The 72,089-nt window shown below is 44.0% G+C and overlaps 1 protein-coding gene across 1 annotated transcript; it reads right to left on the reverse strand.

Moving 5' to 3' along the window:
- Positions 1–12,077: 12,077 nt before the first annotated feature.
- LOC122665438 lies at positions 12,078–23,919 on the reverse strand. Its single transcript, XM_043861588.1, has 4 exons — positions 23,313–23,919; positions 22,749–23,239; positions 21,624–22,067; positions 12,078–12,278 (listed from the first exon to the last, which is right to left on the reverse strand). Exons 1-4 carry the CDS (start codon positions 23,917–23,919, stop codon positions 12,078–12,080), a joined length of 1,743 nt encoding a protein of 580 aa, XP_043717523.1.
- Positions 23,920–72,089: the final 48,170 nt, after the last annotated feature.

Below are 72,089 nucleotides of genomic sequence, written 5' to 3' on the forward strand. Positions count from 1 at the left end.
AAGGGCAAAATGGTCATTTCCAGGGTTGTACCTGACCCTAGCCTAGGATATGCTTACAGTGATATCCACAGCTTGTCTGTGCTGTAGGACTAAGCATAGCAGTGATACAATCACTTGAGGGGCCCACTAGGGTTTCAAAATATTTCCCAATAAGGATAGATGTGGGGAAAGGGTATTTTTATCATTTCCCACATCCCATAGTGTCAAGGGGGTCATTGGATGAGATCGCCTAGTTCTGTCCAACAAAATAGTAGGTTTTCCATCACTGGGCATTGGCTTTGGGCATTGCTGCATCGCCCAATGCCTACAATCAACAGCAGGGCTGAGATCCCAAGGTGGGGCCTGCAAGGCTGGGCTTATACCTGATCCTCTGCATGTTTAAGGGATTAGGTAGCCCCAATGATGGTCTACATCATGGTCCAGAGGGTTTTTCCATCAGGCCCACTGTCAGGCTGATTGTAGCTGCCCAAGTAGCCCTGATGAATAGTGTTTAGGGTTTTGGCTAGGCTTGGATTTACGTTCCAGCCTTGTATATGGCTGAAAATACATGAATCAAGAGGGCTCAAAGCTGCATCCATCTAGGGTTAGGGCTGTGCAGCCCTGGCCAGCACCCAGAGTTCCAAACCACAGATCAATAGGGCCATCTGGCAGTGCAGGTGAGCACAGAGAGATTTCGGCCATAGAAACAGCACATCTAAATGCTAAAAATGTATAAAGATCTTAGATCTTCCATGCATAAGGTCTGCATGGTTGATCTGGACCAATACTGGGTAAACCCTAGCTAGTCTGGGGTACCCAGGGAGCAAAACACAGTGAAAACAAGAGAGTGATAGGGAGCAGTAGCATATAGGAGTATTTTATACCTACACAAGACTGGGAGAACTCGGATCCAAGCTGGTTGTAGGGCTGCAGCAAGTCCTCCTCCCTTCTTCTTGCTTCTTCCCTCTTCTTCTCCTTCTCTTTCTCTCCTTTTTACCTCTCTTTCTCTCCTTCAGATTCAGCAGAGAACAAGAGCTCTAGATGAACTCAGGTCATGCCTATTTATAGGCCCCAGACCACTAAGGTCTGTTTGGCCTAAAGTCCCCTTTTTTAAAAATCAATTTTTAACTTGATTCTGACTGATTCTGGGCTCACTGGTGGGGTCCACACTGAACTAGGGGTATGAGGTGGTCCCTCAAACTCCCCTCTATCAGTGGAGGGTTCCCATGTCCATGTTGGGTGGTCCCCATAATTAAAATAATCAAAAATAATCAAAATCAGCCACTGGGCGATGTCACTGGGCCTTGCTGTATCGCCCAGTGCCATCACCCAGAGAATTCCAGCAAGCTGAAATTCAATGGGGCTTGCACAAGGGTTTGACCCTTGGTCAGGGTATTGTCCCCACATGTCACCTAGGGACTTTTACATGATTTTTTAGAGGTGGATCCCACCATTATAAGGAGGAAAGAGATTACCTGGGATCCAAACCATATATTAAGCTGTGAGCTGCACAGTTGCAGGGGTCTGCTATCCGTCTTCTAACAGGTATATAGGGAAACCTGTTCAAGGTATTCTCATTGATCTCATTGAGTGGAGTGATGCTCCACAGTGATCCTGGTGGCCTGGCCAGGGGTTCCTGTCCTTCAAATAAAACATCCAACCAGTCAGGAGCAAGGTTTGACACTATCAAACCTGGCCCCCACCTTGTAGGCCAAAAGCTCCTCTACTGTTACATCTCTCTCTACAAGAATCTTCCTATTGAAGAGATGCTCCCTGTAGATCCCTTCGGTCTTTTCGGAGGTAAAATGGTTCACGTTGTAAGCTGTAGGAGCGGAAGATACAATGGATAGATCCCTCTTCCTTTTTGGACCCATGATCAGATTTCCTACACATAAGGCACAAATCAAAGAAGGACAGCAAATGTAAGCCAAATTGGAATGCTGACATACAATTGGCAAATAAATTATAAGAGTAGAATGTTTAAATGACCTGGACATGATTTGAAAAGGCTATACATGATGAGGAAAATCAAAATATGCACATATAAATGATGAGAATATGAAATCTGGATACCATTGGAGATATGTTGAGAAGAAAAGGAACAAGGTTAATTCACACATGAAGCCTACATTAGATCCCTAGTGTCGAAATATGAGGTCAACATGAACAATGTATGCGCTCTTGAATATTATGCATATTTCAACCAATGTCAAACAAGTAAGATATTGAATGAGATACTCCAACAAGAGACAAGGATTATTTAATTGAGAAAAGCACCAAGGATTTTGCAAATAATCCCAAAAATAAGTAATGCATTGAGGATACATCAAGTGAATGAATTATTTGGAAAATAAAGGATAGATTTCAAGGATTTTGTCAACAATCTTGCAAACAAGAGGAGATACTTGAAGATAAAACAATGGGATAATTTCCTATGGGATTCTAGGGCACATAAAGAATTAAATACAACTTGAAGGGTTTTTCCAAAGCATTGAAGGATCGAGGTTTTACCCTGATTTAAACCTAGAATTATCCAAGTAAATCCAACTACACTTGACAATCATAGCAAACAATTTTCAAATGCTTGCAAGGGCTTTAAAACTTATATGAAATACAATAAACAAACAAGGAATCCAACCATGTAGTGCCATTGATCGATTAGGGCTTGATCCTAACCTAAGAACCCTAGCCTAAACAGATTTTGGCTTGGATTTGGTGTGCATAACCATGAAAATGCAAACAAAATCAAATCCAATCACAACCTAGGATTATATATCTCAAATCCAAGAAGAAAAAGGAAGAGAACATGAAGAGGCACAAACCAAAGTTTCACAAGTAGAGAGAAGAAAGAATGGGAAAGAGAAATGGGAAGAGGATTATACCTTGGAGTGTAGGAGATAAACTTGGAGGCTCGAATCACCAAGAGAACCGCCCAAAATGGGGCAAAGAGGCTTGGACGAAAACCTTGTAGAGCCCTCTCCCCTTACGGTTTTGTTTTCCTTCTTTGGAGCCAAAAGCGAGTTTTAAAACTCGCGGCTCCATTTTGTTAAAATTTCATGAATGGACCCACTTATCGTGACTCCTCCCGTCGATCCGTCCCACATAAAACTTGAAATTTTGGAATATTAGCCTGAGCGGATCAATGAGCGGATCCACATTCATGAGTTCACCCGTAGATCCGTTCGATTCATTTCCTCTTGGTCTTTGACCCTTCTGAGAACGGACGAACGAACGGATTCACGTTTCGCATCCGCCCACCAATCCGCTCTCCCTATTTTTTCGGTGGAGCCATGAACGGACCCGGAGTACTAATTTCTTCTGTGAATCCGCTCGATTTCTTTTAGGATTTTGAGCCCAGATTTTGGAAGCCTTTTGACCCCACCCATGTATGATGATTTTGTGCCTATACCCTAGATTGAACACCCCGGTTGTATAACCCATTTATGGGGACCACCTAAGCCTCATCTAATGCCTCGAAATTGAAAGGGATTAGGACTTATACCTAACTGGGCCAGCCAATATGAGATGGCAGGCATTAGTATATGCTGTGACTCCCCTCCTATGAGAGAGAAGGAGAGTTACCTTATGGATGCAAATCCTTAGACCCTGTTAGTGAGCAACCCGATAGTGTTTGATAGGACCCAACCTAAGTGGTGTAGAAATCCTTATGGAAGTGCATAGGATCCAACTCTTAGCCAGGCCTGAAGGAAGGAAACACTAGGCTGGTTTGGACAAGTTTAGTTGAACAAGCCATGAAGGCCACGTGTACTTGGAAATCATTCATGACACCTCAAGCTAGTGACGACTCTATTTGTACTTTACTTGGTTCATCCAAACCTTGTATAGGCTCATAGAGGGAGTCCTACACCGTGACTTGGTTTCCACAGAGACCTAGTATACCGTACTTGAAGACCGCTTGTTCCTATGGATTGACCTAGGTTACAGATATGTCCTTAGGGATATGAATGTAATTATTAGATTTATACCTATGATTGGTGTGAATATGCATGTATGAATATATTTCTTACACCTTTGCATGTGACTAGATCTATTCTTTTGAGCCACAAATGTGACTTTGGATTGACCTTACCATGGTAGCTAGTTTAAGCCCTAACCTTGGTCAAGCAGACTTTAAGTTAATAGGAATTAATTTAATAATGATTGGACAGGTTAGTAATGAAACCTGCTTAAAGGAATTGACTCAGACTCCAACCATAAGAGGGTTGTGTGGTTCTCAAGAGAGGACTAGTATGGATTTTTCCCCGTGGGATAACTGTGTGATAGGGTTAAGATTGTGAAGGCTGAAAACTGAAGGATGTAACAAGACCTTTTCCAATGACAGATATGAAGGGAGTAATGGGTCGCCAAATGCGTTTCCTCCGTGCTGGGAGTGACATATATGGAGGTTCCATCAATATTCCAAATCATTCTGAAGTTGGGTTAGGTAATGAGATGACCCAAAGTAGAAGCATTCAGAATGTAAACCCTATACTGGGAACTAGGTAGGTTAAGCCCTGCAACCCAAGAGTAACTAGATAGTGAAGACCTGAGTGGTATCACTTGATCTGGAGGATCTAGAGAACTTCCTTCTCCTTATGGCTTAGCTTAGTGTGTAAGACCTTGTGATTACCTCTGGAATGTGGTAATCACTGACCCTTAACCCAATGGAGCTTAGGGTTACTATGAACCACACCCTTGTGGTGATGAGACCCTAAACAGAAAAAGAAATTGAAGAACCTGACCTGCTGTATCATGCAGGCACTGCCTTACGTTGACCAGACCTTTGACTTAGTCTAAGTAGTGGGCAACTAGACATGTTGTTACACAACAAGCCCTTACCCTTGAGACCTTAGTCGCCTCAAATTTTGAAAACAAAATTTTTAATAAGGTGGGGGGGGGGGATGTTACACCCGCACCCCAGATATACCCCTAGACCCCGGGGTAGTTTAGACCTTTACCTAAGGGGCAATGCCACGGTGGCACTGGCCAACACCTGTAACCTCAGACTTAAAATATTACTAAAAGTATCCCCTCGAAGACCTGGAAGTGTGGGCTAAAGCCTCGTAACTTTTCTTGAAGTTTGGGTCCTGACAGCAGCACCAGAGTCACGAACGGACTCACTCGCACTGAATCTGCTCGAGGATCCGCCCGTGCTATCATCTGCCTTTTTGGTTCTTTTTCCCATGGGATCCACATGCTCGTGTCTCAGACACCCTAATTGGACCTTTGGACCATATGAACCCCTACCCTTGCCATTAGATGGTTAGTTGAACCATGGGAATGGGCCCACAAGGCCTAACCTAAATGAATAATAGATTTTATATACCCTAACCTAAACCAAACAGACCTTAGCGGATAATTAAGTCCTATGGACTTATGGTGCACCCCAAACATGACCTAATGGACCTAATGGTTATGACTAAGGCCTAACAAGCCCTAAGCCCTAACTAAAACTCATTTGATGAACTAAGGGCCACTAAGTATTTGGGGATACCTAAACCAAACATGGCCTAAGGCCCATTTGACCCTTAAAATGATAAGAGAATCCTTATTCTCTCATCTCTCCCCATCCCAAGTAAACCGTGGAGGAGAAGAGACAAGAGAAGAAGGAGAAGAAGGAAAGAAGAAGAAGAAGTAGAAGTAGGCGAGGAATAGGAGGGGAAGGGAAGAAGATGGAAGCCATGCCAAGATGGCTGGCTGCCCCACATCTCCTCCCCAAGCTAACCGGACCCAAGCTAGAAGAGAAAGAGGAGGAGAGATGGAGAGGATGGTCGGAAGGAGAATCTCACCAAGGTAAGCTCCCCAAACCTAGTTCTCCCCCATTCCCTCCTTGATTTTGATGGTTTCTTGAGCTTGAGCTAACCTAGGGTTCCATTTGGAACTCAAGGTGATGCTTGACCCTAATTGGGAGCTCTAATGGAGCTAATCCAGACCTCTAAGTGCTGCATTTACAGCCATTGTTGGTGAACCCTTGGTCCCAAGCTATGAAACCCGACCCTTGGACTAATTTGGGACCAAACCTTGTTGGATCCTTGAGGTGAGCCTAGGACCTAGTGACCCTAGGAAGGCTTAGACACCTCTCCCTTGTCCCTGAGAGTTTGGGGCACTCCAAGCTTCAAGCTAGAGCAAAAGCCTTCTGAAATCTAGGAAGAGACTACCGACCGACGAACGACCGGATCCACCAATCGGGTTACTGTCCGTCAGTCCGCCCAATATAACCCCTGTGTGTTGGACTGCCCGGATGAAGGAATGGACTCAAGTCTGTTGCATCCGCCCGAGGCCAGTTGCTCTCGGGTAAGTCTCAGGGATTGAACGGATGCAGGGGCGGACCCAAGAAGCACATCCGCCCGTTGATCCGCTCCCTTTTAGGTGTGTCTCAGGTGTCGAACGGATGCATGATCGGATTCAAGTAAAATGTTTCGCCCGTGGATCCGCTCGCTCTATTTTACTTTTTAGCCTGAACAGAGTCAGGGACGGACTCACCTCTGCTGAAACCGTCCGTGAGTCCGCTCGAGCTATCTTGGTTGAAATCTGATTTTAAGCTTGAGGACCTAGAATGGGACCCTTCTATGCATGCTTTAATGATTATTTTTGTATTCCTAGGTTAGCCAACTCGATGGATAGCGGGGAGCCCAGGTGAGATTCTTGTCAACCACACACGGTGACACCCGTGTTAGGTGAGTGGGTTCTGGGTGATTTGTTGGGCTTGAATATTTATATATTGACAACTTTAAGCATGCTATTATATAATTATAAGCATCGTGCGCATTTTATTATTATTCAATTTCGAACTGTTATGAATGTGATAGTATGCTCACCATTGTATCGGGCTACAGTGCCAGGTGTACCGGTACCGAAACCCCAATTTATTTAAATTATGAAAACTTCTATATGTCATCCTGATCTGTATGTGCCGTGCCGTGCTGGTACCCGGGTACTAGATGGAATGGGACGTTGATGCACCCGAAATACCTCTCGGGATGATAGGACCTGCATATAGTATATCTGTGACTAGGATGCTTATTCCCTTATGCTACAACCCTTGCCAATAGGGGTTTATGTGTTGGATAGTCTGAGCACCTGTGGTCTGTGGAGGTAGGAGAGGCCAGGACAGGTGTAGTGATGGCTATCAGGGTCTGCCACTGGGTGGTCATGATGGCTTCCATCGGCGTAAGTCCCCTCGTGATAATTGAGGTTTCACTAGGGCGATAGGATAAGTGACCCTCAGTGTCTCCTGTGTTATCACAATAGCACATAATTAACCGACAAAATTATGTGCTAGGTGAAAAATGAATCTAACATTAGCATGCATCATTCTGATTGATATTGATTGTATGGTATATGTGCATTCCCCTTTGCCCCCTCACTAGCTAGTATAGCTAACCCCGTTGCCCAACCCCTTTTTAGTTGTTATGCAAGAGGTACAACTTAGATGAGCACCGTTGGATGCGAATCAAGTGGAGCCGATGACTGTGACTTGGATGTAGATGTACACCCAAGATTGGTGCCTTGTGGCAATTATTTATCATTTACTTTTTTATCTTCATTCCACATTCATATATAAACTATGTGTTTAATTATAGGAGAGATTGATTGGTTAAATTTATGAACAGTGTACTATGTGTTATCATTAAAGAACCGATGCTCTATAATTTCACATGATTTAATTTAATTTTGCTTTTGCTAACTCTGTATTTGGGATGACATATTCCATATTGGTACGTTCCCTTCTGTTATCAAGATGTGATGACAGGGTGGACTGTGGCTCGGAACGCTGTATCTGTGATCTTGGTAGGTAGTGGGATGACACGGGTTGTCCCAATCACCCCTATGTGGTGGTATATATATTACATCGGGATCGGGCGTGGCAGTGGCAGTGGCCAACATCTATAACCTTAGACTTAAAATATTACTAAAACTATCCCCTCGAAGACCTGGAAGTGTGGGCCAAAGCCCCACAACTTTCCTTGAATTTTGGGCCTTGACATCGAAATCACGAACAGACTCACTCGCACTGAATCCGCTCGAGGATCCCCCCATACTGTCATCTACCTTTTTGGTTCCTTTTCCCGTGGGACCCACATACCCGTGTCCCGAACACCCTAATTGGACCCTTGAACCATGTTGACCCCTACCCTTACCATTAGATGGTTAGTTGAACCATGGAAATGGGCCCACAAGGCCTAATTTATATGAATAATGGGTTTTATATACCCTAACCTAAACCAAACAGACCTTTTTGGACAATTAAGTCCTATGGACTTAAGGTGCACCCCAAACATGACCTAATGGACCTAATGGACCTAATGATTATAACTAAAGCCAAACAAGTCCTAAGACCTAACTAAAACTCATTTAAAGACCTAAGGGCCACTAAGTGTTTGGGGGTACCTAAACCAAATATGGCCTAAGGCCCATTTGACCCTTAAAAGGGTAAGAGAATCCTTATTCTCTCATCTCTCCCCCTCCCAAGAAGAAGTAGAAGAAGGAAAGAAGAAGAAGAAGTAGAAGTAGGAGAGGAATAGGAGGGGAAGGGAAGAAGATGGAAGCCATGCCAAGATGGCTGGCTACCCAACATCTCCTCCCCAAGCTGACAGGACCCAAGGGAGAAGAGAAAGAGGAGGGGAAGAGATGGAGAGGATGGTTGGAAGGAGAATCTCACCAAGGTAAGACTCCAAGCTTGGAATCTCTCTCTCTCCATTTCCATTTTGTATTTTGGTAGAAGTTCTTTATCTTAAGCTAACCTAGGGTTCCATTTGGGACTCAAGGTGATGCTTGGCCTAATTGGGAGCTCTAATAGAGTCAATCTAGACCTCTATGTGCTGCATTGCAGACATTGTTGGTGAACCCTTGGTCCTAAGACATGAAACCCAACCCTTGGACTAAATTGAGACCAAACCATGTGGGATCTTGGATCCTTGAGGAGAGCCTAGGACCTAGTGACCCTAGGAAGGCTTAGACACCTCTCCCATGTCCCTGAGAGTTTGGGGCATTCCAAGCTTTAAGCTGGAGCAAAAGTCCTTTGAAATCTGGGAAGAGACTGTCGACAGATGAACAACCGAATCCACCAATCGTGGTACCGTCCGTCAGTCCGCCCTTTATAACCCCTGTGTGTTGGACTGCTCGGATGAAGGAATGGACTCAAGTCTGTTACATTTGCCCGAGGCCAGTTGCTCTCGAGTATGTCTCAGGGATTGAACGGATGCAGGGATGGACCCAAGAAGCACATCTGCCCGTAGATCCGCTGCCTTTTAGGTGTGTCTCAGGTGTCGAATGGATGCACGACCGGATTCAAGTGAAATGTTCTGCTAGTGGGTCCGCTTGCTCTGTTTTACTTTTTAGCCTGAATGGAGTCAGGGACGGATTCACCTCTGTTGCGACCGTCCGTGAGTCCGCTAGTGCTGTCTTGGCTGAAATCTGATTTTAACCTTGAGGGCCTAGCATGAGACCCTTCTATGCATACTTTAGTGATTGTTTTTGTATTCCTAGGCTTCCCAACTCGATGGGTAGCGGGGAGCCGAGGTGAGATTCTTGTCAACCACACACGGCGACGCCCGTATTAGGTGAGTGGGTTCTGGGTGATTTATTGGGCTTGAATATATATTTAATATGAAATCTTAAGCATGCTATTATATAATTATAAACATTGTGCGCATTGCATTATTATCCAAATGTGATATGTTATAAATGTGATTGTATGCTCACTATTGTATCGGGCTACGGTGCCGGGTGTGCTGATACCGAAACCCCAATTTATTTAAATTATGAAAACTGCTATATGTCATCCTGATCTGTATGTGCCATGCCATGCTAGTACCCAGGTACTAGATGAAATGGGACGTTGATGCACCCGGAATACCTCTCGGGATGATAGGACTTGCATATAGTATATTTGCGGCTAAGATGCTTGTTCCCTTATGCTACAACCCTTGCCAATAGGGGTTTATGTGTTGGATAGTCTGAGCACCTGTGGTCTGTGGAGGTGGGAGAGGCCAGGACAGGGGTAGTGATGGCTATCAGGGTCTGTCACTGGGTGGTCATGATGGCTTCTACCGGCGTAGGTCCCCTTGTGATAATTAAGGTTTCACTGGGGCGATAGGATAAGTGACCCTCAGTGTCTCCCGAGTTATCACAGTAGCATATACTTGACCGATAGAATTGTGTGCTAGGTGGAAAATGAATCTAACATTAGTATGCATCATTCTGATTGATATTGATTATATGGTGTATGTGCATTCCCATTTGCTCCCTCACTAGCTAGTGTAGCTAACCCCATTGCGCAACCCCTGTTTAGTTGTTATGTAGAAGGTACTACTTAGATGAGCACCGTTGGATGTGAATCAAATGGAGCCAGTGACTGTGACTTGGATGTAGATGTACACCCAAGATTGGTGCCCTTGTGGTAATTATTTATCATTTAATTTTCTATCTTCATTCCGCAGTCATATATAAACTATGTGTTTAATTATAGGAGAGATTAATTGGTTACATTTATGAACAGTGTACTATATGTTATCATTAGAGAACCGATGCTCTATAATTTCACATAATTTAATTTAATTTCGCTTTCGCTAACTCTGTATCTGGGATGACTTATTCCATATTGGTACGTTCCCTTCTGTTAGCAAGAAGTGATGACAGGGTGGATTGTGGCTCGGGACACTATATTTGTGATCCTGGTTGGTAGTGGGATGACACGGGTTGTCCCAGTCATCCCCTATGTGGCAGTATATATATTACATCGGGATGGGGCGTGACATACTGCTCTTGATGAGCACCATTGGATGCGAATCAAGTGGAACCAGTGGCTATGATTTGGATGTAGATGTACACCCAAGGATGGTGCCCTTGTGGCAATTATGTACTATTTAATTTATGTACTCATCCACAATCATGTATAAACTGTATGTTTAATTATAGGAGAGATTGAATGGTTATATATATGAAAATCGGACTATGTGTTATCATTAGAGAACTGTTGCTCTATAATTTCACATGTTTTATTAAATTTTGCTTCCGCTAACTCTGTAATTGGAATGATTTATTCCATTTTGGTACGTTCCTTTCTGTTATCAAAATATGATGACAGGGTGGACTGTGGCTCGGGACACTGTATCTGTGATCCTGGTAGATATTGGGATGACACGGGTTGTCCCAGTCACCCCCTAAATATCTATGTCGGGATGGGGGCATAACAGAGTGGTATCAGAGCAATGATGCTCTATATCGACCATAGTCCTGACATAACCTCTTAATTTACTCTCCACAAATTACGTTTTAAATTAAAAATCTCAAGAGCATAAATGATTTTATGCGGACTTAGGAAGAAAACTGATTGTGATGAAACAAGAACTTAGAAAATAATAAGCAACATGAAACTTAGGACCTGAAACAGAGGTTGTTAAGTTACAACTGTGTAATTGCTTGGTTGATTCTTAGGTAGGTAAGTGTTGGGCAAATATGTACATAATGGTCCATAGTAGACAATAATGAATCAAATATAACCAACCACAATTGTTAACCATGATTCAAGCAAGAGAGAATTAAGTAAACATAAAGATATATATATAAAACTAATTACAACTTCCAAATGTTCCAAATCCTTCCTGAAGGCAGTAATATCCTCTTTATTTTAACGTCCATGATTCATCCATCTCAAACAAAGCATATGATTCCATCCTGTCCAACCCAAAATATACAGATTCAAACCATAATTGTTCCAAATTCCTGCTTGGGCATGATTGTGCCCTTTCCAACCTAAAATATCAAATTCCACCTGTTCCAACTCAAAACATCTGATTTTGTCTGTCCAAGGTTAAAATATACAAGTCCACCACAATTAAAAGTTTTCAAAAGTTCCCAAACTACTAATCAAAAGAAAAGAAAAGAGAACGTGCAAGAAAACTAAAGGAAAAGCAAAAGAAAATAGTTCCACAACTATCCACCAAAGACAAGAAAACTAAACAAGAACTGATCAAAATAACTTCAAATTTACTGGAGAGAAAGCTGGGCTAGTCATCTGCACCGTCGCCACCACCGTGACCCAGGAAAGCATTAATGCCATCCACTCCTTGCTCTATGCCCTCAAGGCGTCGAGCTTAGTTGGAGAGTTGCTTCTTGACTTCATCAAAGCCATCTACCACCCTCAGGTTCAGTCGCCTGATAGCCATCAAGATGTCACCTCCACCCCCTGGTGCACCTGAAGTTCTTGCTGCAGATGGTCCAGAACCCATGAACTCGAGGTCATCATCACTGTCATCCTCATCATCTCTGACCCCTCTGCCATCTCCATACTTGACCTACTCCCTGGCACTGTTATAATCATAATATAGTCCCATCTTCTGCAAGGCAATAAATTCAATGGGCCCCTCAGTGCTTGATTCCTTGGGTTCACAGTCAAGGTCGACCCCAAAGAATAAGAAGATCCTAGTGAGCAGTCGACCATAGGGTAAAGTGTTGTTGTAGGCAGGATTCATTACTGCTCAAGCCATGTGCTGGATAACCACATGAGGCAGGCAAATAGGTTGGCCAGTATACAGAGAATGAGCTAGAACTGCAGACATCAAAGGAGGCAATATGCTGTGAGCCTTAGAAGGGGCCAGATTGGTCTTGGCAATGAAAATGAGAACCTGCTGAGATGGAGGAAACTTGAAAAGGTCTTCATTCTCCTCATACTTATCATTTGTTAGAACCTTGAATAATTTTTTACTCTCCTCTAGATGCAGGCACTAGTCAGGATGACTGCCTGGAGGATAGTAAACCCTCTTACCCTCTGAAGACACATTGAGGAGAACCCCCAACTCCACTATAGTAAAGCCAATGACAACTCCCTTTACATAGGAAGTCAGCTTGACCTCATCATTATCCCCTTTAACCAGTACCAGGTTAGAGTAAAATTCCCTGACCAAGGTAGGGTAATAGAGCTCTGGCTGAATCAACCTGTTGCTCCACTTCAACCTCTCAAATCTGGCACCCACCTTGTATGCCAGAAGTTCCTCCAGTGGCACATCTCTCTACTAAGATTTTCCTGTTAAAAAGGTGCTCTCGAAAAATCCCCTCAGTCTTTTTTGAAGTGAATCGATACACATTGTAGGTAGTGGGGATGGAAGGCACAATGGCAAGGTCCCTTTTCCTTTTGGGAGCCATGGGTAGTTACCTACATACAAGACATCACCAAAGAAAATAGCGAATGTGAGCCAAATTGGGATAAATGAGATATGATTGGCAAATAAAATCAGAGAAGTAAAATGCCTAAATGATGTGGAAATTGTTAGATAAAAAGAGTGATCAATGAGAAAATAAGACATGGATATCATCGGAGATGTGTTTGGACTAAAGAAAAAGAAACAAGATCAATTCACACATGAAGTCTATGTGAGATCCCTAGTGTGTGGATGTGAAAGATTGAGACCAATGTGAATGATATTTGCTTTTGACTACTATTGTATATCCCAATCAATGCCAAACAAGCAAGTGGTTAAATGAAACACCCCAACAAGAGACAAGAATGAATTATTCGAGGAAAAAGGGGGATAACATCTATGAGTTTAAGATGCATATAAAGGATCAAACATGAACTTGAAGAGTTTTCCCAAATATTGAAGGTTTGAGGATATACCCAAATCTAAACTTAGAAATAATCCAAGAAATTCAACTACACATGGTAAACAACCTTTAAAGTACTTGTAAGGAATTTTAAAAATTTATACTAGATGCAATAGTCACACAAAAAGCCACCCATACAGTGCCATCGATCAATAGGGCTTGATTCAAACCCAAAAAAAACCTAGCCTCAAATCAATTTTGGGCATGTTCTTGGTGTATGTAGCCATGAAAATGTAAGCAAAATCAAACCCAATCACAAACTAGGGTTATCTATATCAAATCCAAGAAGAAAAGGAAAGGAATATGAAGAGACATAAGCAACAACCTCACAAATGGAGAGAAGAAAGGAAGGAGAAATGAGAAGAGAAATCATACCTTAGACTAGTGAGAGATGAACCCTAGGGCTTGAGATTTGCAAGAGAACTACCCAAGGAAAGGCTAGGAAGCTTGAACGAAAACCCTGGCAGAGCCTCTCCTCTTACAGTTATGTTTCCCCCTCTTTGGAGCCAAAAGTGAGTTTTAAAACTCGCGGCTCTGTTTTGTTAAAACTCTGCGAATGGACGAACGAACGGATCCACTTATCGTGATTCTGCCCGTTAATCCGCTCGGCCTAAAATCGTAAAACTTCACTTTTAAAACTGTGCGGATCAACGAACTGATCCACATCCATGAGTCCTTTCGTAGATCCGTTCGATTCAAATTCTCTCGGCTATTGAACCTTTTGAGAACGGACGAACGAACGGATTCACGTTCCGCATCCGCCCGTTAGTCCGCTCTACCTATCTTACGGAGGAGCCACGAACGGACCCAAAGTACTGATTCCGCTCGTGAGTCCTCCCGATTTCTTTTAAGATTTTGAGCCCAGATTTTTGAGATCTTTTGGCCACACCCATGTGTGATGATTTTGTGCCCATACCCTAGATTGGACACCCATGTTGTTTGGCCCATGCATAATTATTGCTTGCTTTGAATGTGAAATATGGTGTCTACATTCTTAGGCCTACATCAGCCGGGCTAGCCAATAAGAAATGGCAGGCATCAGTGCCCTCCTATGTGCAAGAAGGAGAGTTACCTCTGAGGATAAAAAAATCCTTAGGTCCCGTTAGTGAGCAAACCGGGAGTGATTAATAGAACCAAACCTATGTGGTATAGAAACCCTTATAAGGGTACATAGGATCCAAACCCGTAGCTAAACCAGAAAAAAGGAAACACTAGGCTAGTTTAGAATAACTAGGCTTGAGTGATCAATTGGGATCATGCGTACTTGGAGGTCACTCATGACACCTCAAGCTAGTGACGACTCTATTTGAACTTTACTTGGTTCATCCAAACCTTGTTTAAACTCATAGAGGGAATCCTACATCATGATTTGACTTCCAAAAAGACCTAGTATACCGTACCTGAGAACTTCTTGTTCTTATGGATTGACTTAGAAGACAGATATGTCATAGGGATATGAATGTAATTATTGAATTTATGCCTACGTGTTGGTGTGAAAAATAAAAAATATATATATCCCTTAGAACCTTAGACTGGTGTGGTTAGACTAGTTTCTCTAGTACCACAAACGTAACACCTTGACCCTACTATGTTGGTTAGTTTGAATCCCGGCCTTGGTCAATCAGATCGTAGGTTAATAGAAAATAAATTTAATAGTGACCGGGTAGGGTAATTATGGAACCTACTTGAGAAAATGACTTAGACCAAAACTATTAGAAGGTTGTGTGGTTCTCGAAAGAGGACTGATGTAGACTTTTTCCTATAGAATGATTGAGTAGTAGGTTTATAAGATTGTGAAAGCTGGAAACCAAAGGATGTAATAAGACCTTCTCCAACGACAGATATGAATGGAGTAATGGGTCACCAAATGCGTTCCTTTCGCATTGGGAGTGAACAATAGGAGATTCCATCAATATTCCAAATCATTCTAAAGTTGGATTAGGTAATGAGATGACCTGAAGTGATAGCATTCAGAATGTGAACCCTATGTTGGGGCTGTAACCCAAGAATGACCAAAGTAGTGTAGGTGAGAGTGGTATCATCTGATCTGGAAGACCTAAGGAACTTTCTGTTCCTTATGGGTTAGTTTAGTGTGTAAAGCCTTATGTTACTCACTGGAATGTCGTAACCACCAACCCGTAACCCAATAGAGCCTAGGGTTATTGTGAACCACACCTTCTATGGTAATGAGACCCTATGAGGAAAGAGAATTACAGAACCTGACCTATTGCGTCAATTAGGTACTGCCTCATCCAGACCCGACCTTTGACTTAGTCCAAGTAGTGGGTAATTAGAGGTGTTGTTATTCAACAGTCCTCACTCTTGAGACCCTGGTTGCCTCAAATTTTGGGGATGAAATTTTTTATAAGGTTAGGGGGATGTTACACCCGCACCTGAAATATACCCTTATACCCTGGGATAATTTAGACCTTCACCACAGGGTAATGCCTAGGTGGCAATGGTCAACATTAATGATCTTGAACTTAAAATATTATTATAACTATCCCCTTGAAGTCCTGGAAGTGTGGGTCAAAGCCCCACAATTTTTCTTGAAGTTTGGGCCCTAACAGCAGCAATGGAGTCACGAACAAACTCACTCGAACTGAATCCGCTCAACGATCCGTCCATGCTGTTACGTACCCTTTTGGTTTAATTTTCTATGGGATCCAAACCCTCGTGTCCCGGACACCCTAATTGGACCTTTGGACCATATGGACCCTTACCCTTACCATCAATTAGTTGTACCATGAAAGTGGGCCCATAAGACTTCACTTAAGTAAATAATGGGTTTTATACCTTGACCTAAACCAAACAAGCCTTAGTGGAAAAATAGGTCCTATAGACTTAGGGTGCACCCCAAACAGACCCTAACTGACTAAATGGACCTAATGGTTATGACATGAACCAAACATGTCCTAAGACCTAAATCTAAAACCCATTTAAAGCCTAAGGGTTAACTATGTTCTAAGGACACCTAACCAAACACTACCTAAGGCCTCTTCTAACCCTTAAAAGATAAGAGAATCCCTTATTCTCTTATCTTTCCCCCTCCCAAGCAAACCGTGGAGGAGAAGAGACAAGAGAAGGAGGAGAAGGAGGATGGAAGAAGAAGAAGAAGAAGTAGGAGAGGAATGAGAGGGGAAGGGAAGAGGATGGAAGCCATACCAAGATGGCTTGCTGCCCCACATCTCCTCCTCTTGCTGACCGGATAAAGGGAGAAGAAGAAGGTGAAGGAGAAGAGATGGAGAGGGTGGTTGGAAGGAAGGAGGTCAAGGAGGCTCACCTAGCCTTGTCCTTGCTGCCTCCATTGAAGGTAAGACCTCAAACTTGGCTCTCCTCCATTCTCATTTCCATTTTTTGATTAATTCCTTGAGCTTGAGCTAACCTAGGGTTCCATTTGGGACTCAAGGTGGAGCTTGATCCCTAGCTGGAGCTCAAATGGTGATGGTTAGACCCTAATTTAAGCTCCCATAAGCTGCCTTGCACCCAATGCTGCTACACCCTTAGTCCTAAGCCATGAAACCTAACCCTTGGACTAAATTGAGACCAAACCTTTGTAGGATCTTGGATCCAAGAGGTGAACCTAGGTTCTAGTGACCCTAGGGAGACTTAGACACCCCTCCCATGTCTCTGAGAGTTGGGTGTACTGCAAGCTTCAAGTTGGAGAAGAAGCCCTTTGAAATCTTGGAAGAGACTGCCGACAGAAACACGACCAGATCCACCAATCATGGTACCGCCCGTCAGTCCGCCCAAGGTAATTCATGTGAAATGACCTGAACGGATGAAGGAACGAACTTAAGTCTGTTGCATCCGCCCGAGGTTAGTTCACTCTCGGGTGTGTCTCAGGGATCGACCGGATGCAGGGGCAGACTAAGGAAACACATCCGCCCGTGGATCCGCTCCTTATGTTTTAACCTTTTGGCCTAGACGGAGTCAGGGGCGGACTCACCTCTGCTGCAACCGTCCGTGAGTCCGCTCGTGTTGTCTTGGTTGAAACTTGATTTTAACCTTGAGGGCCTAGCATGGGACCCTTCTATACATGCTTTAATGGTTGCTTTTGTATGTTTAGGCTACCCAACTCCATGGATAGCTAGTTGATGAGCACATTTATGTGTGAAATCTTAGGGCATAAAACATACATTTTACCACACTAGACAGAGTTACTCAGTGCTTTCTTATGCTTTTCAGGAATTCGGGCTATTTATTGCTATTTTGGACTATCGGGGGCTACATCTCCAAATTTACACGTAAAGCTGCCCAATGTTTTTGCATGGCTGTGTTCAAGGCTAAATTTTGAGCAAGATGGATGTGACGGAATCCAAGTACGCATTCGTTTAGGCCATCATGCAAGCAATTATCATTTTTGGGCAGTAAAAGAATAATGGGCCAGAAATGAGCCGAAACGGAAGCCCGGGCCAGTCTAAATTTTTGGAGAGTTATATTTGGCATCAAGGAAGACAATTATGATCAGGGGTTGAGATCCTCTCAAGCATTTACCCTCTTTTTGCATTCTTCACTATTGGAGGAGAGAGAAAAGCCACATGGGATCTACACCTGTTCACATGTGACCAAGGGTAGAATGGGAATAATTCTCACTAAAGCAACCAAGGACAAAGGAGGTATTTCTAATCATTGGTGGAGATCTACTGCAAGTACAGGACCGTTTTGGCAATTTTTTAGTCTTGAAGAGAGAGAAGAACTGTTACCCACATGGGGGACCCACACTGCCACAAGATTACATGATTTTTGAAGGCCCACATGCCCTCCACGATTTTTAGAAGGAGAAATAGTAGGAGAGATAGGAGAGGAGAAAAAAAAAAGAAAGAAAAGATACTCTCTCACCATTCCATCTCTCACGGATTCTCTCTCTCTCTCTCTCCCTCTTTCCTAATCTATCTCTCACAATTTCATCCCCCTCACGGCTCTCACCACCTCTCCCCTATTTTTTTTCTCTCTTCCATCTCAATTCCCACTCACGGTCTCTCATCTCACACACACCCATCTCTCTCACGTTTCTCTCTTCTTTCCTATTCCCTCCACTAAATTCTTTCCTTTTCTCTTATGCCACCTCACCTTCCCACCTCTAATCCCTAACTAACTCCCATATCCCTAACTCTCTTCTACGTGCCTAACTCTCCCATATCTTTTTTTTTTATTCATTTATTCTTTTCTATTTTATCTCTTTCTCTTTTTCTTCCCTCTCTCCTAAATTCTTTCCTCTCACACAAGGCTCCACGATTTTTAGAGGACATGATGGGTATTGCAATAATTATTTTGAGTGGAAGCCTAGTCATCACCCTTACTCTCTCTCTCCTCCAACTTTTCAGGGGCACTTTTAGAATTTTACTATGGATAGATTTCTTTTGAAAAAGATGCTCTTATCCTTAGAAGGTTGAAAAGTCAAAGAAGCCTTGATCTTATTACTTGGAGAAGACACCTACAAGGAAAAGGAAACACAAGTTTAGAATTAGAAAGTTATTTTTTGAAAAATAGAAGGTTTATGTAGCTAGGATTCTTATCTCTCTTAGTTTCTATTTTTTATTTTTTTTCTTAGGGATCAAGCCTTATTGTAAAGGGAAAGAGAGAAGAGAATCAAATTTTTAGGGAAGATTCTCTCCATTCTCCACGATTTTTAGAGGGAGAGAAGCCCCAAAATCGTTGGAAGCCTCCCTCCCTCCCTTCTCTTATCTCTTCTCCTCTCCTTCATCCTATAAATACCCCTTAGCATTCTCTTGTAAAGTGGTTCAATTCATTAATGAAATTCCTTCTTCTCTTCTTCTAGTTTTTGGCTTTCTAAGTTCTAGTTTGATTTTATTATTTCAATTTCATGGTTGTAATGCTTTTGATTCATGCTTTAATTTTATGTCTTCAATATGGTTGTAATAATTTAATTCTAGCTTAGTTTTAAAGCTTTCTAGTCTAGGTTTCTAATTCTAGTGAGACAAGTTAGAGACTTATAAGAGGAAGCCATGCAAGGATTAATCAAGTATTCAAGCTTCTTCAATTTCATTCATGCAAGGCCTAATTAATTCATGCACTTTCAACCTTGGTAGAAGGGAGTATCAAGTTCTTTTTTTTTTTTTTATGTTCTTCTTCTTAACCTCTTAATTCTTCTAGTTTCTAATTTCTTCTTCTTATTCTCTACCTCTTTCTTCTTCTATTAATTTTATTTTATTAGTATTCTCATCTCTATTAATCCCCCCATTCTATTAGGAATTTTAATTCTCTATTATTTTTATTTTATTCTCATTCTCTACCTCCCTAATTCAATCATGCTTTTAGGATTTTATTTTTTATTCACCATTGTTATCATGCATTATGTTAGGATTTTAATTTAATTATTTTGATTTTAATTTCAGATTTGGTAGCGCCATTTCAAGTGTGAGAAGCAAGCAATTTCAATCTGGTTCAAGCCCCATCGGGTTTTACATCTCTAATCTCTTAGTCTCATTCTCCCTCTCTAATCTCTTCTTTTGGTTTTTTTATGTGGTTGTGATGTGTGGCTACAATTTATTCCTTCAAATCCGCATTAGTTTTGATAGGTTAGATGCTTATGTGTTAGGACACCACTTCAATTCACTAGATGCTTGTGAGTTAGGATGCGTTAATTTTCGTTAGTTTAATTAGTTTAATTTAATACTTTAATTTGGTTCACTTTGCACTACTTTTAAGTGAGTAAGATAGAGTGGCATACATCTCCCTGAGTTCGACCCGTAGCTACGACTGATCCGTACACTTGCGGTTATTATTTCTTGCAAACACTAGTGCACCGGTGAGATTCATGCCAACCACGCCAGGTGACACCCGAGTTTGGTGAGTGGGTTTTGGGTGACTTTATTGGGTTTGTATATATATATATATATAGCATGCGATTATATAAATATAAGCATTGTGCGCATTGTATTATCTATTTCAAATGTGAACTGTTACGAATATGATATTATTCTCACCATTATATCGGGCTACGGTGCCGGGTGTGTCGGTACTAGAACCCCAATTTATTTAATTATGAAAACTATTATATGCCATCCTGATCTGTATATGCCGTGCCGTGCCGTGCTGGTACCTGGGTACTAGGTGAAATGAAAATTTGATGCACCCGGAATACCTCTCGGGACGATAAGACTTGCATACAGTATATCTGTGGCTAGGATGCTTATTCCCTTATGCTATGACCCTTGCCAATAGGGGTTTATGTGTTGGATAGTCTGAGCACCTGTGGTCTGTGGAGGTGGGAGAAATCAGGACAGGGGTAGTGATGGCTATCGGGGTCTGCCACTGGGTGACCGGATGGTTTCTATCGGCGTAGATCCCCTTGTGATAATTGAGGTTTCACTGGGAGGATAAGTCAAGTGACCCTCAGTGTCTCCCGAGTTTTCACAGTAGCATATACTTGACCGATAGAACTATGTGCTAGGTGGAAAATGAATCTAACATTAGCATGCATCATTCTGCTTGAAACTCTTTGTGTGTATGTGTGTGCATTCCCCTTTGGTCCCTCACTAGCTGGTGTAGGTAACCCTATTGTGCAACCCCTTTTTAGTTGATATGCAGGAGGTACTACTCTTGATGATCACTGTTGGATGCAAATCAAGTGGAGCCAGTGGCTATGATTTGGATGCAGATGTACACCCAAGGATGGTACCCTTGTGGTAATTATTTACTATTTAATTTCTGTACTCATCTACAACCATGTATAAACTGTATGTTTAATTATAGGAGAGATTGAACGATTACACTTATGGAAATTGTACTATGTGTTATCATTAGAGAACCGATGCTCTATAATTTCACATGTTTGATTAAATTTTGCTTCCGCTAACTCTGTAATTGGAACAATTTTTTCCATTTTGGTACGTTCCTTTCTGTTATCAAAATATGATGACAGGGTGGACTGTGGCTCGGGACACTGTATCTGTGATCCTGATAGGTATTGGGATGACACGGGTTGTCCCAGTCACCCCCTATGTAAGGCAAAATATCTACATCGGGATGGGGGTGTGACACAGATAGTGTCTCCAGATCTTAAGGGCAAAGACCACAGCCGCCAACTCTAAGTCATGAGTTGGGTAATTCCTCTCATAATCCTTCAATTGAAAAGAAGCATGGGCTACCACTTTTTCATTCTGCATCAAAACACAGCTGAGGCCCATCTTTGGAGCATCACAATAAACTACTATCCCTTCGGTACCATTTGGAATGGTAAGTACCAGAGCCGAAATCAATCGTTGCTTCAAATCCTGGAAGTTCCTCTCGTAGTCATCTGACCACTTAAACTTCACTCCGTTCCGAGACAGTCGAGTCATAGGAGCAGAGATCTTTAAAAAATTCTCGATAAATCTCCTATAATAGCTAGCTAGACCGAGGAAACTGTGAATATCTGTAACACTCTTGGGTGTCTCCCAGTCAACTACGGACTGTACCTTACCAGGGTCAACTTCAATACCCTTAGCAGAAACTAGATGACCTAAGAAAGCCACTTGCTATAACCAGAAATCGCACTTGCTGAACTTAGCATACAGTTGCTTTTCTCTCAAGCGTTGTAGCACAAAGCGAAGGTGGTCAGCATGCTCTTCTTTGCTCTTGGAGTAGACTAGGATGTCATCAAAAAACAAGATGATGTACTTATCCAATACATCATGAAACACCCTGTTCATTAATTCCATAAAAGTTGTCAGGGCATTGGTCCGCCCAAAGGACATAACCAGAAACTCGTAGTGTCCATATCACGATCTGAACGCAGTCTTGCTAATGTCACTACCTCAGATCTTCAATTGATGATACCCCAAGCGGAGATCAATTTTGGAAAATACCCTTGTGCCTTGTAATTGGTCGAATAGATCATCGATCCTATGCAGCGGGTACCGATTCTTGATCATAAGCTTGTTGAGTTCACTGTAGTCAATGCACATACGCATACTATTGTCCTTCTTTACAAACAAAACAGGTGCACCCCATGCGAAAACACTTAGCCTAATGAAGCCCTTCTTTAATAGATCATTAAGCTGCTCTTGAAGTTCTTTCAATTCTGATGGGGCCATTCTGTATGGTGCCTTAGACACTGGGGTAGCACCGGGCACCAAGTCAATCATAAATTCTGTCTCCCGGTCCGGTGGTAACCGTGTGAGGTCTTACGAAAAGACATCAGGAAAATCTCTTACTACACTTATCTCTTCCATAGGTGTAATCTTAGCTTCAGTGTCCAACATGGAGGCTAAGTAGCATTGACAACCTTGCGCTAAGAGCTTCTGTACTTGGAGACCCAAAATGATTGTCTTTCTAGGCTTTTTACTTTTGTTGCCCTTGAACACAAATTCATTGCCTTCCTCTGACTTGAAGAGTATCTTCCTCTCTGCGCAGATTAGGCTAGCTCCATGTGTGGACGACGAATCCATTCCCAGAATGATATCAAAGTCCCTCATATCTAGAATTATCAAACTGGCCTCAAGTCCATGGTCGCTTACTCGAGCAGGGCAAGAGTTGAAGGCTTGGTCAAGCTCGACCTTGCTTCCAGTCGGTGTATAAACTATCAGCTTTTGTTCCATACTGGCCAGTTCAATTGATAATTTCTCAGCAAACGAAGGTGATATAAAGGAGTGCGACGTTCCCGAGTCAAATAACACATATGCAGGTAAGGAGCACACAGAAATCATGCCTGACAAACACCGAATAGCCAAACATAATAAACTCCACATAAGGAATTTTACTAAGGTGGTTGAGTACAATACCTATGATGACACCAGGGTCAGACTGGGCTTCTTCATAAGTGATAGAATATACTCTCCCATGAGTCTTGCTTGCTGGAGGAGAAATGAGTGGGCGAACAGCAGTCTTGGCTAGGGGCGCCTTGGGAGTCACAGCTGGCCATGAACCTGGTCGTCGAGGTTGTGGGCAATCCTTAACCATATAACCAGATTCTTTGCAATTGTAACAAACAAGAGTTTGGGGCCCATAATAAGGAGCAGATGTGGATTTAGGCACCTGGGCCACATCAGGTCTACGGGACTGAATTGGAGCTACATTCGTGTAAGCCTCTCTCCTCTGGAACTTATTAGGTCCCCTAGAGTCATGAGATGGCATTGGCATCTTACTAGCTTGTATGGCCCTATAATTCTCCCTCTGTTGATCTTCTATCAATTTGGCGGCTTGAACCACTTCTGCATAAGTAGGGTACTTATGTAGTACCACAGAAGTACTCAAGTTGGCTCTAAGCCCCCTTTCAAACCTTCTTGCTTTCACTTCCTCAATCTTCAAGTGTGTCAAAGCAAAGTAGAAATACTCCTCAAAGATCTGTTGATATTCAAGGACAGACTTGGATCCTTGGCTAAGGCTCATAAATTCGATTTCCTTCTTCTCTCAAAAATTCCTTGGGAAGTAATTGTCGAGAAAGGCTTCTGTAAATTGAGCCTAAGTTGCATTTGGATACTTGGCCCAAAAATGTTCCTTTGAGGAACGCCATCATGCGTCAGCGTCACCTCGAAGTTGGAAAGTAGCACATTGAATCTTCTCAAGGTCACTACATGGTAGTACCTCAAAGATCCTTTCTAGATCCCGTATCCAGGTAGCCGAGAACATAGAATCATGGATCAACTTGTAAAAAGTAGGAAGACAATGCTTTTGGAACTTCTCAGAAAGTTTGGAGGCATCGACCCACTCTGGCGCCACATTTCTGACTAGTAAGGCAGCTGGAGCAGGAGGAGGTGGATTTTGAAATACTTGCACTGCAGGGACTTCATTTGTAGCTGGCTCAGCAGGAGGAATGATAGGAGTGGTATTAGTTATGGGATTAGGGACTTCGTGCACCGGAGGTGGCACTCTTGGTCCTTCCCGACCAACATTCTGGAGCTGGGCAGTCACATTTTGCATGAAAGTGCACTGCTCATCTTGGGATTCCCGATGTTCCCTTTGCATATCTCATAGAATGTTCCCTAAGAGTGCGGCAACATCCGCATTAGTGTTCACTGGAGGCAATGTAGGCAAACCTTCCTCAGAGACATCACTGGCATCATACCTAGGAGGGGAACGATTCCGGTTGCGAGTATTGACCATGATTTAGCACCTGATATAGTTAAGATACATCACTTGTTAGCACAAAGATAAGGGAAATAAATGCAAGGTAGGGAACCTCAAGGGAAATAAGCACAAAATTTTATACAAAGTGTGTGTACCAACACACAAGAGAAACTAGGGCCTTAAGAGTGAGGCTGAGCCAAAAATATAGGCCAATGGCCCCTTAGAACACGGGTGGATTCATAGATGGATCTAATCTTCTGAGTCCATTCGTGACTCTGTCACAAAATTAGACTAAACGGCCTAATGGACGGATGTGGAACGTGAGTCTGTTCATTCGTCCGTTCTCAGGGTGTTCATTTTGGCCCAAAAGACTGAACCGAATGGAACTACGGACGGATCCTTGGATCGTGGTTCCGTTCGTTCATCTGTGCAGTTCAACAAATGAAAAGTCAGGTTTATATACTCAACGGATTCACGGGCGGAATCATGATAGTGAGTCCAATCGTGCGTCCGTTCGAAAAATTTTGATAAGAATACCAACCGCGCACATTTCATTTTCACTTTGGCTTGTTTGGGAGAGGCGGAGGCACAAAGTAGGGGAAGCCCACACTTTGTCCGCTCACATTTCATTTTCACTTTGGCTTGTTTGGGAGAGGCGGAGGCACAAAGTAGGGGAAGCCCACACTTTGTCCGCTCGAGATTTAGACGTTAGGTTTATGGATTTTAGACCTCTTCACCCTCAAATTCTAGCTTCTTACTTCAAGGTATGAGATCCTTTCCCATCTTTGGTTTCTTGAATTTGTTCTTAGCCTTTTTCTAGGGTTTTTAATTAGGTTTTTTCTTCCCTTTTTCCTTGGCATTGTGTTTGATTGCTTGAAGGATGTTGAAATCTTGATTTTCTTATTTCCTTAACTTCAAATCTATTGATGAACATGTCTTACCATGTTTACACCCATCGATTAGGGCTAGGGTTGGTTAAACCCTTGCCAAAACCGAAATCTCCCCACTGTTTTTGGGCAATTAGTTTTGTGACGGGTAATGCATTTTTATTCTCCATAGATTTCATGAGTTTGTTGTAATTTATTTGCATTGTTATTTGTTTAGCATCATTGTCAATGCCCTAAAGGGAAATTGGAGAAAAATCCCCAAATTCTTATAACAGAGTGTGAGCCCCACCGAGCTCGTGAGCAAAACATATCATCATGCATGCATATGCAACCACATTCCACATGATCCTACATGATATGCAAGTCCAGATTATTTATTAGCCACCTAAGAATACAACTAAGTCAAGTCAGTGCTACTACAATCCCCAATACATGTATCCCTGGTGTGGGCTTGGTTACCCTTTCCCGCGATACACCCATTGAGTTGTCGGAGAGAACCAGCCGGCTCCAGCATCTCCCTACCCAGGTCAGCCCGACCGGCCCTCTAGATTGAACTTGTGAGGTAACCAACTCAATAATAATTTCACCTTTCGGTGCTTCCCGACATGTAATTCAAGGATAAACTTTATGTGGCATATAGCCATGATTCACCTATCAATGCTTCCAAGCTTGTAGCCCAAGGCTTCCCGGCATATTTTCCCTGGGGCATCCTAGCTGTGCTGAGGCTTCCCGGTGTAAATGCCCAAGGTTTTACGGTAGTCCTCACAGTTATCCAACACCTTAACCCCTGTTGGCAAGGGTGCATAGCATGGGTGATGAAACTCTAGCCTCATGTCTATACGGCATCGTATGAGTTGGGCAGTGTCAACCGTATCCCATACTACGGGCTACCACCGGCCTCATTTCCAAGCCAACTACAGCATCTAGTCTGACATTCACAGTCATCATGACATATTCAAGCAAAATTTATCAACAGTCACACGATGTGTAATACTTGGGAAATTGAATTTAATTAGATAACAAGCAATACAATTGAAGAAAATTCCTGGCAAAGTAATACTGTTACACATACATACACGATAATATTTCACTCACCTGGGTCTGGTTCTAAGAATTCAGTTGTAGTTTCTGTTCCGACTGCAGTCTGGTTGTAGGCCTCGAGCGCGGGATCAAACCCTAGATATAAATCAGAAATATATCATTTAATATTTCAAATTGTTTTTGGATGTCCTAGGGTTGATCTAGGCTCACTGGGTTGACTCGGTGCACATTTGAACATCACTTGGAAATCTCTGGGCCTTGCACTGGGCCTTAGGCCTATGTCCCGGTGCATCATCCAGAGTTTGTGGCCTGGGAGCAAAATGGTCATTTATCACAGTGGTACATGTTTCTAGGTTATTTAAGCTTCACAGTATAGTCCCCAACTTGACAGTGCTACAGGACCATCCCAGACAGGGTTTCCAAGTCCTGCGGGGCCCACTTGGGTACCCAAGGTACTCATTCATGTGGACAGATGTGGGGAAAGGCATTTTGGTCATTTTCCACCTCCTTACACTATTTTGTGGTCCATGGGTGAAGATCCCCAAGTCAATTCAGCAATCTAGCAAAATCTCATTCACTGTGCGATGTCTCTGGGTGATGTCTACATTGCCCAGTGCATCGCCCAGAGATTGCAAAATCGGGAATAGGCTGAGATTCCAAGGTTTTTTATCATGGGCAGTGCATGGATCTTCTCCCCATGCATGTTAGGTCATTATGGACCCCCAGGGGTGTACTTTGCACTGGATCCAATGGATTTTCACCTAGGCCCACCACTTGGCTGCCAGGAGCTGCCAGACAATCCAGTGAATAGTGACTCAGCATAGTCCCAGCTGCAGACCATAGATTTGGCCGCATGCAAGGCTAGATTCATGAATATTATTGTGATCCAAGGCTGTTACAACTCAAGGCTAGGTTGCATGCAGCCAGGGCACACAGATCTGAGCCCAGACTACCTGTTCTTGGTGTAACAAGGCAGTGCAGTCTGGCATCAGCTGGATTTTGGTCTCAGGTGAAGAACAGCCATGTAAACATCATCAAAATGCTCAGATCCTTCATGCATCATGTTTGCATGTTGGATTTGAGATGGTTCGTGGCAGCCCCAAGCTGTTCTGGGCTGCCAATGGTCAAAAATCCATCAAAACACCAGAGATTCAAAGAGAGCAGTAGTACACCAGCAAGGCAGCAGGTAAAAACATGGTTTTTATATACCTGAACTGGTAAGGAGGCAGCTGGAGCTCGAGTTTGGAGGGGGACCAGCTCTACCTTCTCCTTCCTTCTTCCTTTCTCTCCTTCTCTTTCTCTTTTGTTCTCGTTTCTTTCTTCTCCTTCTCTCCATGATTCCAACAGTACCAAGAGCTCTAAATGAGATAAGGTACACCTATTTATAGGCCAGCCCCTAACTAGGGCCTGTTTGGCTGTCACGACCTCTTTTGAAAATGCATTTTTGATCAAATTCTCAGCCATTTTGGACACTCAGGTGGGGTCCAAAGGGATCTAAGGGTATGAGGTGCTCCCTCAAACTCCCCTCAACCTATGGAGGGTGCCCATGTCCAATATGGGTGGTGCCCACAGATTAAATCATTAAAATACTGCATTTTTCCACTCTGGGCGATGTCTCTGGGTGATCTGCATCACCCAGAGATTTCAGCAAGGCTGATTCTCTGTGGGCTTGCACAGGGGTTTGACCCAGGGTCAGGGCCTTGCACCCTCATGTCACTCAAGGTCTTTTACACCTATTTTCAGGGGTGGGACCCACATTTATGGAGAGGAGAGAGAGTACCTAGAATCCAGGCAGTACATAATGTTGTGGGCAGTGCAACTGCAAGAATCAGCAATCCATCTTCTGACAGGTATGTAGGAAGACATCCTTAGGGTTTCTTCATCAAATTCAATCACTGAAGTGATACTCCACAGTGTGCTTGGATGCTATGTCAGGGGTTCCTGTCCTTCAGTCAAGATTCCAGTCAGTCAGGGGCAGGGTTTGACATTTCTCCCCACCTTACAAAAATTTCGTCCTTGAAATTTTCTTACCTTGTCGTTCGAAGAGTTGGGGATACTTCTCTTTCATCTCTTCTTCACATTCCCACGAAGCCGCTTCTACGGGATTGTTTCCCCATCGAATCTTTACGAAGGCAACCGTGCGATTACAAACACTATGCTCTTTCCTATCCAAGATCTCCGTAGGTTGTTCTTTGTAGGTCATGTCCACGTCCAACTGTTCAGGTTCAGTTGAGAGTACATGTGTCGGGTTGTTGATGTATTTTCTTAGCATCGACACATGGAAAACATCATGGACGCCGAGCAAAGATGGTGGTAATGCCAGTCGGTATGCTACGGGTCCCACTTTGTTGAGAATTTCATATGGACCAATGAACCTTGGGCTCAGCTTACCCTTCTCGTTGAAACGTAGTAATCCCCTTGTTGGAGATACCCGAAGGAATACTTTTTCTTCGACATTGAATTCAATATCCTTCCTTCAATTATCTGCATAACTCTTCTGCCTTGATTGGGCTGCCTTGATTTTCTCTCTAATGACATCCACCTTGTCATAGGTTGCTTATATCATCTCTGGCCCAAGATATCTCCGTTCACCAATTTCGTCCCAATATAACGGGGTTCGGCACTTCCGGCCATAAAGAGCTTCAAACGGCGCCATGCCAATGGTGGAGTGGTGACTATTATTGTATGCAAATTCCACCAAGGGTATGTGGGCATCCCAACTGTCATTCATTTCCAAGACGCAGGCTTTGAGCATGTCCTCTAGAGTCTGGATAGTTCTTTCTGACTGTCCGTCCGTCTGCGGATGGAAGGCCGTACTAAGATTTAGTTGAGATCCCAGTGCCTTTTGTAAACTTCTCCAAAACCTTGAGGTAAATCGAGGATCCCTGTCAGATACGATACTGACAGGCACACCGTGTAAGCGGACTATATTTTCTATGTATAGTTGGGCAAGCTTCTCCATTGAGTAACTTATTTTGATTGGTATGAAGTGGGCTGCCCTTGTCAGTCCGTCTACAATCACCCAAATCACATTCATCTCCTTCCTGGTGTTGGGAAAATTTGTCACGAAGTTCATAGTAATTCTTTCCCACTTCCATTCAGGTATAGGGAGAGGCTGCAATAATCCATACGGTCGGTGTCTCTCTGCTTTTATTTGTTGATAGGTGAGGCACTTAGACACGTATATCGCTATGGTCTCCTTCATCCCAATGTACTAGTAGTACCTTTTTAGATCCTTGAACATCTTCGTGCTTTCGGGGTGGATTGTATAGGGTGAGTTGTGTGCCTCTTTAAGGATTCGATCTTGGACATCATAATCATCAGGCACGCACAATCATTCTCGAAACTTTAATGCTCCATCCTAAGCCAAAGAAAAATCTGGGTCCTTATGGACTCCTTGTTGAACCTCCCAAATTATTTTGGCCAACTGGGGGTCCAATGGTTGCTTCGCAATTACCTCCTCTCATATCAACGGTTGTAGATCCATAGCTGCTAATTGTATAGACATTCCTTCAATCACGAGTTCCAGATCAAACCTTAAAGCTTCCTCTAACAATTGCTCGCTTACGACGAAGGAAGCGAGGGATGCAGTCTGAGATTTCTTGCTTAACGCATCCGCTACAACGTTGGCCTTGCCGGGGTGGTACTGGATCTCATAGTCATAATCCTTTACCAGTTCTAACCACCACCTCTGTCTCATATTCAGCTCCTTCTGGGTGAAGAAATACTTTCGACTTTTGTGATCGCTGAAGATTTCTCTCTTTTCACCGTATAGGTAGTGTCGCCATATTTTTCAATGCGAAAACTACTACTGCCAATTCTAAGTCATGAGTAGGGTTGTTCTTTTTGTGTTCCTTCAGTTGTCTTAAGGCATAGGTGACCACTTTACCCTTCTGCATTAAGACACCACCCAATCCTGTTCTGGATGCGTCGGTGTATACCACCATTCCTCCAGTTCCTTCCGGAATGGTCAAAACTGGAGCCGTCACCAACCGATTTCTTAACTCCTGAAAGCTTTTCTCGCATGCTTCATTCCATTCAAACCTGGCGCCCTTCTTTGTTAGCTTCGTCATGGGTGCCGAGATGCGTGAGAAATTTTCAATAAACCGGTAGTAATATCCGACCAAACCTAAGAAACTTTGGATCTTAGTGGCACTCTTCGGAGTCTCCCACTCGAGAACCGCTTTCACCTTATCTGGGTCAACTTTAATGCCGTCCTTGGTGATGATGTGTCCCAGGAATCCGATCTAGTGAAGCCAAAATTCGCATTTGCTAAACTTGGCATAAAGCTGGTGTTCCCGCAACCGCTGCAGCACGAAGGTAAGGTGCCGAGCGTGCTCTTCCTCACTCTTAGAGTACACCAGAATGTCATCGATAAATACGTTGACAAACTTATCCAACGCGTCATGGAATACTCTATTCATCATGTCCATGAACGCTGCCGGGGCGTTGGTCAATCCGAACGATAAGATTAGTAATTCATAATGTCTGTATCGAGTCCTAAAGCCGTTTTGTGAATATCACTGCCCTTTATCTTCAACTGATGGTATCTGGACCTAAGGTCAATCTTGGAGAAAACTCTTGCTCCTTGTAGTTGGTCAAATAGGTGGTCAATAGCGGCAAAGGAAATCGATTCTTGATGGTCAGCTTATTCAGCTCGCGGTAGTCGATACACAGCCGCATGCTACCATCTTTCTTCTTCACAAACAACACGGGTGCTCCCCAGGGAGACACGTTGGGTCATATAAAAGCTTTCTTCAGTAGGTCTTGCAATTGAACCTAAAACTCCTTCAATTCAATGGGTGCCAATCGATATGGTGCCTTGGATACAGTGCTACACCAGGAATTAGGTTAATCGCGGACTCTGTCTCGCGATCAGGCTGTAGTTGGGTCAGATCTTCCAGAAAAACATCAGGAAATTCTCTGACAACGTCAAGTTCTTCCAAGGGCTTTATCTTTGCCTCAATGTCCATCATAGTGGCCAAAAAGCCTTGACATCCTTCATCCAGCAACTTTTGAGCCTGAAGGGTGGATAAAGTTATCCTTCTGGGTTTCCTCTTTGGTTCACTTTGATAGGTGAAAACTGACCCATCTTCTAACTTGAATATTATCTTCTTTTCCGCACACATGACATTTGCTCCATAGGTGGACAGCCAATCCATGCCTAGTATCACGTCAAAATCCTTCATATCAAGCTTTATTAGCCGTGCAGTCAAGTTCTTCCCACAAATCTCTATCTCACAGGGGTCATAGACTTCTTTCAAGCTCACGACACTACCCGTCGGTGTGCTGACTACTAAGTGGTGCCCGCTGTCTCTCAGTTGATCTTCCATCCTACTCGCAAAGGTGGTAGAAACAAAAGAGTGGGATGCGCCCGAGTCGAATAGTACTCGTGCAGGAATGGTTGAGACACTCAGGGTACCTAGGGTTTGTATATAGCTTGAGTTATGAATATACACTGATTATCCCCTACAACTTAGCAGCATTTAGTAGACTTACCTGTCAATACATCGAGATTCACCTCAGCCTCTTCATTAGTTAGTGCGAACACCTTTTCTCGTGTCTAATTGTCCCGTGGCTGAAAAGGTCTAGCGTAGGGCTGGTTCGGCGAGTTATTGTTGTACCCATGCAATCTGCATTCTTTGGCCATGTGCCCTTCTTTGTTGTACACGTAACACTTATAAGGTGGATCAGCAGGTGTTGAGGCTTGGCTCACCTGGCTTGTAGTTGGTCGGGCTGGCGAAGCTACTGTTATTTTTGACTCATAGCCGGTTGAGCAGATCGATTGATAGTAGGACGGAAAGGATTCTGACCCACTTGTGGCCTACGATACGGAGTCAGATTGGGTCTTGAACTTGTTCCTTGATAAACTTTGTTTGGCCAACCAAAAGTCTAAAAGTTATTTGGCCTTTTGTTCAACCCAGGCGACATCGTAGTCTTCTCTTTTTCCTTCTCTTTGAATCTGTCTTCCATGGTCTTCGCCTTGTCGACCATCTGAGCATAATCCCGAATGTCCATAATTGACAGTACTGACCCGATCTTGGGTTTGAGTCCCTTCTCAAACTTCTTCGTCTTACTAACTTCCCCTTTCAAGTGTTCCGGAGTGAAATGGAACAGATCTTTAAATCGTTGTTGATAATCTAACACTGAGTTGGTCCCTTGTACCAGTGCAGAGAATTCAGCTTCTTTCCTATCCCTAAAGCTCTCTGGGAAGTAGTTCTTGAAGAAAACCTCTTTAAATTGCTCCTATGTGGGATTCGGATGAGTCGCTTCTAGATTTGGCTTAGTGGCCTTCCACCAAGCTTCAGCCTCGTTCTGTAGATGATAACCGACACATATCAGCTTTTGCGCATCCGTGCACTCGAGCACATCAAATGCCTTCTCTAATACGCTAATCCACCGCTCCGGCTGCATTGCCTCGGAGTTCACCTTGGAAAACACGGGTGGTTGGAGTTTCTTGAATCTCTCCATTACCTTAGTGGTAGAGTTTTCCGCCAAGTGTTGAGACACAGGAGGTGGGAAAAGTACGGGCCGGTTGGGTGGTGGAGGTGGTGCTGCACGCTCATGCATCATGGCCGCAAACTGCGTAGACATCTAACCTAGCAATTCTTGTTATTGCTGCATGGTTCGCATCATAGTGGTCATGAATGAAGTTACCTCGCTGGCTACCATACCCAGCTGAGGTGCCGCAACAGTGGCTTGAGTAGCCCCTAGTGCCCCTGACGAAGCAGCCGATGCTTCAGAATTTTGGACCTCAGTTCCATTTGGCAATTCAACCTCCGGTATAACACGAGGGTGTTTTCCTTTACGACCACCTCGAGAACTTCTTATGTTGACCATGGTTGCTTTTCTGAAAAGAGCAACATACCCAATCATCCAACACTCCTCTTTGAGGTCAACAGAATAATTCCTAGTTAAGACATGTACATACCTATTCCACAATTCCAGTGAAATTTTGTTGTCATACCAGCAAGGTGGATTATTATATTTATATTTATTATTGTATGTATGTATTATTTTTTTTTTTTGAAGTGTTTCTTTTACTTGTGCTCTTATCCTTTAGGTATTTTGTGCGATGACGAGCTATGCGTGACACTATATGATAGATTTTAAATTTTTAACCAAAAATCTTTTAAATATATACCTGAGTCTAACAGGCAAGTAATTCCAGCCTCTTTCCAAGCATAAATTTTAGTACGTGCAGGTGTTCTATGTCACTCCTAACTTTGTCAGCCAAGGATAGGTAAATAACTCAGTCCTCTGGTCCACTATTTGCTGCAAGTCCCAAGAAGAAAGCCAAGCGGTTCTCCGCATGAGGCAATATCTTTTGTATCCTAAATAGCCTCTTCCTTAGTTGCACAATGTAGATCATGCTGTCGGGGTCACCAGGCTAGAATGGGGTAGTATGGTCCTGTCATGAAGAGGTTCTAAGCATCAAGTCACTATAAACACTTAATTAAAAGAATTAAGTACAAGGCTATAGGAGTTTAAGTTGTCATGTGCAGGAGAAAATAAATGGGTTGGCTCGAGGCATCTTAGCTTCTAATGGTTTAACTTAACTATATGATCTATTGGATCCTATTCCTGGTTGACCTAGGTGATGGGTAGGATGAGTCCTATGTACCCTAATCTCATAGATACATATTACAACATACCTAATATCTATGTTCAAACTTTACATAGCATCACACCACTCGGTTCTTACATGCAAGGTACCAGGCACAGATCATTAACTATTTATATACACACTAATTACATACATATATATATATATAGGCATATTTATTTATCACCATTTATTTACATACAAAAGAAAAATAAAAATTCCTAAATTCACTATGTATCTTATTTATATATAAATTTTTTTTACATTCCACAAGCATTAGCTTAACTTTCCTTGAACATATTATTAGCTAATATTTTAAATTATTTTTTTATTATTTCCTTTATGCACATATTTTATGAAAATTCATGTTCTTGTGTTTATTGAAGCATTTTTAGACAAAAACCAAGGTTTCATAAGCTGTCATGCAAAAACAGCAAAATTCTATTCACTGGGCGATGTCTCTGGGCGTTGTATGCATCGTCCAGTGCCATCGCCCAGAGAATTGGGGCCCAGTTATATCAATCCGAGAGGGTCCCATTTCTCCTCATTTCTTCTCTAGAGCTCCCCAAACACCTAGGGCAGAGCTTTGGTGCTTAGGGTGACCTATTCCACACCATTTCCTTACAATTCCTCTGGTCTTCCGTGCTCCTACGCAACTTTAGGTAAGATTCTTCACCTTTTTCCTATCTTTGGGTCATTTTCTTTGTTTTTCTTGTTCTAGTTAGGGTTTTATTAATTTCTTTTGCCCTAACAATTCCTTTTCTTCTCTCTTTGTAGCCAAATGTCTACTAGCCATAGAACTGCGAGGAAATCCATAGCACGCAAGAGGCTACGGTTCAAGAGTGAGCATTCTTCTTCTTCCTCTGTGCCACCTACCTCTCCAAGGGAGGATTCATCATCAGAGGAGCCGGATTTCGATCGGTTCCTATTTTCTAGGTATGAGCACTCTAGGGATTGGGACAAGTTTAGGTCCCTAAAGATTGTAAATGGAAGGGTGGTACAGGTGGATGACTTCCACCAGTACAATTTGTTCACTAGGTTCAACATTCTAGGTTGGGCCTCTATGATATCACCTACAGAGCCTTGTTATCCTAACTTGGTTCTTTACTTTTACTACAACCTAGTGCCATCTGGGGCATGGGAATTTGGATTGGAGAGCAGAGTCAAGGGGGTGGACATTAGACTGACCACTGCCACCTTAGCAGGGATCCTAGGGCTGCCAGATACTAGTGAGAGATGTTATTATAAGCCTAGGGTTGATATTTCTGATATGTTTTCTTTGGAGACCAGGAGGAGGGTCTTCAAAGCATTGACTGGTTCTGAGAACACTCCTAGGTCTGAGGCTTCTTATAAGCCCAGTGCCCGTATTATTAGTAGATGTGTTTCGTACAACATCTACCCGAAGGGCGGGAACAAAGGCAGTATCTCCATGATGAGGGCCTACATTACATATTGCCTACTGGGAGTGGGCAAGGGGGGTCCAGTGATAAACCTCCCATATTTACTACTTCAGGCTATGCTATACCATGCCCAAAACCCTTCAGATGGGAACTTTCCATATGGGAAGTTCCTTACTTTGGTTTTCAGGCACTTCAAGGTTCCCATGGACGGTGAGTATATGGAGAGAGACAGGTCTAGGCCCATCAACAAGACCTCGATCTTGAAGATGAAGGTGTCAGGGGAGCCAGGTAGTGATCCAGAGGGAGGTAATCAAATGGAGATGCAGGGAGATGAGCTGAGAGAGGAGGGCGACTTTGAGGGGTTAGGTACACAGTTTATTGATTTGCCCCCATATGAGGCGACAGGTGCCACTAGCTCGCATGTGCCAAAGTCATCTGAGTGGTCACAGATGATGTCTCAGTTCCAGGGCCCCAGCACTCAGCTCACTGATATGGCGACCAGGATGGATCGGGGCTTCTCGTCTCTTGAGGGTAGAGTGGGATCTGTGGAGCGACGCCTGGACTTTTGGGATACATTCTTTCGTGTTCACTCGTGCCAGTCTCAACCTCCACCGGGTGACCTACCTCCGCCAGAGTAGTACTCCAACCAGCTTCCACATGTTCAGTCTGCCTTGACATTATGTAGTTCTGACTTTTATCCTACAACCTTTTTTTTATAGATTATGTAGTTCCTTTTTTCTTTGTTCATGCTGTATGTTCTTTTTTTTTTGTCTACTTATGTAAATTGAAAGTAGTACTTTCAATCAAACTTCTTGTAGTGGCTCAGCCACAGTTTGCTTTATATTAATGTAATTATACATCTTTGTCATTTAATTACATCTACCTCCCCTGTAACTTTTACTTGATATGTATTTTAATGTAGGTAACTTATTATTCCTATTCTGCATCCCGTGAATGTAAGAAGAGCCTCTCGCTCTGATACCAAGCTCTGTCACACCCCAAAACCACCCCCCGAGAGGATTGGGTAGGTGACCCGAATTGCATAATGGCAATCCGCCAAATCCCACGGATCTAGAAGTAGTTAATACATTCACGGTCCCACATTCATAATATTACCATAAGTAAGATCAGAGTGCTGCAAATAATCTACAATTATAACCAAGAAAGAGAAAGTGTAGCGATATGGGAATGATTGTGATATATATACATATGTAAGTTCTGATACATTCCCAGTACAACCCACACACTGAAAAGAGAAAGCTGACATATACATAAGCAGAAATAAAAGAACATATATATACAGGGCGAGATAACTCAACCCCAAAAAGAAAAGAAGAAACTAAGACAGAACCAAGGACGGGGATAAACTCCTATCAAAAATAAAAAAGAGTCCCCAAGACAAAAAGCATCAGAAGCGCCCCTCACTGGTCTTCATCAATAACCACTAAGAACGCTTGCATCATCGGTACGACCTTCGTCGGGGTCCACACCAATAGCATCATAATCACAAGGGCTCTCCTCCTCGTAATAAGCCGCCATGCCACAGCGGCATCCTCCTGCAAAATCATCTAGAAGAAAAGCATATATAACAGAGTGTGAGCCCCACCGAGCTCGTGAGCAAAACATATCATCATGCATGCATATGCAACCACATTCCACATGATCCTACATGATATGCAAGTCCAGATTATTTATTAGCCACCTAAGAATACAACTAAGTCAGGTCAGTGCTACTACAATCCCCAATACATGTATCCCTGGTGTGGGCTTGGTTACCCTTTCCCGTGATATACCCGTTGAGTTGTCAGAGAGAACCAGCTGGCTCCAGCATCTCCCTACCCAGGTCAGCCCCACCGGCCCTCTAGATTGAACTTGTGAGGTAACCAACTCAATAATAATTTCACCTTTCGGTGCTTCCCGACATGTAATTCGAGGACAAACTTTATGTGGCATATAGCCATGATTCACCTATCGGTGCTTCCCAAGCTTGAAGCCCAAGGCTTCCCGACATATTTACCTTGGGGCATCCCAGCTCTGCTGAGGCTTCCCGGCGTAAATGCCTGAAGTTTTACGGTAGTCCTCACAGTTATCCAACACCTTAACCCCTGTTGGCAAGGGTGCGTACCACGGGTGATGAAACTCTAGCCCCATGTCTGTATGGCATCGTATGAGTCAGGCAGTGTCAATCGTATCCCATACTATGGGCTACCATCGGCCTCATTTTCAAGCCAACTACGGCATCTAGTCTAACATTCACAGTCATCATGATATATTCAAGCAAAATTTATCAACAGTCACACGAAGTGTAATATTTGAGAAATTGAATTTAATTAGGTAACAAGAAATATAATTGAAGAATTTAATTGCCGGCATAATAATACTGTTACACGTACATACACGATAATATTTCACTCACCTGGGTTTGGTTCTAAGAATTCAGTTGTAGTTTCAGTTCCGACTGCAGTCTGGTTGTAGGCCTCGAGCACGGGATCAAACCCTAGATATAAATCAAAAATATGTCATTTAATATTCCAAATTGTTTTTGGATGTCCTAGGGTTGATCTAGGCTCACTGGGTTGACTCGGTGCACATTTGAACATCACTTGCAAATCTCTAGGCCTTGCACTGGGCCTTAGACCTATGTCCTGGTGCATCATCCAGAGTTTGTGTCCTAGGGGCAGAAGGTCATTTATCACAGTGGTACATGTTTCTATGTTATTTAAGCTTCACAGTACAGTCCCCAACTTGACAGTGCTGCAGGACCATCCTTGACAGGGTTTCCAAGTCCTGCGGGGCCCACTTGGGTACCCAAGGTACTCATTCATGTGGACAGATGTGGGGAGAGGCATTTTGGTCATTTTCCACCTCCCTACACTGTTTTGTGGTCCATGGGTGAAGATCCCCAAGTCAGTTCAGCAATCCAGCAAAATTTCATTCACTGGGTGATGTCTGCATCGCCCAGAGATTGTAAAACTGGGAACAGGCTGAGATTCCAAGGTTTTTTATCATGGGCAGTGCATGGATCTTCTCCCCATGCATGTTAGGTCATTATGGACCCCTAGGGGTGTACTTTACACTGGACCCAATGGATTTTCACCTAGGCCCACCACTTGGCTGCCAGGAGCTGCCCAGACAGTCCAATGAATAGTGACTCAGCATAGTCCCAGCTGCAGACCTTGGATTTGGCTGCCTACAAGGCTGGATTCATGAATATTACTGTGATCCAAGGCTGTTACAACTCAAGGCTAGGTTACATGCAGCCAAGGCACACAGATCTAAGCCCAGACTGCCTGTTCTTGGTGTAACAGGGCAATGCAGTCTGGCATCAACTGAATTTCGGTCTCAGGTGAAGAACAGCCATGTAAACATTATCAAAATGCTCATATCCTTCATGCATCATGTTTGCATGTTGGATCTGAGATGGTTCATGGCGGCCGCCCAGCTATTCTGGGTTGCCAATGGTTAGAAATCCATCAAAACACCAGAGATTCAAAGAGAACAGCAGTAAACCAGCAAGGCAGCAGGTAAAAACATGGTTTTTATATACCTAAACTGGTAAGGAGGCAGCTGGAGCTCGAGTTTGAGGGGGACCAGCTCTACCTTCTCCTTCCTTCTTCCTTTCTCTCCTTCTCTTTCTCTTTTCTTCTCTTTTCTTTCTTCTCCTTCTCTCCACGATTCCAATAGTACCAAGAGCTCTAAATGAGATAAGGTACACCTATTTATAGGCCTCTTTTGAAAATGCATTTTTGACTGAATTCTTAGCCATTTTGGACACTCAGGTGGGGTCCATAGGGATCCAAGGGTATGAGGTGCTCCCTCAGACTCCCCTCAACCTATGGAGGGTGCCCATGTCCAATATGGGTGGTTCCCACAGATTAAATCATTAAAATACTGCATTTTTTCACTCTGGGTGATGTCTGCATCGCCCAGAGATTTCAGCAAAGGCTGATTCTCTATGGGCTTGCACAGGGGTTTGACCCAGGGTCAGGGCCTTGCACCCTCATGTCACTCAAGGTCTTTTACACCTATTTTCAGGGGTGGGACCCACATTTATGGAGAGGAGAGAGAGTACCTAGAATCCAGGTAGTACATAATGTTGTGGGCAGTGCAACTGCAAGGATTAGCAATCCATCTTCTGACAGGTATGTAGGAAGACATCCTCAGGGTTTCTTCATCAAATTCAATCACTGGAGTGATACTCCACAGTGTGCTTGGATGCCATGTTAGGGGTTCCTGTCCTTCAGTCAAGATTCCAGTCAGTCAGGGGCAGGGTTTGACATTTTGAGAGGGAGTTTGTTTTATATTTTAGATGTATTATTGCCTCTGTTAATTTCTCTTGCAAGTATACTATTTGTATATTTTGTGTTTGGACTTTATTGTCGTATTCGATTTTATGGAAAGTCTGTTGGGGTCTATTTTCCTTCAACCAAATCCAAAGGAGTTATCATCCTATGAATTCTTTTGTAATATTTCACATGAAAATAGATCATTTATTTGCTATATTTTTACATTTAAATCTCCATATTTTTGTTGGAGTTGGAGTGACCAAGCACTCACATTGTCCCTTTTGTTTCATTGGTTGTGTGTAGATTATTAAAGTGGAAAGATGGCTCCCAAAACTAGGGGAAACAGGGTTCCTGCAGCAGCAGCAGCACCAACTCCAGCCCCAGCCCACTATGATGCCAACTTCTTTATTTCTGCTGATGCAGAAAGACTATACACTCAGAAGCTTCATAACAGGAAGATTGAGGTGGGAAGGGACGTTATAGTAGAAGAGTTCATTACCTGCAAAGTGGGGCCAAGATTTGAGAACTTGGGGTGGTTCAACATGCTAACTTTGCCCAGGTACTACTACCCCAAATTGATTGGGCACTTCTACTCCAATATATCAGTTATTCAGGAAGAAGCAGGGAGGCTTCGAATTAATTCCTTTGTGAAGGGAGTCAAGATATCTTTCAATGAGGTAGAGCTGGGGGTCATTCTTAGGGTCAGTTCCATTGGAGTCTGGGTTTACCATACACCAGGGAGGGATCCTTTAACTTGTGTGTCCAAGGCAGAGTACAAACATCTATACTCCACCATGACCAATGACAAGTACACATACCGGATGAATATGACTACATTTGGTAAGTCACAGCAGATTTTGACCATGGTAGCCAAAACAAACCTTGTTCCTGTCAAGGGGCACAACACTGAGCCCTCTCTCATGTCTGCAACTCTAGGCTACTGTCTGCATCAAGGGGTCCAAGTAATTCTGCCCTTTGTCATGGTTAAAAGCATGGAACAGGTCCTGTTCAAGTCTGGAATATAGAAGACCCTACCCTATAGAAGGCTTCCCACCCGCATTTTTTAGCACTTCCAGGTTAACCTGGAGGATGAGCCACCCTGCGAGAGCTACAAGGAACCTCTTGGGCAAAATTCCCTGGCCTAAATGGAGATCAAATGCAATACATTCAGTGATGGGGAGCCAATGGTCCCAGAGGGTGGTGAGGAGGAGGGTGTAGAAGGAAGTGATGGTAATGAGGAAGGAGGAGTTCCAGTGCAGTTTTCTACTTGAGCCTCTAGTTTTGGAACCTCTGATATGGGCACTATCCTAGATACCCTTGGCCAGCTAAACACTAACATGGTCAGGCTTAATTCAGACATGGTACAGGGATTTGCAGGCATCCATGGACAGTTTGCTTCATACAATCATCGCTTCAAAAGGGTGGAGAAAGACATTCACGACATCAATGCCTACCTGTATTATGAAGGCAATGATGAAGAGGATGGGGGCAACGATGATGAGATGAGAGACTAGGCATCAGGGCTGCTGGAGTTACTTTTTGTTTTTCTCAGTTTGTGTTTTCATGGTTTGGATGGATGTTTCTGAACAGTACTTTAATTTGGCTTTTTCTTTATCTTTTCCTTCTTTTTTTTTTTTTTTGAACATGTAATTATGGTTCTTCCAGTTGTAATTTTGGAAATTTTTTTTTTGGGTTTGTGTATGGTTTGCTTGCCTCCACGGGAGGTTGAGTAGACAGACAGTTGGATGTACATGGAACTTATATAGCTATATATATTAACTCTCTAATTCAAATGTTGTCCCTATTATGTTGCTATGATTCCCGGATTCCACCCTAGCTAGTTTTCTCCCTATGTTTTTCATATATTCCAATTATGTCAGTTAAAGGCTTTTAATTTAGACCCTATTGTGTAGAGTAAATCAAGAGCCCTTGGTGGACCATGTTTGGTGCAGAGCATCATGCTCTGATACCATGCTGTCACGCCCCTATCCCAAGCTTAGGAATAAGCACAGTCAAGAGGGTGATTAGGATGACACGCATCATCCCAATTCCTACCAGGATCAACGACACAGTGTCCCAAGGCATAGTCACCAACCAAGGATCCACCCAAATGATTACATTTGCGTAAAAGAGAGGAATATTTCATTAAACATCAGAGTTAATATGAGCGGAAGCAATATTTATATAGCAATTACAATATGTTCAGCTGGCTAGGTGGTACAGTAATAGTTTAACACTGACTACCAACTGACCATGACGTAACTACTCAAAATAATAATAAGTTATTACCGAAAATGTTCATAATGGGCACAAAGCCCCAAAAGAATCAAAAGTTGGGACAATCCCCAACAACATCAGTGCCCGTAAGCACAATCATCACAGGGGCAACCATCGTCGTGTTCATCTGACACAAACTCAGGTTCCTCTGTGCCAAGACTGTCATAATCTGTCGGCTGAGATTCTAGGCCAGCTAAATAGCCACCATCTGCATTAAAATCAAAAAAATTGTGTACACAGGGGATTAGCTCCACTGAGCCAGTGAGGGAAAAGGGGAATGCACAAACACACAATCACACATAGTCCATGATGCATTTAATGTTAAATATATTTTCCACCTAACAAACAATCTAAGTCATGGTATATGATATTGTGATAACTCGGGAGACACTGAGGGTTACTTAACTCATCGCCCCAGTGAAACCTCAATTATCACAAGGGAGCCTACGTTGGTAGAAGCCATCAAACGACCAAATGGCAAACCCCGATAGCCATCACTACCCCTGACCTGGCCTCTCCCACCTCCACAGGCAACAGGTGCTCAAGCTATCCAACACATAAACCCTTGTTGGCAAGGGTCATAGCATAAGGGAATAAGAGTCCTAGCCACAGATATACTACATGCAAGTCCTATCATCCCGAGAGATATTCCGGGTGCATCAACGTCCCATTCCATCTAGTACCCGGATATCAGCACAGCATAACGCATACAGACCAGGATGGCAAGCAATGAATAAAATAAGAATTTTTGGAGTTGCGGCACCGGCATACTCGACATCGTAACCCATTACAATGAAGTAAAGTAAACATATCCACATTTCATCAATTCGTATCCAACATGGTTTTATATGCAAAGATACAACATGGTAAGAATGGATGAAAGCATAAAAACCATCATGTATTCGATATAGTTATATAGTATATATAAATCCCAAACATTACCCAAAACCCACTCACAGTTTGCTTGCTTGTTGTTCGGTGTGTTCGGTAAGATTTACCTTGTGCACATACTCCCGTACTAGTTATGAAGTCTGAGGATGCATGAGAACAATGTTAGAAGTGCATAGGTGGGTCCCATAAGGGATTCCAACAGTTTATTTGAAGTTTGGGTCAAGACAGAAAGGGCGGATGTAGGAACGAAGGCAGTCAGGTGAGTCCGCTCCTGGATCCGTCCAGGCCAAACTCTGAAAACATATGGAACGGACTCACGGGCAGAGCTTCTAAGAGAATCCGCTCATGCATCCATCCAAACCCTGAGACATTCACGAGAGCGAACTGAGCTATGGGCGGATTTACCAAGTGAGTCCGCTCATGGCTCCACCCAGGCTAAACAGCTAGGTTATACTAGACGAACTAATGGGTGGAAACACGACAGTGGATCCGCTCATGGATCCGTCGGCTCTTAATTTGAAATCTGAGAAGATTTCCACCTTCAGCCTTTCATTCATGGAACCATAGGGGTCATAGGGTTAGGGAGGTGAGTCAAATCCTTCATTGGGGGTCCAAAACATGTATCCCATCATAGAACTTAGAGGATTCAAGGGATTGGATCCAACTCCAAGGTTTTTCCCAAACTTAATCTAGGTCTTTAATGCTTTGAACAACAATTTAGGTGATCAAAGCCATGAAGGAAGCAAGGGAGGAGAAGTGAGTCTCAAATTGAGTATTCATTAGGGACTATTGGGTTCCCAAGGGAAACCCTAAGCTTGGAATCGATCTCAAGGGGATCCCCAATCTCGAAAATGGAAAAGAGGGGGAGAAAGGTGAGAACATTGACCTCAAGGATGAACTAATGGGTGGCTTCCACCTCCACAGCTCCCTCTAAGCTTCTCTTCTCCAAAGCCTTCAATGCTCCAAGTGTCCAACATTTTGGGTAGGTAGGAGAAGTAAAAGAGTCTTAATGGCTAAGCTTTGCCGTCCTAAATAATTCCCACTTAGGGCCTGTTTGGCTTGGGCTTTGAGAGTCAAAACTCATTTAAAAGTCAACTAGGCAAATGGGTCCACCTATATGGCACACCCACAAGCCAAGGAGACCAAGGGTGGGCCCCACCTTGTCTAGGTGCCTAGATAGGATGCCCGGGGCAAGGGGTGTGGGTCCCACATGAAAACACCCAAAAGCCTTAAATAGTACGGGCAGACTAACGAACAAATGTGGTCTTTATGAGTTCATTCGTGCATCCGTTGCTGCTGTAAAGGGCAGGACCCTAAGGAAATTGATTGAGCTTTGCCCCGCACTTCAAGGCCAACAAGGGGAAGGTATACTAACATTCATAAGGGCAGTATCTTACCCCTTGACCATCACGACATGTCCTTCGCGATCCCGAAGAGTTTCCCGATCATGATGCTAAGCTCATTGCCAAAAGAGACATCGAAGTACGGGGACACAGGAAACACCTTCCGGTACTCTTCACTTTGGGGACTTGTGCTGGGAGGATAGTTGACAAAATTACCATCGATAAATCTTGCCTACTACAGGTTAAGGAACCTCTCCTCCACAGATAGGCCCGTGAACTAGTCAACTATCTTGTGGCTAGGTTTGACCACAAGTAAAAATGGCTCACCAGCGTACACGGCAGTAGAATCTACATGTCATAAGAAAGAGAAATTATAATTAATAGCAAATCTGGGCGTGGATGTAACATAAAGCTTATGAGAGATTGCAAGAATAGGATGTTAGGCTTATCACAATCCACTTACATTAACAAAGTGTTGAATAGGTTCAACATACAAGATTCCAAGAGAGCAAATGTTCCTCTCAGGCATGGAATCAGTCTTTCTAAGTCACAGTGTGCTCAATCTGATGAGGATATTGAAGCTATGAAGAGAAACCCTTATGCTTATGCTGTAGGGAGTCTCATGTATGCAATGTTGTGGCACCAGGCCAGACATTTATCATGCGGTAGGGATTATGAGCCATTATCAATCCAATCCAAGATAAGAAAATTGGACAGCTGTCAAAGGGATCCTCAAGTATTTAAGGAGGACCAAGGATTACTTCCTAGTTTATGGTTGTGATCAGTTATCAGTTGTAGGTTACACAGACTCAGATTTTCATACTGACAAAGATGATAGGAAGTCCACATCTGGGATGGTCTTTATGATGGGTAGTGGGGTCATAATTTGGAGGAGCGCCAAATAGAAGTCAACAACTAACTCCACAACTAAAGCTAAATACCTGGTAGCTAGTGAGGTAGCCAAGGAGGGTGTCTGGCTCAAGAAATTTTTGGTCGACCTAGGGTCGACCTAGGGGTGGTTCCTGAGCTAGTCAAGCGGCCCATTGCATTATTCTATGATAATAGGGGAGCTATAACACAAGCAAAGGAACCTAGAGCTCACCAGAGGAACAAGCATGTGGAGTGGAAGTATCACTTGATTCGTGACATTATATAATGTGGTGATGTAGCCATAGCTAAGGTTAACTCTGCTCGGAATCTATTTGATCCCATGACAAAGGGTTTATCACCTACTGTTTTGGAAAACATATTGAGAACATGGGCAGTAGGTTTATAGGAAATTGGCTATGATGTAGAAACTTGTCATTTAAATTAAATTGTTTAATTTGATTTTGATTAGTGTGACTTATATTGAGCTTAGTTTGTCCATACGTTGATTAACCTAAAATTGTTCACCACTAGGGACAAGATTGGACATCTTGTCTTCATGGTGGTCACACTAAGTGCCCTTTTTTTTTTTTAACCCAAATATTATCTGGGACCTGGGCTGGCCCCTAAGATTTTATCAATACTCAAATCATTTAGAGAAAACAAGGAGGGGGGACATACCCGCCTTACCCCAGCCCAAAAAAATAAGTTCAATCTCTCACTCTCAACAGAGCACCTTACCACCCTACAAACCCCATAAGCAAAACAAAACTATCTTCGCACAACTGGCAGACCCGACGCATCCTCCCTAGCAATTTGTCCAAGACCACTAAGAAGATTAATAGGAGAATTGAAAAATAAATTAGAAGCCGATTGACAGCATGGTTCGCCAACCAATCCGTCGCCCTGTTGCCTTCTCTGAGGTTAAAAGATATCATTGGATGAAGAGCTTCAACAAGGAGAATAATTTCCTGAACCAATACCACCTCTTCTAAATATTGTATTTTTTTATGGCAGTGCACAACACCACCAAGGCATAATCCAAATTCACATTGAAATTCAAAAAACTCATCTCCGAACAAAGCTTAAGGCCATCCCTCAAAGCTCTAAATTCTGCAATGGAATTAGTACACTCACCATAGAAGTTGGCAAAGGTAGCCAAGACATGACTATTAACGTCATGAATAATTCCTCCTCCTCCCCCTAGGCTGGGATTCCCTTTACATGCCCCCATCAACATTAAAATTTACAGCATTGAATGGAGGCAACCAATACACTGCAATGGGAGGTTTGCGACTAATCGGGGAATAGGGAACATTAAGAACTTAAAGAAGAAGAACTTTAGCCAAAGGTGACTTTTTGAAAGAGCCATAGTATGCAATTTCCCTCACCCATATTTTAATCGCCGCAACTATAAAGCTGGAGGAATGGGCTCACTCCCCATACCTCCTGTTAATTATCTCCTTCCAAAGCTCTGAGATAATAAGGGAGAGGATCAATCGAGTGATTACTCCACAAAAGTCCTTCCTTTGCATGGTTATGCCAGAAAGAGATCCTACTTCTTACCTCTTGCGAAGGGACCATGTCCACCTCAAAGAGTCTTGAAAAGAAATCCCACACCTTGGAGGCCGTTGTACCTGCCATGAAACAATGAGAAGTAGTTCACAAGTAGGCCTGACACAGACATGGCATTTCGACACTAGAGGGATGCCCAATGCCTTTAGAGCCTCATCAATAAGGATGCCACCATTCATAATCTGCCAGGACAAAAATCCGATCTTCGAGGGAAGCGTCCTATTCCAAAATCATCTCGCATAGCGTTTGAGCACCCCCTGAGGTCGGATCTCATTCCAAATCGATTTAGTGGAAAAGTGCCCATCACTGGTCGAAGTCCACACTAGCTTATCTTCCTTGTCAGAAAGGCATAAATTTGAGTCAGTAACACTTTCCCGAATTTCTTTAGAATCAACTTGCATCAAAATTTTCTGATTCCAAGATCCTTCCCCATCCAAAACATCTCTAACTCTAAGATCCAAATCAAGATTTAGAGCTCTATCCACATGATCCATAAGAGGACCCCACCCTGACCAATTATCCAAACAGAATTTATCTCCCCTGTTCCTAAAAGCCATCAAAAATTAGAAATCAAAACCTCCTTATGCTGTAAAGCACTTCTCCAAGCTGCCGACCCAGTGTTTCTCATATTTGTCAATGCAATATGCTCATTTCTTAGAAATTTAGTTTTAAAAAATGAGCACCATAGTGAATTTTCAGTCATTGCGTGCCACATGCCCTTGAGTCTTAATGCTTTGCTGAAATCCTCTAACCGGCGAACGCCAAGGCCCCCTTAAGAAATCGGTTGCAAAATCTTGCTCCATCCCACCCCAGTGGTGACGCTTGTTCCATTCCGACTATCCCCATAAGAAGTCTGAACATATTCCATTAAATTTCCTCGTCACCATCTTGGGAGGGCTCAGAGTGGAATTAATATGGATAGGCATCGAGCTCAAAACATTGTGTACCCTTAGGAATGCTGATTCCAAGACACAAGTGTGAGAGTACACAGTGTGTGTACATTGAACAAGATCACTCGAGAATTTCACATGTGGTGATGCTATCAGTTTATAAAGAAAATGAAATTCTCTTCAGTAATTCATTAGTCCCAGGACCTGAGGGGTCCTTATCGATGTAGTTACACACTATGCATTTTGGTGTACCAAAGGTTGATGTCTATCTGTCTATATATCGGTGCACTGGATTCATAGTGTTTGATTGTAATCGAAAGAGATGCCCAACAAGGAATCCACTACCCATTCTTTTGGGAGAATATCGAAGAGAGATTGTCTATAATAGATTGGATGCAAACCGGATCTGGTGGCATTTTCTTATGATTTAAAAATGTTTTATATATATATATATATATATATATATATATATATATATATATATATATATATATATATATATATATATATAATCAAATCTATTTTCTCGAGCCTTTTTTGAAAATGTTTGTCTTTGTCTAATCAAGGTTATGAAATCTCTGGCGTGGCATTTCAGTTCATTGGGGATTTGACAGTATTTTACACATGCCCTATATTGGACCATGCGATATTGCTTAGTAGGGGACTGATGCGTGCTTTTACTACTTTCTTTGGGTATTGATTGTTACATCTACTTGGCAACTGTTGTGTTGGTTAACCCTGTGTTTGGAATACAGTTCAGTTAAGACCAAGGTTCTAAAACTCGAGTTTCGACTAGGTTTCGACCAGCCAGAAAATGAGTTCGTCTCGGTTTCAACCATATCTTGGTCGAAACTTGGGACTTTCTCCAGGCTAACTCAAACCTTGGTTTCGAGGCCCAGAAGTTGGTTTTTTGCCCTGATTCTTGTTGTGCTGCCTATTTTTTATATTTTAAACTCAATCCATGCATTAGTTTCACATAGAGAACACTAAAAATATTACTTGTGGTTTTGATCCAAGTTTGATACTATATATTGTTCTTGGACATGGTATCAAATAAGATTTGACCGGAACATAACTCCTTCAATGTAAATGAGATTTAAGCACTCTTGGATTTCTTAGAAAGCTTTGTTTTGATAGCTTTCCAATAAGTCCAAGATTGCTTAAATCTGATTTATATTGAAGGAGTTATGTACTGGTCAAACTTAATTTGGTGTGTGCGAATGCTGTCAAAATCACTCTGAATGAAAATATTTTTCTGGACATCAAAACAAATGAATATTTTACCGCACTTTTGGTTTTTAGCAATGTTTTGCCATATTGACATTTATGGAATTTTTAGATTTGAGAAAAACCCCAGCATTAGAAAGTTAAAAATTGCACTTACCGTCGAAAATCCAGTTTTTGTTCTTGAACTAGGGGGTTGACTTTTTTTCCTTTTGGAATTTAATTTTTTAACTATTTTTATTGGATTCAAATAGGGGGTATTTTCTTATTTATGAATAATATCTTAAGTAAAATGAAACATTTACTTAAATGATATTAGACATAACTAAGTGTCTGTCCTGGATTCTAGCAGTTTCTAGCATAAATACCTGTTTGTCCAAGTTTTGAGCCAAGTTTCCCCTAGTTCGATGGGCATATGTGTCGAAACCACCGAAATATGGTCGAAACTGGTCAAAACCATCGAAACCCGGTCGAATCTAGGGATTTTATAAAATCCCCCTTCAACTCATCTCGGAAACCTAGGAAACCGAGTGAACCCGAAGGTTTCGACAGGTTTCGGTCGAGTTTTTGTTCCATGGTTATGACACATGGCACGCTAGGTGGAATCCCAATGGGATCCTACCCCTTCCCTATTACTTCAACCCACATGTACAACATTATAATGGTCATGAATTCTTTTTCGTGATCTAAGTTTTTGGATCCTCATGAGAGATAAGATCTCACATTAGGATGGAGGAGATTGTTAGGAAAAAGAATAATTATTATTTAATTTCCTAATACATGAAATCTTATTTGTACGATAAGATTTGGCTTTGTGAGTCATTCACTCTAATTAGGAAACCCCTATGATTAAGTGGGAAGTTACATAAACTCCTTTCAGTGAGGGATTTTCAAATAAGTGATAGAGTTTGGCTCATCCACGAAAGGGGAGAAACGGCTCACTTCCACTTCTCTAAATAGATCATGCTCTCCTTCCAAGAGGAGTTAGTTCATTCTACTACTCTCTCTCTCTCTCTCTCTCTCTCTCTCTCTCTCTCACTCACGGTGATTGAGTGAAAGGAATACAATTCTAAGAAAACCCTACTAGTGTGAAGGAGCTTGCATGAGGGAATGCAAAGTTGTGCGTGTGGGAAGGACTCATAGAGAGAGGGCTAAGATCGCGTGGAGGCCTTGCATCTGTGAAGCTTCTAGTAATGATTGAAACTCCCTTTTATTTATTTGTTCGAATGGTGTTTCCATAGGTAAGATACGATCCGTATCGCTTCCACGTATCCACTCTATCAGGACACTGTTCTCTACCTGGCTTCAGTTAATAGGTCATTTTAGGTGTATGGGGAAGAGGGGGGGACTCTTATGCCTGGATCTTGACTGAATACACTTTTAATCCTCTTCCTCACTGCGGTCGTTCTTGATCTATTTAAGACTAGTAAAGGTTGGAGTTCTTCAGTTTATCGTTGATGGCCAAGGTCCTCAATTCGGATTTCGTCTCTAGGGAATCTTGCAATGGTGTACATTTGAAGCTGAGGAGTTCGTTGGGTGAAGAAATTGTTGAATGTGAAGTAAAGCAAGAAACAGTCATTTCGGTGGCTAAAGGAGATGTAGAAAATCCTGAAAATAAGTTGGATTCTGTCTCTGGAGGATCCAATTTTAAAGAAAATGAACAAATGATTGTCTCTCTGGTCAAAAAGAAGTAAGAAATTAAAGAGGAAAGGTCAATTTCCATGTCTGAATTGGGGAATGGTTTCGAGGTTAAGTTTAAACACTTGTTCTGTTTCTTAGGGAACGATATTGATAACCCTATGCACATCAAGAAAGAAGTGTTGTTCTTTTCTAAAGCTCACAAATCCAACAAGAGCGATCGGCCACGACATGAAACTGTCTGAAGAAGGGACGGACTCTATCTTTGAAGATGGAAAGCAAATGTTTGGTGATTCGATCACTGAATCTCAAAACCCTGTTGAGGTGATTAGTACAGACAAATGCGGGAAGAGCTCGAACAATTTCTTGAGAATGGAAGAAATTTGTTCTCTAATAGAATCTGAGTTGGGTTCAATACTTGAAGCATAAAGAACTTGTCTAGAGGATATTGGTTCCAAGAGTCGTGGAGAAAGCATGGAGGAGACCGATCAAAAACATGGGTTGCTGGAAGTTGAAGCAAGAAATGCTGACAACATTTTAATGGTCCACCTCCATATGGTGGTCACCACCATCACAATCTGAATTCGCCCCTACAGTCATCAATTGGTGTTTCTGGGTTGTTCTCTGTTGGGAGTCAGGTTCCATCTTCGTTGGGTGCCATAGGTGGCTATGGGAGTCATAAACCCCACTGTTTTAAAGATTGATGTCACCCATCTAACAAATTGCAGTTCCTCCCAGTTGATTCCTAGAGCATAGATTAATGTTGTATTTCAGGAGAAGAATCCCCATCCCTTACCATTTAGAGTTGATTTGGGAAAGAAGATGGATGATGGGAGAATTTTTTCACCTACCACTAAAATATTTATGGGCTTTGGGAGAATTTCTCTAAAAAAATAACCTGATTGCAATGCTGAATTTCCATGACTTGGCCCTTTGTTAAAAAATGTTATAAAAAATATTTACATATAGGTAGTTACCAAACTTATTTTTTATTCTACAATCTATTGTGTTTGAGCAATAGATTTGGAAAGACTAGACTGTAAACAAGGGAAGATAAAAGAGGGTCACTCGGTTCTTCCTGTCCCATTTATTGCCAGAGTGTAACCATTGCTTGTTCCTGCCTTAGTAGGGAAAGAGCTGAGACTGAAAACAATGTGGGATATATGGCCCTCCTCGGAGGTTCAGGAAATACCGCTTTCTTGGTAAGGTGCGAGGGACTGATATTGGACCTTGTTAAAGAGCCCAAACATGCGGTGCAGGACTTCTAAGTCCGCACGCAATGTTCACAACCCGAGCCTCTCAATAATATGAAAAAAAAAGCTTTTATTTTTCCATATTACAAATGAAAATTGGAAACCAAAAGTATTTTAGGCCATAAGCGCGGCCGTGACGCCTCGGGAAAATTGAACAACTCAGAGAATAGAGGCCCCGAGACATCTATATGCCCAAGTCTTTGTCACTCGAACCAACACTTCTGGGAAAGGAAATGCACAACAATCCCAGCATCCATTGTGAAGGTAACCCAATTCACCTTTCTGACTTACAATGGCTACATCCAGGGCGCATTTTGAGGTTTTAAGTGTGCTACCTTAAGAGGGGCTTTTGATAAAGTCAACCACGCTCCCATACCATCAACTCTTTTTTTGTCCGATCCATGTGACCAAAATTGCATCTACAACCCAAGATGTCCAAAAAACTCACTGCTCTTCCCCTTGTCCAGTGCCTCCTGGTAGTACCAGAGTCAGGTCAAAAAGAAAATGAAGTTCTTCCTGTCCTAATTTACACTCAGAAAGCTTGACCTTAACTCACTCATGGGTCTTCTGGCAGCCATAACCACAAGTTCTCACGGGTAGCAAAAGACTGAAGTGGCTCATGAAATTGCGCCAACCGAAGAGCCTCGAATCAACAAGGATTTCACTTCGAATAGCGCTTCTTTTAGCTTTGCCGAACGAAATCTCCAGTCAAGAAGTAGCTTCATAGGTGACTCTAACTCCTAGGGTGAGGATGAGCTCCCAAGTGATTTATTAAGACTAAACTCCGTTTTAGTTGGCCTCCTTTGACCCAACTCTGAACCCTTTGCCTGGCTCAGAAAGACCTAAGCCTTTCGATTTATTGCCAAAAAAAAGCTTTCCAACCAAGCAAGAAGACAGATGCGCGTGCTAACATGCAACCTCTTCGCGCTAGGCACTCTGGAGTTGATTCTTTCACCCCGATGCAGTAGATAAATGGATAGGTTCGCGATAGGAGGACTGGCCCTTCACTTGCATGGGATAGCGAAGCTGCTCCAATCCACTAGCAAATGGTAACTTGGTAGTTACCAAATAGTTTTTATTTTTTGATCAAAATGGTTTTTAGTAATTAGTTTTCTTTTTAAAATAGGCCAAAAACAAAATGAAACATGATACCAAAAACACCCTTAGGTTGGGCGTGCGCAGCCTTCTGCCAGCGCAGAATCTGGAAACTTTGCAAAACACAATAGAGTGAAACATCTTAAGGGCCTATTTGGTATCACTTTTCATTTTCATTTTTGACACATAAACGTTTTTACAATTGTTTGGTACAATTTATGGACCCTATTTCTATTTACAAAACATCAAAAGAATAGAAAACACCCCAAAAATGGAGTCCATTATGGATTATGGCCAAAATATGTTTTTTTGGTGAAAAAGAAAACTTATTTAGTCAAACATTATACTTATAGCAGAGTTGATATTGTCCGTAGAGTATTGATGTATTCTAGCATATTTAGCAATCTTGTCTACTGGTGCAATATAAGTCCTAGGTTGTTTTAGTATAATTATAGAACCATGGGATGTAATAAGGTGGGAAGTATCAAAAAGCCAAGTAAACAGCTAGAATGGCCAAGGGTAGTCCGCCTGGTGTTGCAGCAAGTCCACAAGCTCTTGTGAGTCAGTCCATGCAATTATATGTTTGCATTCCGATGAAAGTGCTCTTTGGAGTCCTGCTTGGAGTCCTCGCAGCTCCGCTTCTTGTGTTGATCCTACATTTCCACAGCACATAGATGAAGCCAAGAAAGTTTTGTTATAAATGATTAGGAAACCCCATCCACCAAAGGAACTTGTGGGATAAAAACTCCCATTCGAGATGATGATACAGGTGTCATGAGTGTCTAAATCTTGGTAAAAAGATTGTGAAAGTGTATCCGGTTGGTATGGGGATGCAGGTACTACCATGGTAGGTGAGAGCCCATCAGACAATGGAAGGAAAAGGTTGAGATCATTTGTCCATCTACAGATATTCTGCAGAACATTATGTGGGCTGACCGATTTGTTTTCAAAAATAACATGATTTCTATGGATCCAGATGAAGGAGAGTGTAACATAGATGACACTCAGAATGGAAGTAGCATGTTTTGTGGGCAAACTATGTAAGAGGTTATGCAATACTTCCATAAATGAAGCTCCTGTGATGTATTCAGTTCGAAGCCCAAGAGGACCAGCAGCCCATATCCTCTTAGTGATTTCACAAGAGAAGAAAAGGTGCCAAGGAGATTCTCATTCAGTTCGACAAAAAGGACAGTATTTAAGAGTTTGTTCCTGTCAGAAAAGCTTGCTGCTTGTCGGGATACCATCATGTAATAGCTTCCATAGAAAGAGAATGAACCTAGGTGGTATCTTTAGCTTCCAAATCTGCTTCCACAAGGAATCGGCTATAGGTTGGGTAATTGTGAGTGAGTTGCAGGTTAAGTTAGAAGCCATTTTCTTAGTGGTGAATTAACCAGTTTTGGATAGAGGGAAGTAGATGTGGTCCGCAAAGGGGTGTTGTGAGAGTGGAATTGAGAGAATGGCGGAACAGATTGGTGGGGGAAATAGGGAATTAATTATGGCCAAAATATGTTTTTCCTTCATTTTTTTCGCTCTTTAATGAGCATGTGCTCATATGACCCAAATAAGAGGGGTAAAATAGACATTTGGTCTTTAAAATAGAAAGGCAAGTCCTTCTTCTTCTTCTTCCTGCAACTTGAAACACAGAGAAAGAGATGGAAGGAAATCATATTCTTCTTGTCCTGATCTATAATTTGATAAACTCCCCCGACCAGAGAGAGGCGAGGCAGCCATGGCGAATCCCACAATGGAGGCGGAATTGGTCTCCATTATCGTAGCTTTATTCTGCAACTTTTGCGAGTTTAGACAGTCCTTTCATCGTCGTCCACAAGGTCAATTTCCGTAGGCCAATGCTGAAAGAGCCTTCGTCTCAAAACGAGCTCTTCAACCAGAGATCTGCGTTGTTCAAGTATCTCCCTTTTAATTTGCCTTCACTGGATCTATCTCTAAAATCTTCAATCTATCAGATCTGATCAGTATATTGGCCTGTCAATTTGGTAGATTCAGCATTGGCCTTTTGGTTTTGACTCTTTCATTGTGGATTAATTCATCTGGTCTAATCGATGGGCCATGGGTTATCTGAGCTCTTTTGTAGATACAAATTGTTTTTCAGTTTTAATTCACATGTTTGTTGCACATGATTATGTGTTTCAGAAGAAAACGTATCTAGCAACGATGATGAACTTGAAGACGAAGAAAACATTAATGATTTCAACATCAAATTCAAACTCTAGGAACTTCATTATCATCAGTTAGAGCCAAAGTCAAAACCCCTTCAAGTCATCGTCTTTGCATTTCTAATGCGATCGGAAAGAAGAAACACCCTAATGAGAATGGATAAATTCAAAAATCAAAAAGGTTTATTTTTTTATTTTGATTATGGATGATTCTTCATTGGTAGAGGAATATAGACCACATGACATTGCTTGCCATGATGCCTTCGGCATCACAGCAAGAAGATAGGTGATGAGAGAACTCTCTTCATTTTACTGTTTAGAGTTGATTTGGGAAAGAAGATAGGTGATGAGAGATTTTTCTTCACCCATTTGTTAAAAAATGTAATAAAAATTAGGGTAAAAGATCTCTGTCCAGGAGTGGGGCCTACGCCAGCACTCCCATGAGTCTATCTCTTTCTTCCCTATATGAAAAGGCACCTCTGCCCCCTTGTTTTAAAGAGGAGAGAGATAGACACATGGGAGTGTTGGCGTAGGCCACACTCCCAGACAGAAAACTACTTCCCTAAAAATTATTTACACATAGGTAATGTTGCGTCAAGAAATCGCTCAACGGCCCTTCGAGTGCTGTCACCTGTAAAAGGACCAAGGGTGACAAAGGAGAACCGGTTTGGTTCCTGTCACACCCCAAACCACCCCCTAGGCGGATCGGGCTGGTGACCCGGATGTCGAACCACATCCGCCAATCCCCAAGGATCCAGAAGCAGTATTTACATGTCACAAACCACACAATGAGGGTAAAAGATAATAAATGACTATCAAAGTGCAACGAAAGATAAAAGAAAAACTACCCAAAAGATAGATTATATTAATTACAGTAAAAATCCCAAATACCTATGTTATATCATATACATATCCATTTATGTTCAAAACGTACATTGTCATGGTAATTACAATTCTTGAAAGAGAGAAATTCAAATAATAACAAAATCTTCGTAGATCAACAACATAAGGAAGATCTACAGTTCATCAACAGCTTCATCGTCCATTGGCAAACCAGCACCTGCATAATCACCTAAAAGAGAATATACAAGAGTGTGAGTTCCACCGAGCCCGTGAGTGAAATATAAATCATGCATACACATGCAAGCACAACCGAATGAGTCCTACATGAGTTGCAGTTCATTTTATTTATTAGCCACCTTACATTACAACTAAGGTGGGTTAGTGCTACTACAATCCCCAATACATGTATCCCTAGTGCAGGCTTTTAACCCCTTCCCACGATACACCCATTGAGTTGTCAGAGAAAACCAGTCGGCTCCAGCATCCCTTCCCAAGGTCAGCCCGACCGGCCCTCTAGGTTACCAATGTGCTACCACCAGCCCTATTAACTGATGGGCCAACAGGCATCACTTGTCCTAGTGACCCGATGAGCCAACTGACCAAGCAATGCCCTTCAGGACATTGGCCTCACACTTTGTGGTATCCAACACCTAAACCCCTGTTGGCAAGGGTTCGTAGCACGGGTGATGATTACCTAGCCATATGCATTCTACATGACATAGTATGAGTCGGGTGGTACCCCGCATCCCATTCTACGGGCCACCACTAGCCTCATTTCCAAGCCGGCTACGGCATCTAGACTAGCAATTTTAATGTTATCATACGAGTCGGGTGGTGTCAACCGCATCCCATTCTACGGGCTACCACCGGCCTCGTTTCTATTTAGGCTAACAGTTTATATGCAACCATTCTATCAACAGTTCTCAACATAATTCCAATAAGATCATGAGAATATAAATATAAAGATAGAAAGTAATTTGTTATTGTTATCACAACTCATTAGTTATGTTAGACCTACACGTAGGGTGTAATTCCACTCACCTTAGCTATGCTCCACTTACTCGAAGGACTGGCGGTCCTCAAAAGCACCTTGATATGCATCATTAGGAAAATAATTAAAATCTATAGTAAATAAATTAGAATTTTGTATTAATACACATTAAATTATCCTAGGAGACTAGGAGTAACCATGGTTTAGTTCCCAAACCAGGGCAGGACACAAAACTGCCCCGACAACAGCAGTGGTTGATTGGTACTGGTCCATCCAATGGACCAATGGCAATGGACCAGTAGGCTGCTGTGGCCAAAAATCAAAAGGGGTTTATGGTCTTTGACCCAAAAGGGTGCCCAAGTACTATTGTAAGTAACTACAGGGGTTAGGGTCATGTTCTTCATCAATGGTTTACACTGGTTGATTGGACTGGTCTATCCAATGGACCAGTGGCAATCAACCCATAGCTCCAAGTGTAGGCACAGGGCTGGGCTAATGAGTTTTAGGCTAGGGTTTATACCAAAGGCCCAGAAAAGGGTGTTTCAGACCTTGGGGTAGGTCAGGGTCAGCACAAGCTTTGATTTCCTACAGTGGTTGATTGGTACTGGTCCATCTAATGGACCAGTAGCAATGGGCCAGTAAGGGTTACAGTCACAGATTTGGAGAGGGTTCCCACCAATGGCTTTAGATGGCACAACAGTACTTCCATCAATGATTGGGGACATGGTTCCATGTCAAGTACAAGTTTGGTTGCCCAAAACTTGTCCCGGGGTGTCAGTTTGGCTCAAAACAAGGTTACAGGGCATCATTTTTAGTTGGTATTTTGTGTAGGACCCTATGCAGGGCATCACAGACCTAAGGGTAAGCCTGGGGTAACTGTAGTGGTCGATTGGTACCGGTCCATCCAATGGACCAGTAGCAATGGACCAGTGCAAGTTCATTTCGAAAGTTTAAATGTTTAAGTTGTTTTGGCTTAGATCTTTGAATCAACAGCTTACATGGATGATTAGGGGGTACCAGTAGGTTACTTCTATGGCCAATAACATAGTTTTCTAGAAAAATCAAACATGCATTGGGGTTTTGAGGTCCATGGCCCATATGGCAAATCGTTCGTGGTTGCTCATATAAGAAACTACAGAAATCAACTTGTAAGATTTTAAGTAGCTCAGAATCAGTACTGTTATGAGCAAAAGATCATGGAGTTGACATGCACATCAAGAGAAAAACATATCCTACACTAAGAGATACATTCAAAGCTCTATATGGACATGGAGATTAACCATCCAAGGCTGGATATGATGGTTACAGAATATAAAACATGGAAGAAGGAAGATGAAAGGCCAAGAATGATAAATCCTTACATGCATGTAAGGATCTAAGTTCCAAAGCTAATATTACATGAATATTACACTAGGAAGCATGATAGATCATGGTTACATGGCAAGAAATGAAGGTCAATCAAGCTTAGAGTCCAGGGACAGCATGGAAACCATGGAGAATAAGCAAGGGAAGGATTTACCTCAAAGAATCACAAGCACCAAGAAGGTTTGAACACCTCCAAGCTCTCCCTCTTCTTCTCCTTTCTCTTTCTCCTTCTGTTTCTCCTTTCCTTCTTCCCAACGAAATGAATAGGAGAGGTTTTGGGCTGAAGGCATGTTTATATAGGCCCAGCCACTAAGGTCTATTTGCCAAATGTGTTTTATGAAAAACGCATTCTTAAAACCAATTATCCTATGCAAATGGATTCAAAGTGGGCCCCACACGATCATAGTGTTATGGCAATATTTCCACGGGTCATTCTGAGTATGGAGAGGTGACCCGGGGTGCGAGATAGTGGGCCCCATGCATCTGAGATGAATTTTGAGCAGTACAGCAGTATTGGTCAATCCAATTGATTGATCCAATAGACCAGTAGGGATGGACCAGTAAGTAAAACCTTGCTATTTTTGCATTTGGGCCTCACGAAGGCCTGTGCCATGCTTAGGGCATTGTCCTTGTACAATTTGTGGTCATTAAACCATGTTTAAACATTTTAAATTGAATTTAATCCTGTTTTGATTAAGCAGGGGTTGTACCTTAGGCTGTTCATCAACTGGTGTATGGAACAGCAACACCGGTCAGGTAGTTGCCTCCGGATTGGTAGGTATGACATTACCGAAGATTCCCCTTAAAAAAAATGAGCACCGGGTCAGTGCACCACAGGTTACTAGTGGGCAAAACCCAGGATCCATCGGGTTCCGGACCTATATCTGAAAATTCAAATTAGCCCGTATTTTTTTTTGGGCACGGGTTTAACAGTTCCGGCCTAGGACTCTCCGATGCCAAAGCCAAATCTCCTAAGCAAACAGATGAATAATAGTATTCAAGATGGGTTGATGGGGTAGAGTACCTTCCCTTTTATAATGGAGTATGGCGGTGTGGACAGTCCCAGTTGATGATGAGTAGTCCTCGTAGTTGATAGAGTCCCTAAGTAGCAGGGCTCATCCTTGATTGGTTGTCTTTCTGTGAGACGTGGTGTCATGATAGACTAGATAGTTCTCTTCCCGAGAGACGTAGTGTCATGATAGACTTGGTATCCTTGATGGATAGACCTATCTCCGTTGTAGATGAGGTTCTTAGTATATAAGTCCATTTAGACTACGTGGCTGATAGGCGTTGCCCTAGAGTCCTTCTTGATGTGATCCGCTTTATTGATGGCGGTGGTCATCGCCATGTTCGAGGGAGGCTGTGCCCAAAGGGGTTTGTCCCTAGGGTAGACTGCACCCATGATGACCGCGCCCGGGGCTTGTCCTCACCCAGGGTTCTCAATCTGCGCCCGGAGTCTGTGGTCCGCGCCCCAGGTCCACGGTTTGCCTGTTCGATCGGCGCCCATCCGCCGTGGCCCGCGCCCCAGGTCCGCGGTCTGCCTGTTTGATCGGTGCCCGTCCTCAGTGGTTCGCGCCTGTTTGGTCTTGGTCCCGAGCTAGTTCTCCTTCCTGGGCTAGGACACATGGGGATCCCTGAGTGGCCAGGGGTAATTTTGGGTTTATCAGGTAGTTACCAAATTTATTCTTCATTTTACAATCTATTGTGTTTAGTAATTACCAAACAGTTTTTTACTTTTTTATCAAAATTGATTTTAGTAATGATTTTTTTTTAAGGGAAGCGGTTTTCTGTACGGGAGTGTGGCCTACACGAGCACTCTCATGTGTCTATCTCTCTCCTCCCTAAAACAAGAGGGCAGAGGTGTCTTTTCACATGGGGAGGAGAGAGATAGACTCATAGGAGTGCTAGTGTAGGTGTCACACCCCAAACCACCCCCTAGGAGGATTGGGTAGGTGACCCGAATTGCGTAACGGCAATCCGCCAAATCCCACGGATCTAGAAGCAATGCTTACGATCATGGAACCACATCCACATCTTATCCATAAGTAAGATCCAAGTAATGCAGGACGTCTACAATTTAAAAATAAAAAGGAAGCATAGCGATACGAGAAATGGTGATAATATTAAGTCTTGTTTGATACATCTCCCGGGCACACACAACCCACAACAAAGAAACAAAAGCTAATAAGAACAGTACTACATACAAAAATATATACAGGGCGAGCATTCTCAACCCCAAAAAGGAAAGGAAAAGAAAACTACAATAACCAAGTCAGAACGGGGATAACTCCAAAAAACCCAAAAGGAGTCCCCAGTCAAAACATCACATGCACGCTTCAATGGTCTTCATCTGCAATGACCATCGAGAACGTACGCAGAATCGGTATGACCTCCGTCAGGGTTCACACCAACATCGTCATAACAACCAAAACTCTCCTCCTCGAGATAGCCCGCCATGCCAGAGCGGCATCCACCTGCAGGATCATCTAAGAAGAATGCAACATATAACAGAGTGTGAGCCCCACCGAGCTCGTGAGCAAATAACATCCATCATACATGCATATGCAATCACAATCCATAGTTCATATGATCTACATGATATGCAAGTCCAGATTCTTTATTATTAGCCACCTAGCAATACAACTAAGTCAGGTCTGTGCTACTACAATCCCCAATACGTGTATCCCTAGTGCGGGCTTGGTTACCCCTTCCCGCGATACACCCATTGAGTTGTCGGAGAGGACCAGTCAGCTCCCGTATTCGTTCACCAAGGTCAGCCCGACCAGCCCTCTGTGATTATCCAGGGGGACAACCGTTTCTTCCCTCATGCACCATTCTGGGGTTCTTTTATTTATGCACCATTCCGGTGTTCTTTTATTCTTTTTTTTTTTCACTCCCTGATAATTGTCCCCACAGGCATCCAGGACCTTCACCCCTGCTGACAAGGGTGCGTAGCGCGGGTGATGAAACTCTAGCCCCATGTCTATATGGCATCGTATAAGTCCAGTGGTGTCAATCGTACCCCATAATACGAGCTACCATAGGCCCCATTTCCAAGCTGAGTACGGCATCTAGTCTAGCAATCACATCCATCATATAGAATTCACAGGGTTGATCAACAATAGACATTATGCAGTGATTTGAGTAACTTGAATTATAAGTATATAACACAGCATTCATGATTCAATTATTAATAGCCGGCATCAGATCATATTTACATTTGCACATACGATAGAATTATTCACTCACCAGTACTTGGCTCTAGGTACTCAGTCACAAATTCAGTTCCAACGATTGTCTGGTTGTTAACCTCGAGCTCGGGATCAGGCCTTAGACACAAATCAAGCATTGTCTTATTCAGTCATTAGCCTACATTGATGGTTCTAGGGTTACCCTAATTTACTGAGTTGACCCGGGGTTTAGTTGGTCTCATTTGGAAATACCGGGCCTTACACTGGGTCTTAGGTCATGTCCCAGTCCATGGCCAGTGTTAGGGCACAGGGGTAAATTGGTCATTTGTAATACCAGTACCTGCCACTAGGTCAGAACATGGCCTCGGTGCTGTCCAAAGCATGTCTGTGCTGTAGGACCAAGCACAATAGTGTACAGTCACATGCGGGGCCCACTAGGGTTTCGAATCATTTTTAAATAAGAACAAATGTGAGGAAGGGCATTTTGGTAATTTCTAGCCTTCCCACAGTGTCCAGGGGTAAGTGGGTGAAATCCCGCAGGTCTATCCATCATTCCAGCCAAATTCCCTTCACTGGGGGTTGGCTCTGGGCGATGTCTGCATCGCCCAATGCATCGCCCAGTGCCTGTAGAATCGATACAGGTTGAGTTTCCAAGGCTGCGCTTGCATGGTTGGGCTCACACCTAATCCTCTGCATGTTTAGGGATTTAGGCAGCCCCAGTGATGGTCTACATCATGGTCCAATTGGTTTCTCCATCAGGGTTCCAGTCAGGCTGACTGTGGCTGCCCAAGCAACCCAGATGAATAGTATTCAGGGTTTTGGTTAGGCTTGGAATTCAGTTCCAGCCTTGTACAGAGCTGAAATTACTTGAAATAAGGGGGCTTGACATTGTACCCATCTAGGGTTAGGGATGTACAGCCTTAGCCAGCTCCTAGGGTTCCAAAAACATTGGCCAATAGGCCATCTGGTAGCGCAGGTGGGCACAACCTGGTTTCGGCCATGGCAGTAGCATAAATGCCTAATGAAAAGTGATAAAATTCATAGATCTCCCATGCTCTATCCATGCATGGCAGATCTGGAACCAGACTGGGCAAACCCTAGCTTATCTGGGTTGCCCAGGGTTGCAAAGCACAGCAAGAATGGGGAAAGAACAGGTACAGTAGGTATGGGGGAGTTTCTATACCTAAATAGGGTTGTGGGTGAGCTCAGATCAGCCTGAGATGGGCTGCAGCAGCTCCTTCTCTTTCTTCTCCCTTCTTCCTCCTCTTCTTCCTCTCCTTTCTCTCTCTTCTTTCCTCTCCTTCCTCTCTCGGGTTTCAGATTTTCCAAGGGCTCTAAAATGAGCCCAAGGCCAACTAAGGCCTGTTTGCCTTCAGTCCCTCTTTTAAAAACTAATTTTTGGAACTGATTCTGTTCAGTTCTGGGCTCTCTGGTGGGGTCCGCAGTGAACCAGGGATATGAGGTGGTCCCTCAAAGTCCCCTCTATCACTAGAGGGTGTCCATGGTCAAGTGGGGTGGTCCCCACATTTTTAATAATTAAAAATGTGCAAAAATAGCCACTGGGCAATGTCTCTGGGCATTGCCACATCGCCCAGTGCCATGGCCCAATGAATTCCAGCAACATGAATTCAAAGGGGGATTGCACAGGGGTTTGACCCTAGGTCAGGGTATTATCCTCACATAAAAACTGGAAGCCTCAATTCTTCTTTGCTTCGATCCCGAACTGTCCCTTCCGGGCCGAGTGGAAGGTGATCAACTTGGGTTACATAAACAGGACCTTGCCCCCGATCGAGAATGAGCTGACCCTCTCTCAACCTGATCCGCCAGCATCAGCCTTTCGATGTCCTCCAGCTCCTGGACTAGGGGTTCCTTCAAAGGTGGCATATGACCCCTGGTAGGAGTCCGAGCTGAGCTATCTTCAGTCTACTGTGGTCGGCTGGGGCATCCGAGCTGACCTGTTTACTTGGCCTTTTCTTTCTTTTGGCATATTTCTAACATGTTGTTTCTCTTGCAGTGGTCGGTCACATTCCCCCAATGGACACGGCTCTGCTCAGGGCCAAGACCATCACGGAGAGGAGGAGAAAAAATGCCAAGAAGAAGTCTCGAGGTGAGTCTTCCAAGACATTAAAGGGCAAGGCTGTGCTGCCGAGCCCAATTGACATGGTGGTCGGCCTAAAGGCCAAGAAGATCAAAGCCTCGCTGAGCCCCCCCCGAAGAGGGAAGGGTCAAAAGGACGAGCTGAGCCCGCCGAGGGACATCAAACACCAGAAGCTCATGGTCAATCTGACGGGTGGAGATCCTCCGCCCGTGGCCTCGTCGATCGACGTCTCTCGGTACGTCCTGGGGAGGGCCTTGCCCAATAATGTCCCGCTGAGGCCAAATTGGCACCTCTTCCTAGGGGACTCGGCCCTGACATCGGCCGCGCATGCAAAGGAATGGCTCGACGTAAGTCGGCTTCCTCGGGATAGGGAAATGCTCGAGAAGTTGACTGACCCCGAGCTCCTCTCCTCCCTGTTCCAAGACTTTAATATGATAAGCTTTATGTTCGGCTTTTATCGAGTGGTCCGATCTATTGTGCTCAGCCTTGCTAATGTTCGGTTGTCTTTTTCAGTGGTTTTCCAAGGCCGTGGAGACCCTCCTCCTATTTGAACAGCTTATGACTGCGAACTCCTCTCTTGAGGCTCAGGTCAAGTTGGCCAACAAGGACGCTCATGAGGCCGTCTTGAGGCATCGGTAGACCACAACAAAGCTGGCTGAGGCCGAGGACAAGATCGAGAGCCTGGAGGAGGCGGTGGTGAAGCAGAAGGAAGAGGTCGAGGCCTTGAAGGCTCAGCTAGTCCAAGCCAAGAAGAAGGCCAAGGACGACCTGGCACGGGCTCGAACCGAGGCTGTTACCGAGTACGCTAGGGTGGAGGTCGACCACGTCGGCCTGACCCTGACCGTTCCCCAAGACCAGGTCACCGAGGACATAGCCGTCAAGGAGGTCACCATCGTGGACCCTACTGCCGAGGGCCCCCTCCACACCGATGAGCTCTAGGCTCCCTTTTCTTCTTTTGATGTACACATCCCCCTGCGCGGGGTTTTGGATAACTTTTTTTTTTTTTTTTTGTATGTACTGGACCGAGCTGCCCACTTTTTGTAACTATACCGGGCTGTCGGCCTTTAATGAATAGAAAACTTTTTTTTTTATAAATTGTTTAAGTGTTTGAGCTCGGCACTCATTTGCCTTTCTTTCCTTGTATGTGTTCTTGACTGTCTGTGTGCCGTGGCCGATCTGCCGACCCGGCCTCTTAGCCGAGTTCTAGGACTTGGTTGTTTTTTAGCTACGCTGTGTTGGGTCGGTCAGGTCGGCCTGACCGCTTGGTCATGAAATGTCTTCGATGGGCCGAGGTCATGTTGTCATCCATCTTTATTAACTTATCGTTTTCACCGGTCAACTCGGTCCAACTACCACTTGATTGGTTGTGCGGCCGAGCACAATGCCTTGGATATTTTTGCTTGCTTTTTGGCTTTCGTTCGGCTCGACTGTGGCGAGAATTTGTACTTGCTGGTTTAGTCGCCAAACTATGAGGGTCAGTCTTTGAGGTCGGCCAGGTCTACGAGGACCGGTCTTACGACTTGGTTGCCAACCTATGAGGGTCAGTCCTTGACGTCAGCTAGGTCTATAAGGATTGATCTCATGACTTGGTTGATGACCTATGAGGGTCAGTCTTTGAGGTCAGCCAGGTCTATGAGGACCGGTCTTACGACTTGGTTTTTGACCTATGAGGGTCGGTCCTTGACGTTGGCCAGGTCTATGAAGACCGGTCTTACTACTTGGTTGCTGACCTATGAGGGTCGTTCTTTTTGAGGTCGGTCAGGTCTATGAGAACCGGTCTTATGACTTGGTTGCCGACCTATGAGGGTCGGTCTTTGACGTCGGCCAGGTCTATGAGGACTGGTCTTATGACTCGGCATGCTTGGAGTTTGAAAGTACGCTAAGTAGTGGAGAAAGACTTTGTTTTATTGAATCATCAACGTCGAGGCCGAAGCCAAGTACAAAATATGCTCATCGTAGACCGTGCCGAGCAGGATATCTAAGAAGACTACTGAAAAAATTTCTTTAAATTTTTTGAGTTCCACGGCCTCGGTACCTTCTTGCCTCCCGAAGTCTGCAAGCGATACGTTCCTGGGCGAATTTGCTTGGAGACTATGTACGGGCCTTCCCAATTTGGTGCCAACTTTCCTTGCTGCCATGGCTGGGATGTGCTGAGCTTTCTGAGGATGAGGTCTCCTTGGCGAAAATGTCGCTCCTTCACCCTCGAGTTGTGGTACTTTACCATCTTCTGTTTGTAAGTTGTGTTCCGAAGCAAGGCGTTCTCTCGAACTTCATTGAGAAAGGCGAGGTTGGCTCTAAGCCCATCCTCGTAGGTCTTCTCATCGAAGTTGAGCACTCGGTATGATGACGCTTTGACTTCGATGGGAGTGAGGGCTTCGATTCCATATGCTAGCCGAAAAGGACTCTCCCCGGTCAGTGTTCTCATGGTTGTCCGATATGCCCATAGGACATTCGGCAGCTCTTCCACCCATCTACCTTTGGCTTCATCCAATCTTCTTTTGATCCCCGTAAGTAGTGTTCGGTTCGACACCTCTACTTGTCCATTGGCTTGTGGATGAGCTACTGAGACCAGTCGAAAGTCAATATAGAAGTGCTTGTAGAACTCTCGGAAGGCCGGGTTATTAAATTACGTGCCATTGTCCGTGATGAGCACTTTTGGTAGTCTGAACCGGTAGATGACCTTATCCCGGAAGAACTTCTCCATGCTCTTCTCGGTGATGGTTGCCAGGGACTCAGCCTCGACCCACTTGGTGAAGTAGTCGATCGCCACGACCACATACTTTCGGTTCCCCGATGCTGGGGTGAAATCTCCGAGAATGTCCATCCCCCACATAGCAAAAGGGATTGGGCTCAGCATACAGGTCAGCTTTGTTGTAGATTGGCTCAGCACTGGTGCGAAGAGCTGACACTTCTCGCACGTCTTCACATACTTTATGGCCTCTTCTTGCATTCTCGGCCAATAGAACCTTTGTCGAAGTATCTTATATGCTAGGGCTCGACCGCCCATGTGGCTCCCGCATATTCCTTCGTACACCTCGGCCAGGGCGTACTCGGCTCCCTTCGGTCCGAGGCATCGGAGAAGGGGCGCTGAGACAGCTTTCTTATAGAGCACTCCGTCGACCATGGTGTACTTGGCAGCTCAGATTTTGACTGCTTCTTCCCGACTCTCTGGGAGCTGATCATTCTCCAAGTAGTTTACAATGGGGTCCATCCAGGTTGGCCCGTCTTCCTCAATGTGTTTGACGCTTTCTTCTTGCAAGGAAGGCTTCTCTAGAATCTCAATGTATACTGATCGGCTCAGATTTGGGAGGTCGGCCTCGGCCAACCTAGATAGGGTGTCGGCCACGACGTTCTCTTTCCTCGATACTAGGGTCATTTCAAAGTGCTCGAGCTAGGAAATCATCTCCCGTGCTAGGCTCAAGTAGGCTATCATTCTTTCATCTTTCGCCTCATAGTCTCCGTTGACTTGGTTGACCACAAGTTGCGAGTCTCTTCGTACCCTCAATTGCTTAACGCCTACAGCCTTGCTTACTCGGAGCTCGGCTAGGAGGGCTTCATACTTGGCCTCATTGTTCGAGGCTGGGAACTTAAATCTTAGGGCATATTGTATGCGAAAGCCCTCGGGGCTGACTAATATCAGCCCGGCCCTGCTCCCCCCGGGGTTGCTCGAGCCGTCAACGTTCATGGTCCAGGTCGGGTCGATCTTAGCTCCAGCATTGGCTTCTTGTGCACTCGGCGATGAAATCGGCAAGTGCTTGCCCTTTTGTCACGGTCCTTGGGCGATAGCTTATATCGTACTCACTCAGCTCGACTGCCCAGGTGATCAGCCGACCTGACACATCGGGCTTGTGCAATATTTTCTTGAGAGGTTGGTTGGTCAGCACCGCGATCGGATGAGCTTGAAAGTATGGCCTTAGCTTTCTCGTGGCCGTGACAAGAGCGAATGCTACCTTCTCGAACTTGGAGTATCTCGTCTCGACGTCGACAAGAACATGGCTAATGTAGTATATGGGCTTCTGAGCTCAGCCTTCTTCCCTAACCAACACCGCATTGACTGCCACCGGGGTAGCGACTAAGTAAACTTGAAGCTCTTCTTTTGGCTCGGGTCGACTGAGAAGAGGCGGGTTCTCCAAGTATTTCTTCAGCTCTTCAAAAGCTTGTTGACATTCGTCTGACCAAATGAAGTCCTTCGGGTTTTGGATGTTCTTGAGGGCCTTGAAGAACGATAGGCACTTGTCGCCCGACCTCGACATGAATTGTGCTAACACCGCCACTCGCCTGTTTAGCCTTTGTACTTCTCGGATCGTCCATGGAGGGCTCATCTCTTGGATGGCCTTAATTTTTGTTGGATTGGCCTCGATGCCTCTGACCGAGACCATGAAGCCGAGAAACTTTCCTGAGGTCATGCCGAATGCACACTTGGCAGGGTTCAGTTTCATTTGGTTCTTCCTTAGCATGCCGAAGGCTTCTTCTAGGTCGGCCAAGTGGTGCTCAACCTTTAAGCACTTCACTAACATGTCGTCCATGTAGACTTCCATATTTCTTCTGATCTGCCTGCGGAATATATAATTCACCAGCCGTTGATATGTTGCTCTAGCGTTCTTCAACTCGAACGGCATGACCTTGTAACAAAAATTTTCTTGGTCAGTTCGGAATGCCGTGTATGACTTATCCTCCTCATGCATCATGATTTGGTTGTAGCCGGAGTACGTGTCCATGAAGCTCAACATTTTGTGCCCCGCCGTGGCGTCAATCAAGAGATCAATCCGAGGTAGCGGGTACTCATCCTTTGGGCAGGCCTTGTTAAGGTCGGTGTAGTCAATGCATATCCTCCATTTCCCATTTGTCTTGGGAACCATAACGACGTTCGCCAGCCAAGTCGGGAATTTTTCTTCTCGAATGAACCCTGATCGGCGTAGTTTCTCTACTTCTTCCTTGATGGTGGCTTAGCGATCAAGGGCATAGTTCCTTCTCTTCTGTTGAATCGACTTTCGGCTCGAATCTATGTGTAGTTGATGCTCGGCTATATGTCGAGGTATACCAGGCATGTCGCCTTAAGAATTTTCCTAGCCGACTCCTTTATTCTTCGCTCAACAATGACCCAAGTTATACTATCTTCGTCGGATCTTCATCGTTGAGGGAGAACGGGATGAGGTCTTCCACGGGTCTTACGTGCCTTTCTGTGAGCTCATCCCGCTGGTCCTCAGGGAGGTGTTCGATGCACATCGCCATCCCTCAGGTGGTGCCTTTATTTTGCTTGATGAATGTGGCGTAACATTCCCAAGCTTTCTTTTGATCACCTCAGATTTCTCCAATGCCGTTCTCTGTAGGGAACTTCATCTTCAAGTGTGTATTTATTTTGCTTGACGAATGTGGCATAACATTCCCGAGCTTTCTTTTGATCACCTCAGATTTCTCCAATGTCGTTCTATGTAAGGAACTTCATCTTCAAGTGTGTCGGCGAGATGATGGCTTGGAGAGCGGTCAATGATGGGCGGCCGAGTATAGCGTTGAAAGCCACCACCGATCGCACTACCATGAATTTGACTTGGATCGTCGCTTGACATGGAGCTTGTCCGAACGTGACCAGTAGGTCGATTGAGCCTTTGATGGTGGTGATGGCTCCCGAGAACCCGTGAAGTGAGGTGCCCTCCGGCTTGAGCGCTTCGTCGCCGAAGCCGAATTGTCGGTACGCATCTAGCGACATAAGGTCCACAGATGCGCCCGTGTCGACCAATACGCGATGAACATGTCTCTTTGCAATTTCCACCTACACTACCAAAGCATCATCATGAGGTAAACTTATACCTTCTAGGTAGGCCTCAGTGAAGGAGATCATCGCCTCAGACTTTGGCCTTTTGCCTGGTATCTTGACGACCCCGACAAACCGCGCATTTGCTTTGGCCTTTCGAGTGGACTCTTATCCGGGCCCTCCAAGGATAGTGTATATGGGAGCTCCTTTGTCACTGCTCGGCCCGATCCGTCATCTTTCTTCTCAGCTCGGGCTTTATCTTTGTCACACTCGGCCCACCTATTTTTGAGCCTCGGCTCGACTCTCCTTTGATCGCAATCTTTAGGTCGCCGACCCCCACGTTCTTCTCGGCCTCCTTTGACATATCACTTCAGGTGCCTCACTTTTATCAGCTCTTCAATTTCTCTTTTCAACTGATAACAATCCTCGGTGTCGTGACCGGTGTCCTTGTGGAATTGACAATACTTGTTGGGATTCTGAGATGACCCGGCTTGCATCGGTCGGGGTCGGCAGATGTATCCGTCGTCTTGTATTTGCATCAAGATTTATTTCCACGACGTGTTCAAGGGGGTGTAGTCGAGACTTCGAGCTCGGTCTGATCTCTCAGCTCGGTGATCAGTCTTGGGCTGGTTTTCCTCCTTACGGCCATCACTCGTCAGCCTTTTCTTCACAACTCGGCCTTCGTTTCCCTTCCGGGCTTAGAGCACCTCGGCCATACTTACAAACTCATTGCACCTCTCCAAGAGCTCGGCCAGGTTTTTGGTCGACTTCCGGGCCAAGTCCTTGATGAGGTCCATGTCAGCAAGCCCGTTGCTCATTGCAGTATGGGCCGTGGCCTCATCTAAATCCTTGATGTCTAAGGATTCTTTGTTGAAAGGTGAAACAAACACTCGGATCAACTCATCAGATCGTTGCTTCACGTTGAGGAGGTTAACCTTCGTCTTCTTGTGTTTCACGCTACTCTGGAAGCGCGTGACGAAGGCTCGACAGAGCTGAGCAAAGATCGTTATGGAGTTCGGTGGCAACCAGGAGAACCATGAGGTTGTCACGCTCTTGAGAGATGAGGGGAAAGCCCGACAAGAGAAAATCTTGGTTCCCCCGTACATGGTCATCATCACGTTGAAATAGTTGATATGATCCATTGGGTCAGTCGTCCAGTCATACCGATCGAAGGGAGGTGGCTTGAACTAGGCCAGTAGTGGCGCGGTCATGATCTCGGTAGGATAAGGGTGTCGTCCGACCAGGGAATAGGCGTCCGGGGTCGCCTGTTTCTTTAATCCCTCCACCACCTGCTCGGCCAAGTCTCGTAGCCACTTTTCTAGCTCGATTTCAGGTGCTTGGCCGTTTGGCTCGTCCACTTGATGCGAACTGTCCCGTTCATTTGGCCGAGGTCGGCCATTTTGTCCTTCAGCTCAGGATCGGTTCACTTGGTCGTCCCGTTGAGGTCGGCCATTCTGGTCAGCATCACCCCTCCTTATTCTTCTTTCCATCTAGAAATTGGACCCACGGGGGCTTCTCGGCTGCTCTTCTCGGAGAGGCGACAAGCTTTGGTGCCGGGGGGATACCTCCTGTTGTTCTCGGTGTGCCCTCAGCCATCCGTCCTCTCCTAGCTAGCCCAAAAATATCGATCTCCTCGCTACCGATGCCGCTAGTTCGATCTCTTACCCGGTCCTCGGGCTCCAACGATGCACCTGCTCATCCTGCCGAGCGCTCCTATTGGGACGTGGAGGAGGAGTTTTCTGACAAGGCGAATGTGACGACGCGGCTCGACTGGGCTCAGCCCGATGTCGGCCACCATTCTACTGCAAGTTTCCCTCTATGCGGACCGGGGTTGGAGGGGGCGCGACCAGTGGTTGACCCATCAGCCCACCCTAGGCCATCTGGGTCATGAAAGTACGCAACATCTCGTTGGTGTGGAGCATCTGCAACTGCAAATCCATAACTTACTGGTTATTCGCCGGGGCTTCAGGATCCAAATTCTTTGGTAAGGGTGGCGGCGGTGGTAGGCTCAGCCCGTTCAAGTTTGGCTCGACCTGTGTCCGGTCAGCCGTTGTTGTGTCTAGTACACTTCCACCATTCCCACCCTCCGTCGGGGGAGTTGGATTGGTTGCGGCGCCCGTGCTGGGCTGCACACCCCCTGCCTGAGGGGGTCTTCTGGTTGTGCCTTGTCGTGATGCTTCAGGGGGCAGTGAATGTCTCGCTTACCTATTAGGTTGCGGCTCATCCCCGTGGGAGGCGGAGCCGTGCTATCCTGATCTTGTTTGCACCACCATTGTCTTCGCTCCTTGGATTGGCAGAAACGATGATGACTAGTTGACGTCCTTCCCACAGACGGCGCCAAATCTGTTGCGTGTGAAAACCTCTGTCGCCCGATTCACCCACGGATGAGCCTGTAAAAAATCGAGTGAGCGCAAGAGAGCCGGTGTGGTTTCGGCCTAGGAATCTTCGACACTCAAGTCAGGTCTCCAGTGCAACAGCATAACAGCTTAGTAAAAGTGAGATGATCGTTTTGAGCTCCATAGCTGAGTATTTATAGAGTGAGGTGAGGCGGTTGGGAGAGTCCTAGTATGGTAGGAGTTCTTCTCTTGGAAGGCTCTCTCGCGTAGAGCGAAGTGGAGAGTTATTTTCAGTGTCGGACTATTATTAAGGTAAGAATCCTAATGGGAGTGTGATTTGGTATCGTGATAGGATTGTGGCTCGATCCTTAACCCGCGATTCTCGGATTGTGCTGACGTGGCTCCGTGATTCCTGGCGAGCCATTACAAAGGCTTTTGTGGAGGGCTCGGCCTCAGTGGTCCACCTCAG

Source organism: Telopea speciosissima, chromosome 6 (genome assembly GCF_018873765.1).
Source record: "Telopea speciosissima isolate NSW1024214 ecotype Mountain lineage chromosome 6, Tspe_v1, whole genome shotgun sequence".
Taxonomy (NCBI): domain Eukaryota; kingdom Viridiplantae; phylum Streptophyta; class Magnoliopsida; order Proteales; family Proteaceae; genus Telopea; species Telopea speciosissima.

Excerpts from the sequence above, each read along its gene's own strand:
- LOC122665438 (XM_043861588.1), bottom strand. The coding sequence starts at position 23,919 with ATGAGCCTTAGCCAAGGATCCAAGTCTGTCCTTGAATATCAACAGATC. Across the intron at positions 23,240-23,312 it reads TGACCCTGGTGTCATCATAG|GCATGATTTCTGTGTGCTCC; the intron begins GTATTGTACTCA and ends GGTGTTTGTCAG. Across the intron at positions 22,068-22,748 it reads CACCTATGGAAGAGATAAGT|CAAGTGGCTTTCTTAGGTCA; the intron begins GTAGTAAGAGAT and ends TTCTGGTTATAG.